The sequence below is a fragment of the Thamnophis sirtalis genome, unplaced genomic scaffold (genome assembly GCF_051295495.1).
Source record: "Thamnophis sirtalis isolate CommonGarterSnake01/CBP01778 unplaced genomic scaffold, rThaSir2_p1.2 scaffold_14, whole genome shotgun sequence".
NCBI lineage: Eukaryota > Metazoa > Chordata > Lepidosauria > Squamata > Natricidae > Thamnophis > Thamnophis sirtalis.
Window position 1 is genome coordinate 3,335,246 of NW_028261394.1, and position 53,574 is coordinate 3,388,819.

The following is a 53,574-nucleotide window of genomic DNA, read 5'->3' on the forward strand; positions in this document are numbered from 1 at the left end:
AGATCAGAGGTCTCCAAACTTGGCAACTTGAAGACCTGTGGACTTCAACTCCCAGAATTCTCCAGACAGCATACTTTACTCTCTTATAATCCCTTCCTCTGCAACCTCTCCACTTAGATCGGAGGTCTCCAAACTTGGCAACTTTAAGACTTGTGGACTTCAACTCCCAGAATTCTCCAGTCAGCATACTTTACTCTCTGGTAATCCCTTCCTCTGCAACCTCTCCACTTAGATCGGAGGTCTCCAAACTTGGCAACTTTTAAGACTTGTGTACTTCAACTCCCAGAATTCTCCAGACAGCATACTTTACTCTCCTGTAATCCCTTCCTCTGCAACCTCTCCACTTAGATCGGAGGTCTCCAAACTTGGCAACTTTAAGACTTGTGGACTTCAACTCCCAGAATTCTCCAGACAGCATACTTTACACTCTTGTAATCCCTTCCTCTGCAACCTCTCCACTTAGATCAGAGGTCTCCAAACTTGGCAACTTGAAGACTTGTGGACTTCAACTCCCAGAATTCTCCAGCCAGCATAATTTATTCTCTTGTAATCCCTTCCTCTGTAATCTCTCCATTTAGCAATAGCAATAGCACTTAGACTTATATACTGCTTCATAGGGCTTTCAGCCCTCTCTAAGCGGTTTACAGAGTCAGCATATCGCCCCCAACAACAATCCGAGTCCTCATTTCACCCACCTCGAAGGATGGAAGGCTGAGTCAACCTTGAGCCGGTGAGATTTGAACAGCTGAACTGCAGAACTGCGGTCAGCTGAAGTAGCCTGCAGTGCTGCACTCTAACCACTGCGCCACCTCGGCTGTTAGATTGAAGGTCTCCAAACTTGGCAACTTTTAAGACTTGTGGACTTCAACTCCCAGAATTCTCCAGATAGCATACTTTACTCTCTTGTAATCCCTTCCTCTGCAACCTCTCCACTTAGATTGGAGGTCTCCAAACTTGGCCACTTTAAGACTTGTGGACTTCAACTCCCAGAGTTAAAGAGCTGGCTGGAGAATTCTGGGAGTTAAAAGTCCACAAGTCTTGCAAATTACCAAGTTTGGAGACCCTGCCCCCAGATTAAGGAAGGCTCAATCCTGCCGGAAAGCAACTCTCTCTTCCTTGCCTCCTGTTCCTTAGGAAGCTTTTGTTACAAAGCGTTTGGTTGGTAGCTGTTGTGAGAAAAGAGTATCTGGTGCCATCAAATTACTCATCCCGGTTAGCTTCCCCTCCCCTGAGGACTCAAGTCTGGGAAATCTTTTGCTCCTGTCTTGGCTTGACTGATCGAATGAAGTCCCGAGAATTCCCCGGCCCTGTTAAGACAGGATTCTGGGAGGTTAATTACAGCTCGCTTGCCCTCCAAATTAATAAGACACCAGCTGGGCCAATGGTCGTTAGCAGATGAACCATGGACAGCCTTGTCCGGGGAGAACCGATGGGTTTAGAAAGCTCTCCGCGGTTCCCTTCGGTTATGACGATCACCAGGCCAAGAGAAAGAGCAGCTGCGTTTCATCTGCCGGGCTCAGCAAATGGTGAGACCGCTCTTCCTCCTCCTCTTCCTCTGTTGCCTCTGCTCTGGATTGTTTCCAGCACCTGCCTCTCCTCTCTGGGAGGAGGTTCCCTGGTTGGGTTCGGCATCCGGTGGGCTGTCCTTCTTGGCTGCAGAGTCTAGCGTGCAAGACAGCCTGAGATAAAGAACAGGCCCAGTTCTGGATTAGACAAGCATTCGTGGTCAGGAGAGACTAACATCTTTAGGCTGAATGGGGAAAGAGGCTGCTCTGAACGAGGCTTCCCAAGCCACAATAATGCAATCCTCGGTGACATCTGTTTCCATGGGAAATGGGGGTCCCCCTGCGCCCTATTTGAGCAGCTCCACATCTGTCTCCAGTATTCCCTTCCTTTCCTTAAAGCCCATCCTGGCTTAGGGCAGGGGTTGAATCCGAGGCTGCCATGATCTGTTTAACCAGCCCTCTATAGGAAAGATGCTGGTTTGTTCCTTCGCATCATTTCATTTAGATGAGTGCCAGTTTGGGGGGGGGGGGGAAGCCGTATCATGTACCCTTCCTTCCTTCCTTCCTTCCTTCCTTCCTTCTCCTTCCTCCCTCTCCTTTTATTTTCCTTCCTTCTTTCTCTCCTTCCCCCCTTTCCTCCTTCTTCCTTTCTTTCTCCCTCCCTTCTCCTCCCCCTCTTCCCCTTTTGTTTTCTTTCTTTCCTCCTCCCTCCCTCTTCTTTTATTTTCCTTCCTTCTTTCTCTCCCTTCCCTTTCCTCCTTCTTCCTTTCTTCCTCCCTCCCTCCCTTCTCCTCCTCCCTCTTCCCCTTTTGTTTTTTCTTTCCTCCCTCCCCACCTTCTTCCTTCCTTCTTCCTCTCTCCTTTCTCCTCCCCACTCTTCCCCTTTTATTTTCTTTCTTTCTTTCCTCCCTTTCCACCTCCTTCCTTCCTCCCTCCCTCCCTCCCTTCTCCCACCTTCCCTCCCTCTTCCCCATTTATTTCCCTCCCTCCTTCATGTCTTGCTGGGCTTGAGAGGGAGGGGCTCTTTTGCCCACACCCCAGCCCTGCAGCCTCCCTCCTCGCGGGGCTGACCACCTGCACAAGATAACAATTTCTCTCCTAGTCCCTGACTCATTTGCACCCCAACAACTGCCAAAAGATGCGAGTCTCCCGATCCTGATCAGCTCCAGGTTGCCTCAGCCTTCCTTCTGAGGTGGGTAAAATGAGGACCAGGATTGTTGGGGGGCAAAAAGCTGACTCTGCAAACCACTTAGAGGGCTGGAAAGCATTGTGAAGCAGTACATAAGTCTGTTATAGCTTGGGAAGGAAGGAAGGAAGGAAGGAAGGAAGGAAGGAAGGAAGGAAGGAAGGAAGGAAGGAAAGAAAGAAAGAAAGAATCTAGCTTTATGGATGGAAGGGAGGGAGGGAGGGAGGAAGGCAGGCAGAGTGGTGCAATTTTTACAATGCAGGGTTGCAGGCAAACTCTGCCCAGTGCCAGGAGTTCAATCCTGACCGGCTCAAGGTTGAATCAGCCTTCCATCCTTCCGAGGTGGGTAAAATGAGGACCCGGATTGTTGGGGGCAAGAGAGGCTGACTCTGTAAACCACTTAGAGAAGGCTGGAAAGCACTGTGAAGCGGCGTATAAGTCTACGGGCTGTTGCTATTGCCAGAGTACCATAAAAAGAGCCACGTTCATTGGGGGGGAAAAAAAGACGAGAGGCATGTAGACGCATCAAAGGTTGAAAACAACATTTTAACTTCCATCTCCAGCAAGAGGGAGAACAAGAGATTACAGGAAGACTTTTCTCTCTCCCCGGTTTAAAAAAAAAATAGGTGGAAAAAGCTAATGGCCAGACATGACTTAACTTCTTTATCCTTTATTGCTTACAGAAAATGGTCCCCAACTTGCCGCACACAGCCGATCACCCTTCGGCCTCTGACTTTTGTTTCCAACGGCGTTGCGACTCTTCACAGGCTTGTGATGCGCATTTCCAGCCAACAGTAGGGACACACAACGGGCTCTTTCAGTTTCTCTGACGCCACCGGAACGGGAGCAGAAGAGGAAGACCTGAATGTTTGGGGGGGTCCACGTGGGAGGGTGGGTGAACGATGGAAGACGGGCGTTTAAAGAGCCGCGTGGAGGGGGGGGACACAGACGCAAACGGCAGCCGAATTCAACACGGAACTAAAAAAATAAAAAAAGAGATCCTTCTTTTTTTGGTGATTTGGTTCTGATAATCTCACAGGCAGTCCTTGACTTCTAACTGTTTGTTTAGTGACCGTCCTAATGGTCATTTACAACCATTTTTCAGACTTACGACCGTTGCAGAATCCCCAGTCACTTAAATCAAAATTCAGGCGCTTGGCAACGAATTCATATTTACGACAGTGGCAGGATCACATGACACACACACACACCCCTTTGTGGCTTTCTGACAAACGACGTCCCCGGGGGAAGCCGGATTTGCTCAACAACTGTCTTACGAACTGAACAACTGCAGGGATTCACTTAACCGTGGCACAAAAGTGCATGAGATGGGGCAAAAGTCTCTCAGAAAGTATCTCGCTTAGCAACAGGAATTTGGAGACAAATTGTAATCCGGGGGTGTCAAACTCAAGGCCCCCTCAGGGGCTGTTCCAAGGGGCTGGGCTGGAAACAGCAAGGGATTGGCCCGTGGTGCCTCTGCTAGTGAAAATGGAGCTCGGGGGGGGGAGGGGGGCATGCAGCACCAGTACACCTTGTTTTCGCTGGCAGAGGGCTATCAAACGAAACTAAAAACAGAACAAAAGGAGAAACGTTTCCCCTTTTGCACTTGGGCATGCAAGAAGGGACAGGAAAGGAGAAAAGGGGAAGAGGAGAGACAAAGAAGAAAAGATGGGAAGAGAGTGAGGAAGGAAAGAGAAGGAAAGAGGTGAAGGAAGAAGAAAGGAGAATGAAGAGGGGAAGGAAGGAAAGAATGAATCTAGCTTTATGGAAGGAAGGAAGGAAGGAAGGAAGGAAGGAAGGAAGGAAGGAAGGAAGGAAGGAAGGAAGGAATCTAGCTGTATGGAAAGAAGGAAAGGAAGGAAGGAATCTAGCTTTATGAAAGGAAGGAAGGAAGGAAGGAAGGAAAGGAAGGAAAGAAAGGAAAGAATGAATCTAGCTTTATGGAAGGAAGGAAAGTAAGGAAGGAAGGAATCTAACTTTATGGAAAGAAGGAAGGAAGGAAGGAAGGAAAGGAAGGAAGGAAGGAAAGAATGAATCTAGCTTTATGGAAGGAAGGAAAGTAAGGAAGGAAGGAATCTAACTTTATGGAAAGAAGGAAGGAAGGAAGGAAGGAAGGAAAGGAAGGAAGGAAAGGAAGGAAGGAAAGAATGAATCTAGCTTTATGGAAGGAAGGAAGGAAAGTAAGGAAGGAAGGAATCTAACTTTATGGAAAGAAGGAAGGAAGGAACAAATGAAGGAAGAACACTTCCACCATGGCGACATACCCAGCCACGCCCCATGCCCACCCCCCGCTCCGAGGTCCAACACAACTCAGATTTGGCCCTCCACGCGATTGAGTTTGACATCCCTGTTGCAGTCATAAGCCGAGGACTACCAGTAGCCTGCTGGGGAATACAGCTGGAAGGGAGGGTTGCCTCCATAACCCACATCAAAGCCACCGAGTGGACACGGCTACATTACGGGGTCCCCTTGCTTCTTTTTTTTTGTTCTTTTTAGCCAAACCCCAAAACTTCAGTTCACAAACCGGGAGCACCCCAGAGGACCTCGTCACACAGAACCGCCAGAGCCCGGAAGATGAGGTGTCCTTCGCGGGAAGGAAGACATGACGGTGATGATCTCATCCGAGTCGTCTGACTCAGCCCCCGGGTGCTGGAGCTTTGAGGGGAAGCTTGCCGCTGATGGTGGGAGGCGGTCCCTGGAAAGAAAGAAAGAAAGAAGGAAGGAAGGAAGGAAGGAAGGAAGGAAGGAAGGAAGGAAGGAAGGAAGGAAGGAAGGAAGGAAGGAAGGAAAGAAAGAAAGAAAGAAAGAAGGAAAGAAAAATGAGAAGCAGAGCTGTTCAAAAGGAAGAGACACACAATGCCTTGAGGGAAGGGGGGAGAACAGCCATTTTTAAACCAGAAGATTCTCCGAGGAGTTTGGAGACGGATGGGTATCCACGCCCGCTTTTGTTTCTACGTCACCGATGACAACCTGACCACTAAACCATCCTCTCTGGCTTCTCTGCTACCGACTTCTGGTTCTCAGATGGGAAACGCTACTTAGAACAAATGAGGAAACCAACCGAAGCCACCTGGGACTAACCTGCTGGGCTAATTCACAGGCCAACTTCCTGCCCGAATAAAAGGCCTTGTCTGTTGGGGCCCAACAGTGGCCAGTGGAGCTGGCAGCAGATTCGGACAGTGAGGAGGTTGGGGAGGAACCTGGGCCAGTCCTGGAGTCTGGGGAAGGCTCTGATGAGGGCTCTGTGTCGGAGGCAGAGAGGGGGCCAGGGCCGTATGCCAGTTATCAGCTGCCTTCAGAGTCAGATATCAGTGAGGCAGAAGAACACTGGAGCCTGTTCCCAGTGCGCGCATGCGCAGAGTTGCCAGACGAAGGGAGCAGCTAAAGAACAGGGGTCGACTTGGGAGGAAGGCCACAGGTGGACGGTGAATGGCCCCTCCCAGAGGAGATAAAAGGGAAGCAAAAGGGGAGTGGAGTTTGCAGGAGACCATTAGTTCGCTTAATTAGTTCGTGACTCTCCAAGGCTCCTTGCCAAGTTTTGCACATATCAACCTGGCAGCTCTCCAAGCCAGATGAGGTCTGTGACCGTAAAACCTCCTTTGAAAGAGTTTTCTGGATGTGTATGAGCAGAATTCACAGTCAATTAATAAAAGGGTCTTTAGCCGGGACCAGGAGTTTGTTCAGGCTCTTGGGAAGCCTCGGTCAGAACATTATCTACTGGAGTTGACATCTTCAGAGATGGGTCTCAACTTATTTCCTAGGGGGGAAATTTCCCCAGCTGGGAACAAGATTAGAAGATGCCACCCAGTGGGGCTCAGATTGTAAGGGGAAGACCGCCTGCCAGGATCTCCTGTTTTCCCTAACTTCCCCTTCCCGCATCCAATAGTTTGTCCTTCCTCCTTTCCTTTTCTAAGCCTTTCACTCTTTTTTTGGCAACATTAAGTCGGGCGGACTTCAATTCCCAGAATGCTCCAGCCAGCTAGGGCTTCTGGGAGTTGGTCTGCCCCAGCTTAATGTTGCCAAAATTGAGAGATACTGCCCAAATCATGAGCTTCAAAGTGAAAATCTGGTTCTGCACTGCCCTCCCCAGGACAAATAAGCCAGAGGGGCTGACACCAGCCCCCCCTTCTGTATCCACCTCTCAAATGAGATCAGTTTTGTACCCAAGATTCCTAAGAGGTCCGTAAAAGGGGCGTGCATAAGCACACCAGCATGCCTTCCGTCCCTGTCCTTCTGTCCCCATTACTCACTTCCTTTGTTCCTGTCCATGTTTATACTTATGCCGGTTATCTTGTACATGTTTGACAAACTCAATTAAATTAAAAAAGAGCTCGAAGGGGTGAAGGCCGCCATTGTGAAATCAAGCAAACGTATTAAAAAAAACACACACACACACGTTAAAGGGGAAGTCAGCGAAATTACCAGAATCGGAAGTGAAGACCAGAGGGGAGAATTTGAATAGCGACCAGCCCACTTTCTCTTCACTCTCTTTCTCCGTCCCGGGGCTGGAGGGAGGGAGAGGCCTGCAAAAAAAAAAAAGATAAGGGGTAGGGGGCAAGAGTCGTAAAAGCTCAGATTCCAAAGCGGTGAGTCGCAGAGGAGACCCAACCCTTAAAGGAGAATCTGCGTAAGAATTCTGGCCATCCTGTGGATTGGGGCTCAAGGTTGAGCAAGCTCTTTCTGGCCTCAGGTTAGCTTCTGTGTGCAAAACATACAGTGGAAGACGGGTACCCCCGGGAAGGGGAGGGGGCAATATGTTACTGGTGTGTGGAGGGGGGGGAGAGGGAAGAAAGATGTCAGGCCTGCAATTATATTCCTTTCAGAATTTTGGCCTGCCACACTTTCTCTTATTTCATTATGCTGTTTCATTAGTGTAGGTGATGGGAAGGGGAAATAGACAGGAGTAGGATTATGGAATGTGTTGTTGTCATTCTTTACTAGAAGACCAAGGTCATCTTTTCTCTCCACACTTTTACACCTGACCGGAAGCAGCTGGGTGTGGATGCCAGCGTGGAAGAAGAAGATTGGACCATGTGATGAATTTGTGGGTGTGGGGACAAGATCATGAACTTTTAACTGGGTGGGATTCTGACGTCATTTCCAGAATTGGGATTAACACAGATGTGCTAAGATGTCTGCTTTATTAAATTGGAACTTTAAGGTTCTGCCTTGGACTCTGATTTAATTCTACATGATACTTGGAACGCTGACAAAAGAGAGCACATTTGTTGCCCTACACAAATGCACCGTAATTGAAATCCTTGGATCTGTGCTAAGGGAGAATGCTCAACCTGGGGGAAGGGCTAACCGTACGAATCTCCACCGAGGAGGTGAGGCCTTCAGGCCTGGCTTAGGAGGCCGGTGTAGGATGGGAAGTCAAGGATGGGAAACCGTAGCCCTTTTGTGACTTCTGGACTTCAACTCCCAGAATTCCTGAGCCAGCAAGTCGTAAAGGGGCCATCATTCCTGCCCCCACCCCCACCCCACTGCCTCTGATCCAAATCCAGACACTTGCTCCGTTCTGCAGAGCTGAGCCAGCTGCTGCTGCTGTGGGTATGTCTGTGTGTGTGTGCATAGCTGTAACAGCTGGCGAGCAACTCAGCCTGGGGGTTGGGTAGAGGAATGTCTTTTGGCTGAAATGGTTTGGATTCCGCGTCTGGGTATATGAGGGATGCAGACCAACTGCATCTAGGCAGGGGGTGGGTGGGTGGAAGTCCAACCTTGGCAACTTTTAAGACGCATGGACTTTGGCTCCCCAGAATTCCCCAGCCAGCGTGGGAGTTAAAAGTCCACAGGTCTTAAAGTTGCCAAGGTTGGACACCCCTGGTCTAGAATGATGCTAAGGTTTCTGTTTGAGTGGGCCTTCGGGTGTGTGTGTCAGAGATGGCATTAAGCAGGTTCTGGAGAACAGAAATATTGAGTAGTTTGGAGAACCGGTAAATACGGTCTCTGGCTGGCCCCGCCCCCATCTATTCTCTGCGTCCCGAGTCCCAGCTGTTTGGGAGGGAATGGGGATTTTGCAGTCTCCTTGCCCTGCCACGCCCACCAAGCCACCCCACCCCCACCTAACCACGCCCACAGAACCGGTAATAAAAAAATTTGAATCCCACCACTGTGTGTGTGTTGCCTTTCTTCCTTTGACCCACTAAACTTTCTTCCTTTGACCCACTAAACTTAGAGGCAGATGGACTTTCCAGGTTTTTTTTGAAGACGTTTCACTTCTCATCCAAGAAGCTTCTTCAGCTCTGACTGGATGGTGGGGAAGGGAAGGATTTATATTCCTTGCAGAGAGAGCTGGTCATTTGCATCCTTTTAGAGAGTCATTGAGGCCACTTGGAGGTCTATCTGTCCTCAGGGTCCCCCATGTTGAGCCTTCCAGGTCCAAGTGGCCTCGACGACTCTCCAGAAAGGATGCAAATGACCAGCTGTCTGCAAGGAATGTAAATCCTTCTGTTCAGAGCTGAAGAAGTTTCTTGGGTGAGAAGTGAAATGTCTTCGAAAAAGAAACCAGAAGGTCCGGTTGCCTTTGGAGAGCCGAGGTGGCGCAGTGGTTAAATGCAGCACTGCAGGCTACTTCAGCTGACTGCAGTTCAGCAATTCGGCTGTTCAAATCCCACCAGGCTCAGGGTTGACTCAGCCTTCCATCCTTCCGAGGTGGGTAAAATGAGGACCCGGATTGTTGGGGGCGATATATGCTGACTCTGTAAACCGCTTAGAGAGGGTTGAAAGCCCTATGAAGCGGTATATAAGTCTAACTGCTATTGCTATTGCTAATTTAATTTTTCTCAAATACAAGTATAAAAGTCTTTTCTATTGATAAAATTTAACCCTTGCAACATAGAAAATCTGGTGTTTTCCTAACACACACACACACACACACTGCTTCAAAGCTGTATTAGAGTGTCAAGGTTATACCAAGAGTAGAAAAGGTACTCAACCTAAGGATCCTAACTACCTGAAGCCAGGATGCAAAGCAGTGTGCTCCTCCAGCAACTTAGCTTAAATTGCTATGTAGCACTCTGCACCATCCTATTGATAGCAATAGCAGTTAGCAGTTAGACTTATATACCGCTTCATAGGGCTTTTCAGCCCTCTCTAAGCGGTTTACAGAGTCAGCATATTGCCCCCACGGTCTGGGTCCTCATTTCACCCACCTCGGAAGGATGGAAGGCTGAGTCAACCTTGAGCCGGTGAGATTAGAACCTCCGAACTGCAGCTAGCAGTCAGCTAAAGTGGCCTGCAGTACTGCACCCTAACCACTGCGCCACCTCGGCTCCTATATCTATATCTATCTATCTATCATCTATCTATCTATCTATCTATCTATCTATCTATCTATCTATCTATCTATCTATCTATCTATCTATCTATCTATCTATCTATCTATCTATTGCAGTTAGACTTATATACCGCTTCGTAGGGCTTTCAGCCCTCTCTAAGCGGTTTACAGAGTCAGCATATCGCCCCCACAGTCTGGGTCCTCATTTCACCCACCTCGGAAGGATGGAAGGCTGAGTCAACCTTGAGCCGGTGAGATTTGAACCGCCGAACTGCAGATAGCGAGGTGGGTAAAATGAGAACCTGGATTGTTATTGGGGGCAATATGCTGACTCTGTAAACCGCTTAGAGAGGGCTGAAAGCCCTATGAAGCGGTAGATAAGTCTAACTGCTATTGCTATTGCTAACCCTGACCCTGGATGACTAACAATCTCCGTAGACAAGCTGGCTGCTGGACCACTCAGCTTATGAAGGCCACCATAAACCATCCATTTCCAACTTACTGTTCTTCAAGAGGTACTTGTGTGACGTGAGCCCTGGATGCAGACTGAACGGGTCTCAAAGCTGCTGTCTTCCCTTCCTCTTCCTCCTCTTCCCTCCCTGCTTCGCCACCAACAACTCCAGACAGAGAGCACAGCCTGGAAGATGAGCCCGGAGCCTAGGAGTGGAACAAGCAGGAATCAGGATCTGGATCTAATGAGGGGAGCTAGGACGCTTCGGTGCTCAGTTGTTCCTTAGCCTCCCTTAGCAGAAGAGGCACAATTGATGCACCAGCAGTCTGGCGCGGGATTTGAGTTTTGGAAAAGTCATTAACGAAGCACGGCGAATCGGCTCTCCTAGCGCTATCAACCCCCCCTGGCTGCCCCAAGAGGCTGGCCCGAGTGATCGGGCAATATTTCCAGCCGCCTGAGCTCTGATCCAAAGTATCCAGTAACACTAATATATAAAAACACCCGAGGGGGGGTGGCAGTTCTATCCGTGGGGGGCCAGGATAACCAGCACACGCGCCACGTATCCCCCCTCTGCAATAATCTTCCATAAATCACCATCTGGAGAATCCAAGCTATTTTAGATTATAGTGATATATCCACAATATTAAAAATTTGAGTAGGAGGAAGCCTTGGATCTCTCTCTTAGGCTAGACTGAGTTAAGAAACTGACTTCTGGAAGCCAAGGGAGGCGTGGTCAAGACTTTTTTCAACTCGGTCTCTAGGCGAAGGGGCTGAATTTAACCCATTGCTTGGATTCTCCAAGCAGCGCGCAGGAGAATGGGGCCAGAGTTCCAGCGCAAAGCAATGCGGTTGTGCAACACACTGCCAACTTGTAAAGCGTTTCCACGACTATCGTCAAGTCGACATTGAAGGGAGGGAGAATTCCATGCATGCCTCTGGACAGAGTCGGCTCTCATATTTCTAGAGCAGGTGTGTGAGATGCGCACGTTCACAGCCTGCTGCAGCACCTCAGTTGGTGGATGTGATTTATGACACAGATGGAGGGGAGGGGAGACAGAGGGGTAAAGTTCAGACGCCGTTAAGCGGAAATCAGATTTGGCTCCGCAGAAGAAGGGCGGCATATAAATGCAATAAATTCAATTCAATTCAATTCAATTCAAAATGCCAAAATGTTGCTCCTAATAAATGACTGGATTTCTTTTGAACTTTGTCTCGAGGCTCGTAATTTACTTAGGGCATCTTTGGAAATTTCACACACACCACGTGACCAAGCCACTTTAGCAGCAGCAGCAGCTCTGACAGTCCTGATTGATTGTCCTTAAGTGATGACTGCATAGGTCAGGAACTCTGGGAGTTGAAGTCCACATTAGATGAAAGCTGCTAAGATTGAGAAAGACTGAATTTGCAGGAGTTAACAGAACCTGGGGGCGGAGGGGTGGAGTTAAAAGAGGGATTGGCCTAGAATCCCTGCGTAGTCACAAACAACCAAGTCCAAACCTCCCTCGAATGCCACTGACCCTTCTCTCACTCCCAGCAGGTGCTAACCGCGAGTGGAGAAGATTCTTGTACACAGGCATCATCCTCTTTTAATGACCCCATAATCCTTTGCGGGATGGAGTCTGAGCAACCAAATGGAGCGGAGAGTCCACTGCCCGGATGCCCTTCCTGTCGCCAATGCGGAGCTCTCTCTGGCAGATATATTCTCATCGTGCCCAGGGAGAGAAATATTTGCCTCTACCCTAGGATGTAGGTACACGGGCATGAATGACAATAAATCAGTTAAACTGGAGCTGGTCTTTCATGCCTGACGGAACCAGAGTGACACTGGATTAAGGAAGAGGGGAGAGAAGAGGGGAGGCAGGCTAAGCGCCAGTTCAAACACTTTGGAGTTTTGCTACAGCATTGAAGAGGCTTCTAGCCATTCACAAAGTGAGATTGGGGGGTGAGCAAAGCCAGGGATCTCCCAGCCAAGATCCTGACCGTAACATATTTGACTGTCATTGATCTCCTATCATGCTATGCTTCTCCCTGATCCTGCCTTAATTGCCAAGAGGCCATACATCACTTGCCCCCAGGAGAATGTCGATACGGCAGAAATATAAAACTCAATCCTTGGCTGCAGGAAGATCTTCGGAGGGAGAAAGGCTAAGAAAATATTGAGATCCACAGCCAGATAAAGAGCCCAGACCCTCCGGGGCTCTTCCACAGAAACTAGATTTGTCAATATTAGACAATGGCAGCAAATTAAATGGTTGGAAGGGGATCTCGTTTTCACCTGATCTGGAGGCGGTTGCGTCACGTCAATCCCAGCCTTTCTACAGGGGATTTCTTGGTTTTCTTCCAGGCCTCTCAACTTCTGTTTCAGCTGTTGGATTTCGGCCCTGCAGAAAGATGACATGGATCATTGGCGCAGCCAGGCTTTAATACAGACGAATCAAATCCCGGGGGGTGATATTCTGAAGAACTGCGATTCGACAGGTGCTCCCCGAGGTGTCTTGTATAGCAGTCCTCGCTTAGAGACCGTTTCCCCAGTTGCAATGTGATGGTTGGACCATAAGGAAGGCTGAGCGCCAAAGGATGGAGGCCTTTGAACTCTGGTGCTGGAGAAGACTCCTGCACTGAGTCCCTTCTCACTGTCCGAATCTGCTGCCAGCTCAGCTGGCCGCTGGCAGGCCACAACATCCTCGTGCAATTCTTTCCAGGGCTAATTTGGTTTTCTTAGCAGGCTGAAGGAACTCTTCAGAAGCTAACTAATTCCATCCGCCGGCCTATGCCGACTGGCGACTACCCGGAGGAGAGCCTTCTCTGTGGCTGCTCCGACCCTCTGGAACGAGGTCCCCGTGGAGATTCGAACCCTCACCACCCTCCAGGCCTTCCGCAAAGCCCTTAAAACCTGGCTGTTCCGACAGGCCAGGGGCTAAAGAGCTGTTGCCCCCCCACCCGTCTCGAATGGTATGACTGTTGTGTGTTTTTAAATTATGTATTGTTATGTTTCGTCTTTTTATTTCCTGTCTGTACCCCCCTTCCCTGATTTGAATTGTGAGCCGCCCTGAGTCCCCTTTGGGGAAAAGGGCGGCATATAAATGTAATCAAATCAAATCAAATCAAATCAATACTAACTTGATGAGAAAGAGGAAGGAGGAGGAAAAACTAGCGGAAAAAAAACCAGCTCTGGGATATACTTGCTGAATTCGAAGCATCTTTTCTAGGCTGGACACTTTTGACTGGTGGAAAGAGGGAGGGAGGGGGAGGAAAGAAAAGTTGGATGGTTTCTCCCCCAAATCTGCATTAAACGGGAGTTGGGTTCTGTCGGCTGAGCCCCAGGAACTTAACTCTTTAACCGCCAGCTGATTCTGAAGGACGAGAATACGGTCTCTCAGCCCCGCGACGACGTTCTTGCCGGGAGCTTCAGACGCTTCCGAGAGATCGGATTCCTTAGCAACGGAGCCATCCGCTTCTTCAGAAGCTGTGGGAGAGAGCAACAGCGCCCTGCTGGCCTCCGAAGGTTGCAACCCATCCTCCACTTCCTGGAAGAGAGAAAAAAAGAAAAAAGAAACACGGATCACCTGAAATGTTTTTTTTCCTTTCTCTCTCTGCAAGTTACCTCCTTCTGCACTTATCTAATGAGCTAGAAGCACCGGGAAAAGTGAAATGTGCTTTAATGGGAAGCAGTTCAGCTGGGGGGGGGGGGGAGTGAAGAAAAAAAGATCTAAGCAGCCTTCTACAATATGCAGCCTTTCCGATCTTTTACTCGCCGCTGGGGATGCTGGGGATGGTAGTCCGAAGAGGACAGATTGCAAAAGGAAAACTAATAGAGCCATTTAGCAGCTGCTTTCTTTGAAGTTGGACCCCTTTCTGGAGTTAGGAACAAGCTGGTAGAGGAAGCAGAATGAAATTTCTCCTTCTGGGTGCCCCCCCCCCAAAAAAACCCAATCCTGGTCAGCAGTTTCTAACCATGATCCAGGCCATCTCGCGAAAGGTGGCCGGGTAAGTTACAGATTACAGATTAACAGAGTTGGAAGGGACCTTGTAGGTCATCTAGTCCAACCCCCTGTCCAATCAGGAGACCCTGCACCATTCCCGACAGATGGGAGTCCAGTCTCTTCTTGAAAGCCTCCAGTGATGAAGCTCCCACAACTTCTAAAGACAAAGCTGTTCCATGGGTTGATTGTTCTTACTGTCAGAAAAAAATTTCTCCTTATTTCCAGGTTGAATCTCTCCTTGATCAGTTTCCATCTATTATTATTCCTCGTCCAGCCTTCGTGTGCTTTGGAGCATAATTTGAACCCCGCTTCTTTGTGGCAGCACTTCAAAATATTGGAAGATGCTATCATGTCTCCCCTAGTCTTTCTTTTCATTAAACTAGACATACCCAGTTCCTTCAACTGTTCATCATATGTTTTAGCCTCCAGTCCCCTAATCCTCTTCGTTGCTCTTCTCTGCACTCTTTCTAGAGTCTCAAACTCTTGTTTTTTAGTGTAGTGACCAAAACCGGATGCAGGATTCTAGGTGTGTTCTTACTAAGGCTTTATAGAGTAAGCTAATCATGAAACCAACATCTGTCACTAACAGATATCATGCTGTGTTTAAGATAGTCCCGGACCTCTGATTCTTCATCAAGGCTCATGCAAGGGTCCCACTGAACATGGTTGGAAAACCAACTTACTCCGGAATAACTCTCACTTACTTTTTCCCCATCAGAAATCAGTTGGAAGAGTTTCTGTCTCTGGCGAGCAAGGTAATCTGAGGAAAAAGGAACACAGTTTTCAAAATGGGGGAGACGCAAAGTGAGGCCCATCAGCCATCGGAAGGGTGCTGGTGGCAAAAGCCGGAGGTGCGTATTCCCTTGCTAGAGTTTTACCACCGCTCAAGTCGAGAGCCGAGGTGGTGCAGTGGTTAAATGCAGCACTGCGGGCTACTTCAGCTGACTGCTAGTTCTGCAGTTCGGCTGTTCAAATCTCACCGGCTCAGGGTTGACTCAGCCTTCCATCCTTCCGAGGTAGGTAAAATGAGAACCCGGATTGTTGACTCTGTAAACCGCTTAGAGAGGGCTGAAAGCCCTATGAAGCGGTAGATAAGTCTAACTGCTATTGCTATTGCTAAGTGCCTCTGCTGGGCACGAGGATCAGAGGGAGGGCAAGAGAACAAGGGAGGGATAGGGAGAAGGTGTGTCATCGTCTTTAATCCCTTGCGGGGTGGAGCCTGGGCAACTAAACCAAGCGGAGTGTTTCCTGGCCGGATGCCCTTCGCTGTTGCCAATGTGGAGTTTTGTTCGGCAGATCTATTCTCATCGTGCCCAGAGAGATAAATATCTGCCCCTACCTAGGATCGAACTCACAGCCTCCTGATTGCGAGGCGAGAGCTCCACCTCTCGGCCACCGCACCACTCGATAGGAAGAAGGACTTTAAATGAGCAGTTTTCAGAGGGTCCCTGATCAGCTGTTGGGAGAGGGAGTTCACCAAGTTTTTCACCATGCTTTTCGAGACAGGAAGGGCAGGCAAGCGGGATTCCCTTCATATGGCAAATCCCCGATACTTTTGGATCGCTGCAGCTCATAGTTCCCGCAAATGTTTTTCTCTTTTTGAGAGTTCATCCACGCGACGTTAGACCTCCTGATGAAGTCTGTTAAACCATGCTCGGTTCTGTTTCCCAGCCTTGGTCACTTGTGTTGTGACCCGCCAGCAGAGCTGGCAGTAGAGTTGGACAGTGAGAAGGTAGTGGGGAGGAACAGGGACCAGTCCTGGGGGCCGAGGAAAGCTCAGACGAGGGCTCTGCATCGGAGGCAGAGAAAGAGCTAGACAGCAGTGAGGCAGAGGAACAGCTGGAGCCTGTTCCCAGTGCGCGCATGTGCAGAGCTGCCAAAAGATGAGAACAACTAAGAAAGCAAGGTTGACTTGTGAGTAAAGCCACAGGTGGATGATGAATGGCCCCTCCCAGAGGAGATAAAAGAGGAGCGAAAGGGGAGTGGAGTTTACAGGACACCATTAATTCACTTCATTGGTTCGTGACTCTCCGAGGCTCCTTGCCAACTTTTGCAGAGATCGGCCTGGCAGCTCTCATGCGCAGAGCTGCCGGAAGACAAGAACGACTAAGAAAGCAGGGCCGACTTGGGAGTAAAGCCACACCTTGGAGGTGATTGGCCCCTCCTATAGGGAACAAAAGAGGAGCGAATGGGGAGGGGGCTTTTGCAGGAAACAATCTGTTCATTCAGTCTGGAAAGGTCTGTTTGTGATTATAAGCGATTCTCGCTAGGTTTTGCTTATCTGGCAGCTCTCCAAGCGAGATAAGGTTCGTGTGGATAAACATTCCTTGGAAAGACTGCTTGCCAAGCCTTGCTGACTGTGAATGACAGGAATTCACAGTGATGTAAATAAAAGAGATTTTGTCGGCAGCAAGACTCTGCTTCTTGCTTCCTAAGGAAGCCTGGGGTTGGAGCAGCTTGAAGGTGAGTGGACTTCAATACCCAGAATTCCCTGCCCAGCGGAGCTGAAGCCCACCCACTTTAAAAGTGGCCACGGTTGAGAAACACTGTTTTGGGAGACCTGTTAAGAGCGGTCAGGATGCTTACTTTTGGCTTGGCTGGACGAGAGGAAGCTGCTCAGAGCGTGATCCATCTCTGCTTTCAGCCTTTCGTTCTGCTCCTGCAGCTCCTTCATCCTTTCGGAGAGTTGGAAGACAGCCGTACTGAGCATCTTCTGGCGTGGGCTCTCGGAAGCTCTAGGCTCAAAAAAAGAGGGGTGGGGGGGAAACCCGTGGCAACACGAAATGTGGCAGTGTCTTGCTCCCTCCTTTTACCCAGAGTTTGACCGCCTGCTTTTGTGAAAATACGGACACTTCTGAGCTTTCTGATGATTGAGCGAAGGCGAGTCTACCTTAATTTTGCTCTCCCTCCCCTGAAATCAAGGTGGCAGCTTCCGTTTGAAATCACGATGCTTCCCTGGTGTACTCTTCCTTACACATTCCTCCTGGGTTAAATTTTAGATAAAATTCTAAATTTCGCCCCTCGGGGCAATGCCTGGATTTTGCACGGCTCGTTGGGGGCACTGAAGAGCCGAGGTGGCGCAGTGGTTAAATGCAGCACTGCAGGCTACTTCAGCTGACTGCAGTTCGGCTGTTCTAATCTCACCGGCTCAGGGTTGACTCAGCCTTCCATCCTTCCGAGGTGGGTAAAATGAGGAACCGGATTGTTGTTGGGGGCGATATATGCTGACTCTGTAAACCGCTTAGAGAGGGCGGAAAGCCCTATGAAGCGGTATATAAGTCTAACTGCTATTGCTATTGCTAATAATTTGTAGAATGCCACCAACATATGAAGGAAGGAAGGAAGGAAGGAAAAGAAGTGAGGAAGGGAGGAAGGAAGGAAAAAAAGGAGAAAGAAAAAGAGGAGGGAGGGAAGGAGGAAGAAAAGAAGGAAAAAAGAAGGGAGGAAGGAAGGAGGAAGGAAGAAAAAGAGAGAAAGAAAAAAGAGGAGGGAGGGAGGATCTATACTCTACGTTTCCACAAAACTACCTTGAGCGCCACAATCCGCCAATTGTCCTGGGATTGCACAGTCCCTTTTCTATCTTCTTCTTCCTCAGCTGCCATCAATCTCTTCCTCCTCTGAATCTTTCATCTGATCTTATAGAAACTGGGCAACTTTTAGTATTCAAAGTCTTTAGCAATATGGAAGCATAAATACCATCAACATAGAATGGAGTTTGCTCAGAAGAGGAAATACACCAATAAGAGGAAGAGTGGGAAACAGAGGAGAGAAGAAAGATGGGAAGAGAGGGATAGGAGAGAGGGTAAGGGGGGAAGATGAGGAGGATAAGGAAGAGTGGAATGCAGAGAGAGGAGAAGGAGAAAGGAAGGGGAAGTAGAGTAGGAAAGGATGTTGGAGGGAAGAAAGGAGGTAGGAGAGAGGCAGAAGAAAGAGGTGTATGGAGAGCAGAAGAGCTAATAATGGGTTTTTATCTTTCTGGGCGTTGATGACAAGAGGAACTGATGTAATTACTACTTAATACAATAGGACATTGGCTATTTAATAGTATACATGTGATTATATGTTATGAAAATGGAAAATAAAAAAAAGTATTTTTTTTCAAAGTCTTTAGCAATCGGGAGCCCGAGGAAAACATCTCTGCCTGGACTTCCCAAATGTTAACGAAGCGTATTTATTAATCAACCTCTGGGATTTAGGGGAGGAAAAAAGGTTATTTTTAATTGTGACAATGAACTCAAAACACAATCCGTCCCGTGGTTTGCATTTGAACTATGGAGGCTGGCAATCAACCTCGAGGCATTTGCGCAAAAATGGAAGACTTGATTGTGGATTTCCCTAGAAGTGGCCATCAAAAGAGGTAGAAGGGTTAGGGTTGGGATGCGCTAAGCGCTCTTGAAGCCACATTATTCACTCAGCTTGCTCCTTCAAGCAGCGAGGAAGGAGACAGCCAAGAATTGCAACTCAACTCCCAGCCTCAAAGTTCAGGAAAATGGTTTTTGCAGAGTTTGTGGGTTACAGGCAGGATTTGAACACAAGCTAGAAAGGGAAGGAAGATTGGGAGGAAATCGTCCAAAGCTCATAACGTGCAACTCGTTTGACCAGTGCTTCGCTTAACAACCGTGGCAAATCAGGCACAACGCGCTTTCATTCTGAGCAGAGACAAAGGAAATAAATATACATAGATAGATGGATGGATGGACATAGACATACATACATAAGATAGACAGATAGACAGATAGATAGATGGATGGATGGATGGATGGATGGATGGATGGACATAGACATACATACATACATACATACATACATACATACATACATACATACGATAGATGGATGGATGGATGGATGGATGGATGGATGGATGGATGGATGGATGGACATAGACACACATACATACATACATACATACATACATACATACGATAGATGGATGGATGGATGGATGGATGGATGGATGGACGGACACAGACATACATACATACATAAGATAGATGGATGGATGGATGGATGGATATAGACATACATACATACATAAAGATAGACAGACAGACAGACAGACAGACGGACGGATGGATGGCCATAGACATCCATACATCCATACATATATACATACATACATAAGATAGACAGATAGATAGATATTCTTTTGCCATTTTTAAGGGAAAATGACAGCTTCTTATGAGTGTTACAAGAATCACCAGTCTGCTAACTCAGCTAAACAAAGAGAACGACACTTAGCCAATGACCTTTTTTTTAAAAAAAGCCTTTACATTTCTCTTCCTGCACAGCAATTAGTGAAGAATAGAAACTAGCCAGCAAAAAGTTAAGCACAGGCAGAAACCCCCAAAGTAATACACGTACTTCCGTTGCACGACTTTTGAGCGTGTCAGCAGGTTCTGGAGGCGCCGGATCTGAAAAGGGGAAAGAATATTAACCAAGCTAGCAATCTCATGGGGAAGGAGCCGAGCTCTCGTCAGGTGGCCCCGAAAGAAGCCAAGGCTATTGGCACCCCCCCGTTTTCTGGGGGAGTTCATTTTAATCATTAAATCTTATCTATGCTCAGGAGTTCCTGAGCATAGGAGAAGAGCCCCACAGCCCACAGAACTGCAGCAAGCAACGTTTAACCGAATGCTTTTAAGGAGGTTTCTCTTTTTCAAATCGTTTTTTTCGTACCTCTTGGTAGGAAGTATGCAGAGCAACAGTCATTTCTTCCATGTTGGTATTCTTCATGTCTGCCTGGAGTTGACTTTGGTGGGAAACAAGACACAGAAGGAGGAGGATTGGCACAGTCCAAACAATCAGAGGTTAACCCCCCTAAAGATTTCTTAAGCATGCGGATGGATCGCTATCAATGTTAAGTTATGACTAGATCCCACTTTTCAGATCCTTACGGATGGGAGACAGGGAGAAGTCAAAACAAACAAGTCAAGAGAACACATGGATCATTTTCCTATTCTGCGCCCCCCAGCCTGCGTTCGGCTTCCATGAGCAGAATAACAAGAGTTGGAAGGGACCTTGGAGGTCTTCTAGCCCAACCCCTGGCTCAAGGCGGGAGTCCTTATACCATTCTGGCCAAACGCAGGAGAACCCTGTGGCCAGGAGTCCCTTGGGTCCCTTGAAACTTGGGTCTTCTGCAAGAAGGAAGAGGGGGGAGGAATAATCGACAGCTTCTCCATACTTAATGGTGTTGTCTTTCTCCTTGCACTGCTGTTCTAGCCTGAGAATCTTCTGCTTCAAACCATTTATCATCTATTCCGAGAGAGAGAGAGAGAGGGGGGGGGGGGGAAGAAGAAGAATATGTTGCCTCTTTATTGTACTTTCCTGGTTCTGGAAAGCGATAAAGGCAGAACAGAGGGGTGGGGAGGAGGGCGAAAAGGTGCATTTACCAAGCTGCTGTCGTTCTTCTGTTCTGTCCGTACCCAGCTAAATTCAGAATACTGGAAAAGAAAAACACAAAACACTTCAGAGTTGCCCGAAGCAATCGGCTTCCCTTGCTCGGTGGACGAAAGAGCCACCGGGTGGGACCCTGGGCTTACCTTGAAAGGCTCCAAAAGCTGCTCCATTTGCCTGTCCTTCCGGGTGTTGTCTTCTTCCACCCGCCGAAGTTTGGTCTTCATCCGATCCGCTTCGCACTTCTGAGCTTGGATGGTCTGTCGTGGAAGGGGAAGGAAAAAGAGAAATCTTTCAGAATCCTTGAGCAAGGCGAATGGGAAACAGAAACAAGAGAAAATTTATCTTAAATGGTGGCATCAGAGAATCTCATTTCTTTTTTTTTGCTTCCTAGGAATCTTGTCTAGGATACCTTTAAGTCCTCAGCTGCTCCCCTCCCGCCCTGTTGCTTTTAAACATTTCCAGAAAGCAGAGAGACCATGTTCTGACCGAGGCTTCCCAAGAGCCTGAAGCAAATTCTTTGTCCCGACAAAAAACCCTTTTATTAATTTCCTGTGAATTCTGCTCCTTCACATTCAGCAAAGTCTTTCGAGGGAGGATTTACAGTCACAGACCTTATCTAGCTTGGAGAGCTGCCAGGCCGATCTCTGCAAAACTTGGCAAGGAGCCTCGGAGAGTCATGAACCAATGAAGCGAGCTAATGGTCTCCTGCAAACTTCACTCCCCTTTCACTCCTCTTTTATTTCCTTTGGGAGGGGCCATTCACCTGTGGCCTTACTCCCAAGTCAACCCTTGTTCTTTAGCTGTTCCCTTCGCCCGGCAACTCTGTGTATACACACACTGGGAACAGGCACCAGCTGTTCGTCTGCTTCACTGCTGTCTGACCCCGAAGGCAGCTGATAAGTGTCGGACAGCCCTGGCCCCCTTTCTGCCTCCGACACAGAGCCCTCATCAAAGCCTTCCCCAGACCCCAGGACTGGCACATCTTCCTCCCCAACCCTCCTCACTGTCCGAATCTGCTGCCAGCTCCACTGGATGCTGGTGGGCCCCGACAGACCAGGCTTCAAAGGGGAGAAAAGCGTATGAACTAAAACTCTCCCAAAAGTATGTTCTGTTCATTCCACGCAGGAGGAGGAGAGGGAAATTGTTGTTCTCACCTTCTTGAGCTCGATTATCTCGTCGTACATATCCTCCTTTTCCTTGTAGTCTGGAGTCCCGGGGATGTAGCCTAGAAAAGGAGACGAGCCCCCAAATGGCAGGGATAAAGTATTTTTTAACACCATATAATTCCATCTGTTGCCGAGCTTTCACACCTGTTCATTCCTCGTTTTCTTTAAAGCTCCTGGAATCTCGGACAGACTAAAAATTCTGGAGTTGGCGTTGGTGCTAACTGAGGCTGAGACCATCGCCCAGAAGCCTGAAGGCTACTTGGATGTGAGGTTTGTGATCTAGGCTTAGAGAGACGCAAGTTTTAAGTTTTAATTTTTCTTCTGAGAGGGAAGCAGCTCCGTGCAAGAACCGAGAGGACGAGAGCAACTTTACGTGGCACTTTGACAACAAAGGCATCGGTTCTACCACAAAACCGCGGACGACAAAATCGCGGTCGACGAAAGCGCGTATGTGACGTCATCACAGCGCGACGGAAAAGATCGAAAAAGATCGAAAAATGTAAAAATTAAGCTAAAACCTTCCCCTAACCCCCCCAAACCTAACCCTAAACCTAACGCTAACCCTTAACCTAACCCTAAACCTAACCCTTAACGTAACGAAAAACCTAACGCTAACCCTTAACCTAACGCTAAACGTAACGCTAACGCTCTAACCCTAACCCTTAACCTAACCCTAACCCTTAACCTAACCCTTACCTTTATGTGAATCGGCTTGCTGTAATTTAATTTTTATTTCAATTTTTCGATCTTTTTCGTCGCGTTGTGATGACGTCACATACGCGATTTCGTCGACCGCGCTTTTGTGGAACGCGGTTTTGACGGGTCACGAAGGCATCAATATGACACATCTGTCATCTCTGCTGCAGCCATCTTTTTTTTTCAAAGGAGTTCTGTGGCGTTGTGCCCATTTTGCAGAAAGGGTGCTGAAGGCAGATTGGAAGACGGGGGGCTTGCTTAAGACTATTTAGCAGGCAGGTAGAAAAAAAGGATGGTTTCTCTTATTTATTTATTTATGAAGTTTACACTGCACGGGTCTCCAGCCTGGGCAACTTTTAACACCTGTGGACTTCCATTCCCCGAATTCCTCCAGCCCAGTGTTTCCCAACCTTGTCAACTTGAAGATGTCTGGACTTCAACTCCCAGAGTTCCCCAGCCAGCATTCGCTGGCTGGGGAATTCTGGGAGTTGAAGTCCGGACATCTTCAAGTTGACAAGGTTGGGAAACACTGCTCCAGCCAACACTGGAGGAATTCGGGGAGTTGAAGCCCACAGGTCTTAAAAAGTTGTCCAGGTTGGAGACTCTTGGCCTAGGCAGAGTCTATTCAATCTGAATGAACCCCCGGCAGTTTATGAGTCCCTATTTACGATTCCTTGCTCTGGCTCTGAAGAAGTTAAAAAAAAAAAAAAAAAACACCCTTAAAAGATTCACAGAATCAGGATGTTTACGAATGAGGGTGGAGGTTCGATCTCCCAAGCTTTAGGGATTCCCCTAAATTCCACCGAAGACGGTAGCTAGCACGGTAACAAAATGTTCAGAAACAAACCCACAAGCTCAGAGAATGAACCTCCGCCCTCATCCTCCACCCAAGCTACAGATTGTTCGCCACTATGTTTACAAGTCTTCAAGTCTTAGCTTTTCAAAAGCATGTGCCCAGCCTGCCTCGCCTCCTAGAGGCAGAGTTTAGATTAGATGGAAGGGACCTTGTAGGTCATCTAGTCCAACCCCCTGCCCAAGCAGGAGACCCTGCACCATTTCTGACAGGTGGCAGTCCAGTCTCCTCTTGAAAGCCTCCAGGGATAGCAATAGCAATAGCAGTTAGACTTATATACCGCTTCATAGGGCTTTCAGCCCTCTCTAAGCGGTTTACAGAGTCAGCACATCGCCCCCACAGTCTGGGTCCTCATTTCACCCACCTCGGAAGGATGGAAGGCTGAGTCAACCTTGAGCCGGTGAGATTTGAACCGCTGAACTGCAGATAACAGTCAGCTGAAGTGGCCTGCAGTACTGCACCCTAACCACTGCGCCACCTCGGCTCTTTTGAAGCTCCCACAACTTCCGAAGGCAACTTCTGTTCCGTGGGTTGATTGTTCTCACTGTCAGAAAATTCCTCCTTATTTCTAGGCTGAATCCCTCCTCGATCAGTTTTCCATCCATTATTTCTATCCAGTTCCCTGCCTCCGAACTCACCACGGCTGGCAGAGCGAGCGTGTTTCGGTTTCTTCATCCCCAAAGCTTCCTTGAGATACTCGGGTGTGCTGCCGGCGAGAGGGGAGGAAGCAGTTCGGATGCCAATGTCGGACTTGGAGTGGCTCATCCAGGTACCTAGTGAAGAGGGGAAGCGGGCTGTCAGCTGCCACCTGCTTGCGCTGCGGTGCTGTTCGCTGACTGATTGCCATGAAGGGATGGAGGGGGAGGGGGGGAGGCAAAGGGGGAACCCGAAAGTAAGCGCTGTTATCTCTTTGAGATGCTGCTTCAAGGTCGCTGGCATTTCAAGAGAATATCTGCATATAATAAAGTTACAACAGTGTTATTTCAAATAGTCAACAAGTGCTCAGTAGCTGAACTTAAGAGAACTGCTCTAAAATATATTGGAAAAAAGAATTTATACCGTGTATGGGTTCTGGGAAGTCGGGGGAGGGAAGGCTGGGGGTGGGGTGGGGTTGGGAGGAGGGTGGGAGGGAGGGATGCATGTTAGGCTTGACGAGGGGTGTTAGATTTTAATGTAATATGATTGCACATGTATACTGTTTTCTCTTATTTTTTCTTTAAAACTAAGATATGTTAAGTATATTGATATGGAAGCATAAATACCATCAACATAGAATGGAGTTTGCTCAGAAGCTGAAATACACCAAGTGAATGAGAGGAAGAATGGGAAACAGAGGAGAGAAGAAAGATGGGAAGAGAGGGATAGGAGAGAGGGTAAGGGGGGAAGATGAGGCGGATAAGGAGGAGTGGAATGAAGAGAGAGGAGAAGGAGAAAGGAAGGGGAAGTAGAGTAGGAAAGGATGATGGAGGGAAGAAAGGAGGTAGGAGAGAGGCAGAAGAAAGAGGTTTATGGAGAGCAGAAGAGCCAATAATGGGTTTTTATCTTTCTGAGCGTTGATAACAAGAGGAACTGATGTAATTACTACTTAATACAATAGGACATTGGCTATGTAATAGTATACATGTGATTATATGTTATGAAAGTGGAAAATAAAAAAAGTATATTTTTTTTAAAAAAGAGAACTGCAAGAGACTTTTATACTTGTATTTGAGAAAAATTAAATTAGCAATAGCAATAGCAGTTAGACTTACATACCGCTTCATAGGGCTTTCATCCCTCTCTAAGCGGTTTACAGAGTCAGCATATTGCCCCCAACAACAATCTGGGTCCTCATTTTACCCACCTCAGAAGGATGGAAGGCTGAGTCAACCCTGAGCCAGTGAGATTTGAACAGCCGAACTGCAGAACTGTAGTCAGCTGAAGTAGCCTGCAGTGCTGCATTTAACCACTGTGCCACCTCGGCTATTCCTATAAGCAATGCTTGAGATAATGCTTGAAATGCGCTCCCAATATATAAATGCATGGAAAGACCTAAGGGTAACTATCTAAAAATTGGCAAACAAAATCCTCGAAAAGGGGGGGGGGGGGAAAGATCGCTAGCATTATCAGCTGCATACCAGTTAGGAAAACGTCCTGTCTGAACCTGACTGGTCACACGGGGTGGGCAATGGGAGGGAACCAAGGGAAGGGAAAAATTCAACCTAGGGATTTTGGCCCCCGATCCTCAGTTCTGGCTATGCTTGCTCGCAATATACGTTGTGTTTTGCTTCGCAATACAACTGCAGAAGAGCAGGGTGGCAGGTATGACAGAGGCACCAAGAAAGATAGCAGGAGCCCTTAGATTTATACTAGGAGGGAGAGAAGGAGAGAAGGAAGGAGGGAAGGGAGGAGGGAATGCAGGAGAGAAGGAAGGGGGGAAGGAAGGAGGAAAGGAAGGAGGAAAGGAAGGAGAGAAGAAAGGAGGGAAGGAAGGAGGGAAGGAAGGAGAGAAGAAGAGAAGAAAGGAGGGAGGGAAGGGGGAAGGAGGGAGGCAAGGAAGGAGGGAAGGAAGGAGAGAAGGAGGGAAGGAAGGAAGAAGAAGTAGGATCGTTGTAAGATAAGATGGGTTTATGGGATGGTAAGAAAGCAATTTCAAGTATACTGTCAACTGTAGGGGAGAAAAATTGTTACAGATACATATTATTAATAACAGTTATGAGATCATATAATTGTGAATGTATATATGAGAAATAAAAAATTTTAAAAAAAAGATTTATACTACACTCCTCTCTAAGTGGTTTGCAGAGTCAGCCTATGGTGACATAGTGGTTAGAATGAAGTAATGCAGGCTAATTCTGTTCACATTGCCACGAATTTGATTCCTTTGAGCCTGACCAACAATCTGGGCCCCAGTTTTACCGACTTCGCAAAGATGGAAGCCTGAGTTAACCTTGAGCAGGCCAGGATCGAACTGCTGGCTGTGGGAATGCAGAGTCAGCCTGCAATGCTGCACTCTAACCACTGAGCCACCGTGGCTCCTAAGGGAAGACAACGCTACCATGCAGGCAGATGCATCCCGGTTGTGCAGATTCAGCACCTGGACATCCGTCAACCGGACCTTTTCATCTGGATCTTAATCCCGGTTCTACTGGGCTCTGGAATGCTCTGGTAAAGGAGGAGCCAAGATTTCATACCTTGCTTCAGAGACCCACGCCAATATTGCTTTGAGGCTTTCACTAAGGGGCTCTCAAAGCGCTTACTCTCGGCGCTTTTAAACGTCCGCAGAAATCCAGTTCGTTTCGAATGGAGGCAGGTGTAAGAGGTATATGGAGATCCTGCAGGAAGGACAAAAGATTAAAAGTATTAAAGATTAAAAGTATTAAAAAGCAAGCAGGACACTAACATTTCATTTTGTTACAAGATGAGCAGGCTCTTTTAGGATCTTGGGGAAAAAAAGCAAAAAATAATTCATAATAATTCGTGCTGCACAACACGTAACAGAGTGGGCCTTTCTTAATCGGTTCCACCACAAATCCGCGGTAGACTAAAGCGCGCTCTACGAAAGCGCGTACGTGACATAATCACAGCGCGACGAAAACGGCACGCTGTGAGCGGTAAATTTAAAATTAAAGCGAAAACCTTACCCTAACCCCCCCAAACCTAACCCTAAACCTTAACCTAACGCTAACCCTTAACCTAACCCTAACCCTAACCCTAACGCTTAACGTAACCCTAAACCTAATCCTAACCCTTAACCTAACCCTAACCCTAACTCTAACCCTTACCTTTATGTGAATCGGCTTGCTTTAATTTAATTTAAATTTATTTTTAATTTTATTTGTCGTGCTGCTGATGACGTCACGTACGCGCTTTGATCGGGCGTGCTTTAGTGGACCGCGGTTTTGACGGGTCACGACTTAATCAGGTAGAGCAAAAACGCGACATGTTTTCAAAGAACTAGGTAACACTTTATGGAAGAAAGCATTGTACTTCTCCTAGCAGCCGAGTTCTACCTCTCGATCCCTTTCCATAAAAAGGAGATCTTTCAACAAAAATTTGCAGATTTTTATTAAGACTAAGTTGTCTCAAAGGAAAGGACACCAGGTCAACCAACGTTGCGATGTGACACTCACTTGATTTTGCAGGCCTGCGAGACATTTTCTTCTTCAGTGTCTGTAAAACAAAGAAACAAACAAAAGACTTTGTGTTGTAATTTGTTACTAGGGCTTTTTTCTTGGGGAATTCCCCGCTGGTGTTCCATTTTCTGAGCAAATTTCTCTTGCAATTACAGATTTATTGGAATCCGATGGCTAGTGTTTTATGGTCACATCGATTCCAAAGTGTTAAAAAAAGCAGAAAATGCTCAGAAGAGTTTAGAATTTGGAAGCAAATAGACATATGAATCCATTGCAAAATTTTCATTGTCTAGCTTGAGTGTCATAGATAGGCTCCAAACAGTTTGCTGGTTTAATTTGTATTAACCTAAAACACAAAACCAGATTACTGTGGTTTGATTTACAAACCATTATTTTTTTAGTGTCACATCTGAATCCATCCAGGATCAAGGTATAGAAAATGAGAGGATTGAAAGATATCTAGCCCAACTTACTGTTTCTGTATCAGAATCATAGGTCGGAGCAAGAGAATTATCTTCTGCCTGTAAAGACATAATTATTATAAGATTTCGTCCTGAAGGGTGCTATCTAAATAACTTTATGAGGCTGGCATTCAGTGAGATGGAGCAGGGGGCCCTCAATCGAGTCAATTCTGACTGGCAGCTACTTCTCCGAAGCTTTCTCATCCTTTTATCCTAGAACCTTTAGCCTGAGATGGCTGGAATATGGCCAATCTAAATTTCTCAGGAAGGTTAGAAAAATGATAACCATCCATCCATCATCAGCCATCTGTGATACTGGTTGGCCAACTCAAGATGCCAGTGACGGAATGCAAGTTACTGTCTGGAACAATTAGCTATAAAAGATCTAATGCATGGGGCCCTCTAAAATTGGGGTTTTCTCACAGATGTTTCATTACCCAGCTAGGTCACATCTTAAGTACTAGTAAGGGGTGGGGTATATATGTACTAGTGGCTCTGTTTACATATACTAGTGGCTTGCTCTGTCAAGTGTTGTTGGGCTGTTTACTACTTGATTGTTGGTCTAGTGTTAAGATAGATGGATGAGCAAACAGACAGACAGGTAGATTACCTAGATAGATGATAAAGATAGATAGATGATACAGTAGGTAGGTAGCTGGGTGGGTGGGTGGATGGATAGGTAGGTTGGTAGGGTTAGGGGTAGATATGTAGAGTAGCTCAGGGGTGAACTGTGGGCGCTGTCCTTGGTGCTGCTCTCCAACCTTGGTCGTTTTCTTGCAGACATTTCTTTACCTAACTAGGTCATATCATCAATGCTGGGAAGGAGTGGGATTTCCTAGAGTTGAGAAGGAAGAGGAGGAGGAGGAGGAGAAGAACGGCCGACCGCAGGATCTTTGTTCCTTTCTGAACGGGGTACTTTTCTCGCAGACGTTTCATGACCCAACCAGGTAACGTCATCCGTCCTGCTAAGAACCGGGTGCTGTTTGCTGTTTATATCAGTGTTTCTCAACCTTGGCAACTTGAAGGTGTCCGGACTTCAACTCCCAGAATTCCCCAGCAGTGGTTAGGACAGTGTTTCTCAACCTTGGCAACTTGAAGATGTCCGGACTTCAACTCCCAGAATTCCCCAGCAGTGGTTAGGACAGTGTTTCTCAACCTTGGCAACTTGAAGATGTCCGGACTTCAACTCCCAGAATTCCCCAGCCAGCATTCGCTGGCTGGGGAATTCTGGGAGTTGAAGTCCGGACATCTTCAAGTTGCCAAGGTTGAGAAACACTGGTTTATATAAAGCAACTTGTACATATAAACAGAGGGACGTGGTGTGTGTGTGTGTTTGTGCAGAGAGCGAACCCAATCCTGGCTTGCCCTGTCAGTGGGGTGGGGGAGCGTCCTTAGGAGATACCTCCCCAACCAACAGCCGTGCGTGCAGTGCAACATGGGACTCCCGATACCAATCCCAGAGTGGGGGCAGCCCCGGATCTTCAGGACCCTGCCTGGGCATCTCCGTAACGTGGGAATGGGCACGGTTCACGTGAATCTCCGCTTAGCCTCCCCCCTCGTCCTCCCCCACCCCACCCCCCTCGCCAATAACGCTCCGCATCCCCCCCCTTGCCAGCCCTTCCCTGCACCTGCCCACCCCCCATTCCCCGCGTCTGGCTGGCTGGGGATGATGGAACCTGGAGTCTCCCCTTCCGGCCCTCACCGACTCCCGCTCCTCCGCGGCCTCGCTGGGGCTCCGCGACATGCCGGCGACGCGACGAGGGTCTCGGGCGGAGAAGCCCACCACAATCGCACTCCCCACTCCTCACACAAACCTCGCGCTGGCTCCGCCCCCGAACTTCCGCCCGGGCTCCATGGCAACCGCCCGGGCAACCGCCGGCGGAGGACCCGGATGGACGCACGAGCGGCCGCGCCTGCGCAGAGCCGCTTCCTGGGTCTGCCTGGGAAGGCCGCAGTGTTTTGACCCATCCCGCGCTAGAAACCCCGGCCCGAATCCTCCCGTGACACTCGGCTGCGGACGATGGGGGATGGGAGCCCAAATGTGTCCAGAACGCTCCCGGCGGGAGGGGAAGGCAAGGCAAATCCTGGTGCCGTCAGGGCGGAACGAGATTCCCTTCTGCGCATGGGCGGGCCGGGAAGGGCGGGGACTATCCCGCGCCTGCGCAGAGAAGTCGAGCCCCTGTAGTTCGCAGGCGGGAATTTGCTGTTGCTGGTTGCAACTTCTCTGTTCGCTTTCCACGGCTCGTTTTTCTTGCATCTATTGCAACCGGGCTTGCATCTGTTGCAATCCCGGGCTGTTGCAGGAGGTTCTCTCCCTCTGCCTCCCTTTGGAAGCCCCCATAGGAATCCTATATTGGGGCCCGGGTCGCCTCTTCCTGGCCCCTTCCCCAGCAACGCTGCTTCAATTCCCTGCGCGAAAAAGACAGGGTGGCATTCAGACGATCGGGGCGGACGCGTGTCTGCACCAAACGGGGGGTGTCAGCCTAGCTTGCAGCGGGAGGTTCAGTTTAAAAAAAAAGTTTTAAAAAGTTTCCCACCCGGGCACCCTCTAAGCAGCCTCTCTATAAACTCTGAATATTCGCCTTTTTCCCCCCTTTTCTTTCTGGGGTTTCGCCTCTTTTTTCTTTCCTTTTTGCAAGGACACCCCGCCGAGGTTTTTGGCTCCCCATGGACGCAAAATGTTCCCAGCTTTTGCCTTCCGTTTGCGCCGTCCTGGCTGATCCCGGGCGCCCCGTGGCGGACGACACGTGCCTGGAAAAACTCTTGGACTGGTTTAAGGCTCTGGCCAGCGCTGGTGAGTTGGCCCTTCGCTTTGCATGGGGGGGAAAGGGGTGGGAGGGTTTCTGCGAGGAAAAACCCCACCTTGGGATGCTGGCGGAGGGCAAGCGATGGAGACATTGCAAAGAGTAGGGTTGGCATCCGGAGAATCAAGACATGGGCATCATCCTCTTGGCTTGCTTAAGATCCTAAAGTTTGGAATTGTTCATTTAGCACAGTGTTTCTCAACCTTGGCCACTTGAAGATGTCCGGACATCAACTCCCAGAATTCTCCAGCCAGCGATGCTCTTCCCTTTCGTGGTTGGCTAGCAATGTTGGCTGGGAAAAAGACATATCCTAACAGCTAGCAGTGTTTCTCAACCTTGGGCACTTGAAGATGTCCGGACTTCAACTCCCAGAATTCCCCAGCAGTGGTTAGGCCAGCGAATGCTGGCTGGGGAATTCTGGGAGTTGAAGTCCAGACATCTTCGGGTTGCCAAGGTTGAGAAACACTGTCCTAACCACTGCTGGGGAATTCTGGGAGTTGAAGTCCAGACATCTTCAAGTTGCCAAGGTTGAGAAACACTGTCCTAACCACTGCTGGGGAATTCTGGGAGTTGAAGTCCGGACATCTTCAAGTGGCCAAGGTTGAGAAACACTGCTAGCTGTTAGGATATGTCTTTTTCCCAGCCAACATTGCTAGCCAACCACGAAAGGGAAGAGCATCGCTGGCTGGAGAATTCTGGGAGTTGAAGTCCGGACATCTTCAAGTAGCCAAGGTTGAGAAACACAGCTTTAGCATCTATCTAACCCGGAGGTCTTCAAACTTGGCAACTCTTAAGACGTCTGGATTTCCAACTCCCAGATATCAAGAGACCCCTGCATGGGTGGTTTCTGCCAGAGATGGGGAAACAAACACCATTTTAGGGCAAAAATAATTTGCCAAAAATGACTGCAGGACGCCTGGCACAGCTGCGAAGGCAAGCTGGTATGTGTGGTCAAAACCAAGTCATAAGCAGAGGGTCGCCGTTAACTTGGACTGGCATTAAATTGAGAACTACCTGTATTGTTTTTCCCCCCTCCCCTTTCCTTCCCCCCCCCCCTCTAGGGCCTGGTTTGTGGGTGTTAAAAGAGAACCCGTGTCTGATCGAGTTGATCCTGGCGGTGCTGAAGCAAGGGGAGCCGGATCCCGTCCTCCTGTCTTTCGTCCTGAGGCTCACGGGCATCTTTGCCGCTTCCGAAAGCAGCTTCCAGTATCTGCAGGTTAGTCAAAAGACGCGGGAATCGGTTCCGATGAGCGAAGGGAGAAAAAAATATCCTACCATTCTTTCCTTCTGCGTTGTTTAAAAACTGCAGATTTAGTTTAATCTTTGGTGTGGGGGGGAGACACCCATTTGAATGTTGACAGCAGTGCAGCAAGAGATGGATCTGGCAATGCAACTCTTTCTTCCTTCCTCCCTCCCTCCCCTCTTTCGTTTCCTTCCCCTCCCTCCCCCTTCCCCTCTCCCTCTTTTTTCCTCTCTCCCTTCCCCTCCCTTCCCTTTTCCTCTTCCCTTCTCTTTCCCCCTTTCCTCTCTTCCTTCCCTTCCTTTTCCCTCCCTTCCCTTCTCTTTCTCCCTTCCCCTCTCCTTTCCACTCTTCCTTCCCTTCCTCTCCCCTTTTCCTCTCTTCCTTCCCCTCCCTTCCCTTTTCCTCTTCCCTTCTCTTTCTCCCTTCCCCTCTCCCTCTCCTTTCCTCTCTTCCTTCCCTTCCCCTCCCTTCCCTTTTCCTCTCTTCCTTCCCCTCCCTTCCCTTTTCCTCTTCCCTTCTCTTTCCCCCTTCCCCTATCCCTCTCTTTCCTCTATTCCTTCCCCTCCCTTTCCTCTTCCTTTTCCTTTCCCCTCTCCCTCTCCTTTCCTCTCTTCCTTCCCTTCCCCTCCCTTCCCTTTTCCTCTCTTCCTTCCCCTCCCTTCCCTTTTCCTCTTCCCTTCTCTTTCCCCCTTCCCCTATCCCTCTCTTTTCCTCTACTCCTTCCCCTCTCTTCCCTTTCCTCTTCCTTTTCCTTTCCCCTCTCCCTCTCCTTTCCTCTCTTCCTTCCCTTCCCTTCCCTTCCCCTCCCTTCCCTTTTCCTCTCTTCCTTCCCCTCCCTTCCCTTTTCCTCTTCCCTTCTCTTTCCCCCTTCCCCTATCCCTCTCTTTTCCTCTATTCCTTCCCCTCCCTTCCCTTTCCTCTTCCTTTTCCTTTCCCCTCTCCCTCTCCTTTCCTCTCTTCCTTCCCTTCCCCTCCCTTCCCTTTTCCTCTCTTCCTTCCCCTCCCTTCCCTTTTCCTCTTCCCTTCTCTTTCCCCCTTCCCCTATCCCTCTCTTTTCCTCTACTCCTTCCCCTCTCTTCCCTTTTCCTCTTCCCTTCTCTTTCCCCCTTCCCCTCTCCTTTCCTCTCTTCACTTCCCTTTCCCTCTTCCCGTCCCCTCTTCCTTTCCCCTCCCCTTCCTCTCTCCCTTTTCTTCCCTTCCCCTCTCCCTTCCCTTCCCTTTCTCAAATGATTAAGATGTCTACTGTTACACAGTGCCCCCCCACACCCCGCCCATTAGCCATGCAAAACCCAGGCGTTGCCCCCAAGGAGCAAAACCTAGAATTTCATTTCAAACGCAGATAAATTGAACCCAGGAGGGAAACATAAGGGGGCAGAGTAAGCCAGAGAAACCTCCTGATTCCAAACGAAAGCTGCCCTCTTGGCTCCTCTCTTTTTCTCGCCCGTCAGCAACGGGAGGTGGTGTTTGGAGCCTTTGGAGAAGCGGGTCCCCTGGGCAGCCCACTCTGGGAGGACATGACCATCCGGAGCGGCTGGGTGCAAGGAGCCTTCGTCATGCTGCAGCATTACAGCGCCTTCCAATTCCTCTGCAACTCTGGCAAGTGCTGACTTTCCATCCGCTAAGATCCGGTGGTCCAGATCTGTTCTGACCGAGGCTTAAAGCATAACTTCTGAAGTCCTTCCGCTGTCAGGAACTTTCTCCAGGTTTCCTGGTGGTCTAGGAAGTCACCAGGAATCCATACTTGACTCAAAACAACCATCAATTTATTCATTTGTTCTTTTAGGCCTAGTGACTTGTTTATGTGAGTGTGGGTCACTCTTGATTTCTGGCGGCTACATGGATTAATCCATAAAGTTTTCTTGGTGAGATTTTGGGAATAACAAGAGTTGGAAGGGACCTTGGAGGTCTTCTAGTCCAACCCCCTGCTTAGGCAGGAAACCCTACACCACTTCAGACAAATGGATATCCAACCTCTTCTTAAAAACTTCCAGTGTTGGAGAATTCACAACTTCTGGAGGCACTGATTCATTCTTCTCACTGTCAGGAAATTTCTCCTCGGTTCTAGGTTGCTTCTCTCCTTGATTAGTTTCCACCCATTGCTTCTTGTCCTGCCCTCAGGTGCTTTGGAGAATAGTTTGACTCCCTCTTCTTTGGGGCAACCCCTGAGATATCGGAAGACTGCTATCATGTCTCCCCTAGTCCTTCTTTTCATTAAACTAGACATACCCAGTTCCAGCAACTGTTCTTCATATACAATAGCAGAGTTGGAAGGGGCCTTGGAGATCTTCTAGTCCAACCCTCTGCTTAAGGCAGGAAACCTTACACCACTTCAGACAAATGGTTATCCAACCTCTTCTTAAAAACTTCCAGTGTTGGAGCATTCACAACTTCTGGAGGCACCGATTCATTCTTCTAACTGTCAGGAAATTCCTCCTCGGTTCTAGGTTGCTTCTCTCCTTGATTAGTTTCCACCCATTGCTTCTTGTTCTACCCTCAGGTGGTTTGGAGCAATGGTAGTCCGTGGACCACTGGGAAAACGTTTGTGGTCCGCAGAAAAGTTATTTGCATTTTTTAATATTGCGCTAAATACTATTTATCTTTTTTTTTTTAAAAAAAAATCATATTAGTTGGTCCGCGGGATTTAGAATGATGAATTTAGTGGTCCCTGAGGTCCAAAAGGTGGGTGATCCCCGTGATCCGACAAATGCGCGCCCAACAAATGCGCACTGACGAAACCGCGGCGACAAAACTGCGACATTAAAAGTGTGCCCACTAAAACGCGCCAACAAAACCGTGCCCACAAAAAGCGCGATTAGGGTTTTTAGGTTAGGGTTAGGGTTGTTAATGTTGTTTTCGCGTTGTTTTCTTTTTTTATTATTATTATTATTTAAAAAAATTTAATTTTTAATTTAAAACAAGTACAACATCCTTCTTTACATGCTATAGAAAGTTTTATCAGTCGATCACAAATAAACTTTCGTGCATCTCCTCCACAGTCAACAAACATAACTCATGCTAACTCGAGCATTTTAACTCAGATATTCATACACATCACCATCGTCATGTATCCATTTTCATTTGACTGTCATTATTATTTTAAAATATTAATAATAATAATACTCTTAAACAATACATGCCCAGACCAGTGGGAAAAGAAAATATATATATATATATATATATATATATAAAAAGAAGACCAACAAAAAAGACAAAAAGGACAAGGCAGGGAAGAAAAAACAAAAAGTTTCGTGTTTTCGTGGTGTTTCTGATGGTGCGCTTTTGTCGGTGTGCTTTAGTGGGTGCGCTTTTGACGTCGCGGTTTTGTCAGTGAACCGGTGACCCCTGCTTGGGAAAATAGCTTGACCCCCCCCCTTCTTTGAAATAGCTGTTTTCTCCCGAAATTTGCCAACGTGACTCATTGCCGTGTCCCCCCCCCGTCCCCCCAGGAGCTCTGGATGTGGTCTTCACGCTTCAAGGAGACCCCAGCCTCTTCATCGCTGCGGGAGCCAACCGGCTGCTTGCCCGCCTGCTCATTTTCTCCGTGGCGTCCGAACCGTCTCGCCTTCTCAGTTCGAAGGATTGCGATTGGCCGGCCTGTGCGCGGATGATGGTGGCCCGCCTTGAGGAGGCTCTCCGGTCCCGCTCTCCGTCCCGCATCAAGAACTCCCTGAAGCTCTTAATGGCGTTGTTTGAAGACAGCCAGGATGCCTGGACCGAAATCTTGTGGTCGCGCCTGGCGGAGACGGTGGAAGCGCTCGTGATGGAAGAGCCCGCCCAAGCAGAGCCCTGGTTGGTCGATCTGTTCCTTAGCATGGCGAGGTAAGAGCGGGTCCTTCCGTGAGTTGTTCTTTAAGAATCCTGAATTATGAAGGACGTTTAAATAATTATAGTCAAATAAAAGTGGAGGTATGATGATGGTAATACGATAAACATCCGAGTTAAGATATTAGAATTAATACCAATTATATTTGATGACGGTGGAAGAGATGCACAAAAGCCTTTTGTAATCAACTGATACACTTTCTACAGTATGTAAAGAAGGTGGGTTTGTATGTTTAAGTTTCGCAGGCGCTTAAAACAGCCAGCTCTTCAACAGGTCGTTCTTCCTTCAATAGGTCTCCTGCCTTTAGCTCCCAGGAATGCAGCCTTTGGAAGCTGGTGGCCCTTGCCCTGAAGAATATCAGCCTGGCTCAGGTCGGCCCACTGGCACATGGACTTTTGAAGCTTGAGGCATGGTAGGAACGGATGAACTCGTGCAGTTGGCAGCTTGAAGCCCTGTGGACTTCAACTCCCAGAATTCCTAGAATAGTTATCTGTCTCTCTGTCTCTGTCTGTCTGTCTGTCTGTCTGTCTATCTATCTATCTATCTATCTATCTATCTATCTATCTATCTATCTATCATCTATCTATCATCTATCATCTATCTATCTATCTATCTATCTATCTATCTATCATCTATCTATCATCTATCATCTATCATCTATCTATCTATCTATCTATCATCTATCTATCTATCTATCTATCTATCTATCTATCTATCTATCTATCCATACATACATACATACATACATACATATATACATATATCATATCTATATATCATATATAGATATATACATACACACACACACACATATATATAATCTATCATCTATCTATCTAATCTATATATATATATACATATCTATCTATCTATCTATCTATCTATCTATCTATCTATCTATCTATCTATCTATCTATCTATCAAAATGGGTGGGTGGGTGTTCCAGCATAACTCTGGAACACCTCGAGCAATTTCAACCAAACGTGGTACACAGATGACTTACTCTCTGGAGACAAATACTACGGGGGTAAGACACCCCTAACACCCCCCTCAGCATGTGTGTTCTGTTAAGATACGGCCTGTTGTGCCTTAAAATGGCTTCTACCGTACTCCGATATATATATATTGAAGGTGGCAAGTTAAATCAAAGTAACGTGCTGCTCGTATAATTTGAAGCAGGGTGTTTGTATGTAGACATTTTGTGTGGTTTTACGTTGAAGGGGTTTTGATTTGCTGGGAAAAAAACTTTGGACGTGCGTAAAACCAAGGGAAAGCTCTAATCTCGTGCACGCAGAGCAAATATTTTCTCTTTTTCAAGCCCACAGGCCATCAAAGCCCAGAGCCTGGCTGTTTTGCTCCAGCCGATGGACTGCATCTTGCGAGCCACTTCGCATCCCTTAGCTGCCTCCTTGAGTGAGTGGTGCAACATGATCTTTTTTTTTAATTGAAAATTTTAGAAAAAAAAGGCTTTTACAAATATTTACCTCCCCTCCCTCACCCTCCCCACCCGAACCCAACCCCCCCAACCTCTCCCCCCCCCCAACCCGACTTCCCAGAACAAATACAGGGTGTAAATCTTTAACAAAGATGTTCTAAAATAAACTTAAAGAAAGTTAGTATCATCTTTCATTTGAGCTTTAACTCCACTGTTGTTAGGCTCACTCTAAACAGATTATACCATTCCTTGCTTTTTCAGTCATAAACTATCTGGAATTTCTTAGTCCCATATTTATTTTGAGTATAGTCAATCCATCTTCTCCACTCCAGTTTATATCTCTCATTTGAGTGGTCCTTGAGATATGCAGATATTTTAGCCATCTCTGCTAAGTTTGTTACTTTTAATGTCCATTCTTGAATAGTAGGCAAATCTTCCTTCTTCCAGTATTGCGCCACCAGCAGTCTTGCTGCCGTTATTAAGTACAAAATCAAGTTAGTCTCTGTGCTCGGGGGTCGCATAACTAGTTAGCATGCCAGAGTCTCGTTCGTTATCGGAATTAACTAGACAAATCGCTCCACCAACTAAGAACGGCCATGCACCACCACCCACAGAATCGGGAAAGAGCTATCGATCTGTCAATCATTTCTGTGTCTGGGCCGGGTGAGGTTTCCCGTGATCTTATTAACATCCATATCCATTAGACCGTGGTTCCCCAATGTTTCTGGCTTTGTGGACCAGTGAAAGGGGGGGGGGGAAGCGGATAGTTTTGCACAAGTGGCTTACAGGCGCGTGCACCCACAGCCACAATTGTGCCAACGTGCACCCGCCACTGACTTAAACAGGAGTGTTGTGGGCTGTCAGTTGACGGTCCCCTCCGGCAGCCGAATCGGAGAAGGTGTGAGAGTCAGGATTAGCATCAAGGCAACCTGAGAGCTGCGAGGAGGAAGAGGGAATGGAGCTGGCTGAGAGATGGACGGAGGCAGAGCTGGGCCGTCCATCAGCCCTCAGATGGAGAGTCAACAGCCCCCTGGTCTGGAGGTGGCTGATGAGGAAGAGGAGGAACAGCTGGGTCCAGTGCCTGACACGCGGATGGCCAGAAGGCAGAGGAGAGGAGAGCAATGGAGATCTATGGGCCGGTCCTTGGGACAGAAGAGCCACCACTGCTAGTGAAGTCCCATCCTAGCTCGGGATAAAAGGCAGAGATGAATAGGTGTGCAGAAGACAGATGGGAGAGGAGAGCAATGGAGATCTATGGGCCGGTCCTTGGGACAGAAGAGCCACTACTGCTAGTGAAGCCCCCATCCCCTTTCTCTGGGGATAAAAGGCAGGGGGCGGAGATGAATAGGTGTGCAGAAGACAGAGGGGAGAGGAGAGCAGTGGAGATCTATGGGCTGGTCCTTGGGACAGAAGAGCCACCACTGCTAGTGAAGCCCCACCTTAGCGCTGGGGATAAAAGGCAGTAGGCGGAGATGAATAGATGTGGCAGAGGAGAGGAGAGCAGTGGAAATGTGTGGGCTGGTCCTTGGGATGGAGGAGCCACTGCTGCTAGCGAAGGCCCACCTTAGCTCTGGGGATAAAAGGCAGAGGGCAGAGATGAATAGGTGGGCAGAAGACAGAGGGGGGAGGAGAGCAGTGAAAATCTATGGGCCGGTCCTTGGGAAGGAAGAACCACCACTGCTAGCGAAGCCCCCTCCCTAGCTCTGGGGAAAAAAGGCAGAGGGGTGGAGAGGAATAGATGTGGCAGACAATATTTATCTCCCTGCCAGACAGACTTGTTAGCCTTTGAAATAAAACTTTTTGCCAGGGCTGCCGATGCACCTAATAAAAGAATCTTTTGTGTTCACTTCAGAGGGTGTGTTGTGTTTGGGGAGCTGGGTCATAACAGGGACAGGCGTGCAATCACCTGCCACTTGTGCAAATGAGGATGTGCATGCATGCGTGTGCTCGCTGGCCATTTCCAGGGCCCGGTTGCAAACCTCTCACGGCCCATTAGTAGGCTGCAGCCCATAAGTTGGGGACTCCTGCGTTAGGCAGAACGGGTGAGTAGGGAAAAGGAGACCCTTGGATTATCCGGAGGCTGGGTTAGAACGGCCCCAGGGCCTTGTAGGATCAACGTGTGGGAATCCTCCTGTTTGCAGAAGTTTCTCCAGCCGCGTCGAAAGTGTTTTTTGTCTGAAAATTGTCTCTTTCATCCCGTGCTTTCAGGTGCGCCCTCTGTGGAGTCTCCTCTGTCTACCAGCCTGCTGTGTCAGACGATGGCTCACCTTGAGGAGATCCAGGAGACGGTAAGAAAGAACCAGGCAGTTCTGACCGAGGCTTCCCAAGAGCCTGAAGCAAACTCCTGGTCCCGACAAAAAACCCTTTTTTATTAATTGGCTGTGAATTCTGCTCCTTCACATCCAGCAAAGTCTTTCCATGGAGGATTTACAGTCACAGATCTTATCTGACTTGGAGAAAATAGTCTTGTGGGTACCTTTTGCAACTTCAGAGTTTTCCAAGGGACTCCCTCGTCCTTCTCCAGATTTGAAGCCTGGAAATTTCTAAGCGTGTTGGCTGGGGAATTCTGGGATTTGAAATGCGTAAACGGGTGGGATTCTGGGAATTGAAGTCCACGGAACTTAAAAGTTGCCACGGTTGAGAAACTCTCCTCTTCAGAATTACACCTTTGATCCGAGCTTGTCGATCAGAAAGGTCGGCGGTTCGAATCCCCAGCGCCGCATAACGGAGTGAGCTCCCGTGACTCATCCCAGCTTCTGCCAACCTAGCAGTTCGAAAGCACGTAAAAAATGCAAATAGAAAAATAGGAACCACATTTGATGGGAAGGGAACAGCGTTCTGTGCGCCTTCGGGCGTTGAGTCATGCCAGCCACATGACCTCGGAGACGTCTGGCTCTTCGGCTTTGAAACGGAGATGAGCACCGCCCCCTAGAGTCGGGAACGACTAGCATGGATGTGCAGGGGGGGGGGAACCTTTACCTTTTTATCTGTTGCTTCCCCAGGCGTGTGTGGCTGTTGAGTCACCCCATAGGCCTTTGTTATGCGCCGTCGTGACCGTACTACAGCTTTGCGCTGGTCAGGAGGTGTCGTCCTCCTTTGACGCTACCCTAGGCCACCTCTTGATTGGCAGCTTTCGAGTCCAGAGGGCGGCTCTCAGCCTCTTGGGAGAACTCTCGCGATGGGCTGGTAAGTAAGCCCTGTGCTTCCTGTTCGATACCCAACTGCAGAAGGCTTGCAACTGTACTCGAAATTCTATCCATAAATGTTCCTCCCTTGCTGTTGTAATATAGTTCCTTTTGTAGGTGTGGGTCACCCATGGCCCAGTTCATACCAGGGCATGCAGAGCCACGCTGAACCTACAGGAGAAAACAAACTCCTAAAACCCCATAACATCCTGATAGTTCATAACATAACATCCTGACCAGGATTTGACCATATATAGACAGAACTTCCCTGAGCAGTAGATTAGAAATTGTAGTTTTACAGGCTGTCTTAAATCACACGCTGATTACTGATTTGCTCCTCCTGCTTTTGTCCTATCTCAATAAAAGGGGCTCTCAGACCCCCAATCTGGGTCGTCGCTCCATCCCGAGAAAGATTGTGTCCTGTTCTTTTCTCCACATTGGCCTCATGGACGAACCACGGGAACGTTACACCTTGCCCTCTCTGCCGTTAAGTTTCAAGAGTAGAAGTTTCATAAACCAGGGCCCGAAAAGAGGCTTTATTATCCCACTTCTTCAGTTGCAGCTACCGCCAATACGCAATTTTTTGACAGCCTTTATTTAAAGGGATGGGGTTATAAATAATTGAGCGAACTCTTGATTACTCTTACGGTTTCCAAGCTTCTGTGGAAACGGACGTATTTTGTCTGCTCGGTGTAGTTAAATAAATAATGCCCTTCTAACAATGGGACGTGGTGGCTCAGTGGCGAAGGCTCTGAGCTTGTCGCTCAGTGGAAATCACTACTAGTGTAGTAATTTGTGTTTGCATTAATATTGGTTTTGTTGCGAAATGAACGATGCTCAGGTGCCACACTGTTTATGCAATGATATTGGTGTATGTTTAAAAAAAAAAAACTTTACCCCCCATCCTCCACCCCCTCAAAAAAAGGTTTGTTCTCTATATTTAGCGGCAATTCATGATGAAGAAAGGCTACAAGTGTTTGATGTTCTCCTAGCCTATATACGGAGTCCAGACAGCAGTCCTGTGGTGAGTGCGGAGGCTTCCTCTCGTCTTCTGTAAGGAAAGACTCTTGTTTACTAAGGACTTGTTGCTTAGAATGGGTGGGGTGGGGGGGGGATGCCTTTCATTTGGACGAGAAATGAGAATAAAAAGCAGAGAGGTGTATCAACTCTGCTGGGAGAGCGGTGGCTCTTCCGTCCCAAGGGCCGGCCCATAGATTTCCACTGCTCTCCTCTCCTCTGCCTTCTGTGCATCTGGCAGGGGAGCCAGCTGTTCCTCCTCTTCCTCATCAGCCACCACCAGACCTGGGAGCTGTTGACTCTCCATCTAAGGACTGACAGATGACCTAGGCTCTGCCTCTGTCTGTCTCTCTCTTGTCTCTCTTTCTCTCTCTCTCTGTCTCTCTCTGTGTGTGTGTGTCTCTCTCTCTGTCTCTCTCTTCGAAATCTTGATGCGTCTTATACTCCGAAAAATGCAGCAGTTAGTTAGTTAGCTATACGCTGCCTTTCCTATTTTTACAAATAACTCAAGGCTGCGGCCTTACCCGTTGTAATAATAAATTAAATACGTCTCCACTTCCTTCCAGATATTGAAGAAAGCCCTTCTAGGAACCCTGAAGTGGCTTCTGCGTGCCCTGCAACCTTCCGTCCCCCTGGCCGATCTCCAGCAACACCGAAAGTTTCTCAGAGGTGTAAATAGCACGACTAGAACGAGACACACACGAGCTTGGGCTAACTTCTCAGAGAAAGGAATCCGCTACTCTGGCCTTCCTCAAATCTTGCAGATGTTTGGGGATGGCGCTGGCCAGCACATCTGGGCGGTGTTAGGACAGGGAAGGCGGGTCTCTGCAGATGATCCATGCTGTCTGCCCAATATTGTGTTGGTGTTTTTTTCCCCCCGTTCTCCTCCTCCTTGCAGTTCCGATACTTAATTTTTCGAGCCGGAAGGCTTAAGATTTCAAGCCAGTATTATTTCCTCCGTTCGACCTGCATTGAGTAGGGGGAGGTTAGAAAGGGATGGCCAAGTTCTCCAGCCTACAATTTTCTCTCCTTTTCTTTGAAGATGCTCTGCAGGTGTTACGGAAACATCTGTGCAGCCCCAGCTGGGAAGTACGCGATTCCTCCTTGGAGTTTCTCAGCCTGGCGATGAAGCGTTTGAGAGGTAGGGGAGCACCAAGATGCAGAGGAACAGAGTTGGGAGGGACCTTGGAGGTCATCTAGTCCAACCCCTCCCCCCACCCCAAGCAGGAGACCCTACCCCCCCCCCCATTTTTTTGACAGAGGGCAGTCCAGTCTCTTCTTGAAAGCTTCCAGGGATGAAGCTCCCACAGCTTCTGAAAGCAGGGTTTTTCCATTGGTTGATCGTTCTCAGTGTCAGGAAATTTCTCTTTAGTTCTAAGTTGCTTCTCCCCTTGATTAATTTCCATCCGTTGCTTTTTGTTCAGGTGATTTATTTATTTATCTATTTATCTATCTATTTATTATTTATTTATTTATTTTTTATCTATCTATCATCTATCTATCATCTATCTATCTATCTTCCTTCCATCCATCCATCCATCCATCCATCCATCCATCCATCCATCCATCCATCTATCTATCATCTATATCTATATCTATCTATCTATCTATCTATCTATCTATCTATCTATCTATCTATCTACCATCTATCCTCTATCTATCTCTATCTCTCTCTCTATCTCTCTCTCTCTCTCTCTCTCTCTATCTATTTATTTATCTATTTATCTATCTATTTATTTTTTATTTATTTATTTATTTTTTATTTATCTATCTATCATCTATCTATCTATCTATCATCTATCTATCTATCGATCGATTGATTGATTGATTGATTGATAGGCCGCCCAATCCTGAAGGACTCCGGGTGCCTTACAACAAAGGAAAGAAAAAAAGAAATAGTAAAAAAAATAGAGACAGGTTAAAATCAGCAGACATACATTCGTTTTGACCGGGGCTGGACCTCAACAATGAGGTCAACAGCCCCAGGCCTGCCGGAATAGCCAGGTTTTAACAGCTTTCCTGAAGGCCATGAGAGTGGGTAAGGTCCGGATTTCTGGGGGTAGCTCGTTCCAAAGGGTCGGGGCAGCCACAGAGAAGGCTCTCCTCCGGGGAGCCGCCAGCCGACACTGTCTGGCTGACGGCATCTGAAGGAGGCCCACCCCGTGGGATATCACCGGCCAGTGAGGGAGGAATGTGGCAGTAGGCGGTCTCGCAGGTATGCTGGCCCTAAGCCATGTAGGGCTTTAAAGGTAATTTGGAGAATAGCTTGACTCCCTCTTCTTTGGGGCAACACCTGAGATATCGGAAGACTGCTGTCATGTCTCCCCTTGTCCTTCTTTTCATTAAACTAGACATCCCCAGTTCCTGCAACCGTTCTCTGTATTTTATCCTCCAGTCCCCTAATCCTCTTTGTTGCTCTTCTCTGCGCTCTTTCTAGAGTCATAGAGGTGTTTTCTTCAACATAATAGAGCAGTTGCCGTATTGATACTCCGAAAAATATGGTACTTGTATTTTAGCCGTGTGCCATTTCCTTACACAGGGCTTGACTGGTTTTGGCAAGAGCTGCTCTCTTCAGAGTTGCCCATGCTTCTGGAAGGTCTTCTGAATGACCACGACAGCTACGTCCGTGCCAGCGCCGTGAAGACCTGGGGCCATTTCTCCCTCCTGGCCCCCCCAGAAACGCCTGGTGTGAAAAGGAATGAGAACACCAAAGAGGTACGACACTCCCGTGCAAGCTGGGGTTGAATTCCCCATTTCTCTACCTTAGCAGATTAACGGAGTTGGAAGGGGCCTGGTAGGTCATCTAGTCCAACCCCCAGCCCACGCAGAAAACCCTATGCCATTTCTGACAGAGGGCAGTCCAGCCTCTTCTTGAAAGCTTCCACTGATGGAGCTCCCACAACTTCCGAAGGCAACTTCTGTTCCATGGGTTGATTGTTTTCACTGTCAGAAAATTCCTCCTTATTTCTAAGTTGAATCTCTCCATGATCAGTTTTCATCCATTCTTCCTTGTCTGGCCTTTGGGTGCCTTGGAAAATAGCTGGACCCCCCTCCTCTCTGTGGCAGCCCCTCAAATATTGGAAGATGCTATCCTGTCTCCCCTGGTCCTTCTCGTCACTAGACTAGCTATGCCCGGATACAGATTAACAAGGGTTGGAAGGGACCTTGTAGGTCATCTAGTCCAACCCCCTGCCCAAGCAGGAGACTCTACACCATTTCTGACAAATGGCAGTCCAGCCTCTTCTTGAAAGCTTCCACTGATGGAGCTCCCACAACTTCTGAAGGCAACTTCTGTTCCATGGGTTGATTGTTCTCACTGTCAGAAAATTCCTCCTTATTTCGAGGTTGAATCTCTCCTTGTTAGGTTTCCATCCATTGTTCCTTGTCTGGCCTTTGTGTGCTTTGGAAAATAGCTTGACCCCCTCCTCTCTGTGGCAGCCCCTCAAATATTGGAAGACTGCTCTCCTGTCTCTCCTGGTCCTTCACTTCCCTAGACTAGCCAGGCCCAGTTCTTGCAACCGTTCTTCATAGGTTTTAGCCTCCAATCTCCTAATCCTCTTCTCTGCCCTCTTTCTAGAGTCTTCACATCCTTTTTATAGTGTGGGCATCAAAACTGGGTGCAGGACTCTAGGTGTGGACTTACTAAAGCTTTACAGACTGCTATTAATACCTCACGCGATTCAAGTTTCAAGTTTATTAGAATTTGTATGCCGCCCACTCCCATAGGGACTCTGGGCGGCTCACAACAGACAAGAAACATGTAATTTTAAAAAATAGAGATTAAAAAAAATAAAAATACAGTATTAAAATTCACGTCACCCATTCCATCTAAGCGGGGCTGGATATCAATCAACAGCCCCAGGCCTGCCGGAACAGCCAGGTCTTGACGGCTTTACGGAAGGCCGGGAGAGTGGTAAGGGTCCGGATCTCTGCAGGTAGATCGTTCCACAGGGCCGGTGCAGCAACAGAGAAGGCTCTCCCCCGGGGAGCCGCCAGCCGGCATTGACCGGCCGATGGCACCCGGAGGAGGCCCAATCTGTGTGATCTTATTGGTCTCTGGGAGGTAAGTGGCAGGAGGCGGTCTCTCAGGTAGCCAGGTCCTAAACCATGAAGGGCTTTAAAAGTAACGACTAGCACCTTGAAGCACATCCGGAGACCAATAGGAAGCCAGTGCAGCTCGTGGAGGATAGGTGTAATATGGGTGTATCTAGATACACCCCATATCGCTCGCGCGGCTGCGTTCTGGACCAACTGTAGTCTTCGAACACACTTCAGGGGCAGCCCCATGAGTGATCTTGATTGTATCCCTCTCTTCATGTAGCTTAGGATTGCGTTGGCTTTTTCGGCTGCCGCCGCACACTACTAGCTCATACATAGAGATGCCAAGTTTCCCTTTTGAGATTCTCTCTCTCTCTCTCCAATTGCTCCCCAGGTGTGTGCCGGGGGCGCTCGCTTGCTGGAAATCTTGTCTTCGGACTCCGAAGGTTTTCCTCGCCGAGCTGCCGTCGGGGTCTTCATTGACTGGCTGAAGGAAGAGCACCCCGAGGCCTCGCCGGACCCGGCTCAGTTCGTTTCCCGAGCTCTTCAAGCTGCGGATGGAGACTTAGACTGGGAAGTCAAAATCCGCGCTCTGGAACTGGCGGGAGTTTTCATCGGCCAGACGTTTGACGGGCTCGGACTCGGGGAGGGCTCCGCTTTGGCCGGTTCGTCGCTTGCCAAGACGCCGGCGCCTCTCGCCGACGCGCTGCGGCTCTTCTGCCAAATGGAACTGTTTGGCTTCCTTTTCAGAGGCCTCCAGGACTGCGACAGGCCGGTGGCTCTCAAGGCCTGTGAGGTTCTTTTGGCCCTGAAATCCGTTCTTTGCAAACACCGGTCGAAATCGTCACCGGCAGGAGATGCTGCTGGGCTTAAGGACGTCCCTACGGAGACTCCTTCTCCTCCTCCTCCTCTGAGCCTTCCTGCTGGGGAGGCCGCTGAAAAGGATTGCCAGGATCCGGAAAGGCTGCTGCTGATCCTAGAGTCCACGGACCTGGAGGGTTTGCGAAGGGCTCTGGATGTGAGCAGCGATCACTTGGAGAGGAATCCAGAATCTCTCCTGCAGGATATCCTGGCTGCCGCAGGGAACGCGGAGGAGAACAAGGTGGATTGCTATTGAAGTGGTCGGCTGGAGCTTGGAAAAGGAGCCACTGTATTAAGCCAATGACTGCCAGCATGCTGCCTTTTCCAGGTGCCTCCAGAAAGTGGGCCAGGTAGAGTGAATTAAAACTGAAACTCGCACACAGGGAGAATAAACACCAAAGATAAACTAACAGGCATTTTGCACCAGGAGGGAAAACTCACACAAGATTTAGGTTGAATGCAAGAGGTAAACATAAATAAAATAAATACCCGATACTCCTTCGTCCTCCTTTTTTACTCATAACAATAATCTTTAACCACTAGAGCTGTCTGTCTGTCTGCATTGTGGCCCACCAGTGATTCAGACAGTGGGGAGGGTTGGGGAGGAACCTGGGCCAATCCTGGAGTCTGGGGAAGGCTCGGATGAGGGCTCTGTGTCAGAGGCAGAAAGGGGGCCAGGGCCGCCTGACAGTTATCAGCTGCCTTCAAAGTCAGAGATCAGTGAGGCAGAAGAACAGCTGGAGCCTGTTCCCAGTGTGCGCATGCGCAGAGCTGCCAGACGAAGGGAAGAGCTAAAGAACAAGGGTTGACTTGGGAGTAAGGCCACAGGTGGACGATGAATGGCCCCTCCCAGAGGGAATAAAAGAGGAGCGAAAGGGGAGTGGAGTTTGCAGGGGACCATTAATTCACTTCATTGGTTCGTGACTCTCCGAGACTCCTTGCCAAGTTTTGCAGATATCAGCCTGGCATCTCTCCAAGCCAGATAAGGTCTGTGACCATAAATCCTCCTTTGAAAGACTTTGCTGGATGTGAAGGAGCAGAATTCACAGCAAATGAATAAAAGGGGGTTTTGTGGGGAAAAGGAGTTTGCTTCAGGCTCTTGGGAAGCCTCGCTCAACACAGGGCAATGAGTGAAAGTGCTTGGCTACCTCCAGATGAAGCAAGTCGGGCCGAGATCGGTAGATTTTTGTCGGCACAGTCGGAATCGAAGGCATTTCAGACATCAAACACGTAGCCCTTCTACATGCCTCTCTTGATGTATCGTTTGAAAAGCTGAACAAATGTGCTCTTCGCCACTTTTGCCTTGAGTTAGTGGGGAGCGGAGCGCTCTTGAGTCAAGTCCGAGATTTGTGTGGGCGAAGACTCGAGACAGAACTTAATAGAAAAAGAAAAGAAAAATAACCCCTTCATGCCAAAGCCAGCCGAAGCTACGAATCCAAAGAATTACATGTGTTTTTTTTGGAAGCATTGACCGGAGAGTTTAAAAAAAAAAAAGCTGATTTATTAGGGGTTTTTTTTTATGACTCTTTAATCAAGTTTTTTTTTTAAAATGATTCTAATCAAGCAGAAAGGTGGCTCAGTGGCTAAGATGCTGAGCTTGTCGATCAGAAAGGGCGGCAGTTTGGCGGTTCGAATCCCTAGCGCTTCGTAACGGAGTGAGCTCCCGTGACTTGTCCCAGCTTCTGCCAACCTAGCAGTTCGAAAGCAGGTAAAAAATGCAAGTAGAAAAATAGGAACCACCTTTGGTGGGAAGGGAACAGCGTTCCGTGCGCCTTCGGTGTTGAGTCATGCCGGCCACATGACCATGGAAACATCTTCGGACAGCGCTGGTTCTTTGGGTTAGAAGCGGAGATGAGCACTGCCCCCTAGAGTCAGGAATGACTAGCAAATACAGTATATGCGAGGGGAACCTTTACCTTTAATCAAGCACATCTAAGCAGCTTGCAAAAGTTCTATTTGGTTGTGTCTACGATCACACGTGTATGGATCAAAAATAAATTCAGTTATAAAACTAATAAGGGTTTTGCACAAATGGGGATATTGATCCCATCTGGGGGAGGGGATTAACTGATTCCAGGGGAAGGGAATCCCAGCGCACTCTAGCAATCCACCTCTGGACTGAGGTCCGCCAGACGTGTTGGAGTATCTCACCCATAATCCTCAGCCAGGAGCAGAGTTGCAAACCAAAGGATGCCAACCCGAGGAATTCTATCCTGAAATGGTTCCAGGACATGTCTAATGAAAGAAAAAGGACCCCCAACAAAAAATGATAATAATTGTAGACCAAACTATTTGCATTAAATTCGACAGCCTCCTGCATTTCCCCCCCAAACAGAATAGCAGAGCTGGAAGGGACCTTGGAGGTCTTCTAGTCCAGTCCCCTGCTCAGGCAGTAAACTAGCTATCCAATCTCTTAAAAACCTCCAGTATTAGAGCACCCACCACAACTTCTAGAGGCAAGTTGTTCCGCAGGTTAATTGTCCTCACTGTTAGGAAGTTTCTCCTTATTTTTCCAAGTTGCTTCTCTCCTTTGATTAGTTCCCATCCATCACTTCTCCTCCTGCCTTCTGGTGCTTTGGAAAAGAGGTGGACTCTCTCATTTTTGGGGCAGCCCCTCAAACTGCTCTCATGTCACCCGTTAAGACAACTGCAAAAATAAACATCAGTTTTTAGCCGAGGTGGTGCAGTGGTTAGGGTGCAGTACTGCAGGCCACTTCAGCTGACTGTTATCTGCAGTTCAGCGGTTCTAATCTCACCGGCTCAAGGTTGACTCAGCCTTCCACCCTTCCGAGGTGGGTGAAATGAGGACCCAGACTGTAGGGGGCAATATGCTGACTCTGTAAACCGCTTAGAGAGGGCTGAAAGCCCTATGAAGCGGTATATAAGTCTAACTGCTATTGCTATTGCTATTTAGCAATCCAAAATGCCTCCTTTTAGTATACGAGGGCTTTCGCCTGCTGTGAACGAAAGCAGCTTTCTGCAATCTGATTCTTGCTCCCCAACACAGAAGGAGCCGTTTCTTTGCAAGGAGATGGTGGGGGGGGGGGGGCGGCTAGGCAGGAGAACTACAGAAGACCTACAACCCTAATTATCTTGAGTATGGAGCATGCTTGGCCTCTGCTCCCAGCACCCGCTGCTAGGGCTTCGGAATTTAATGAGAATTGCTACGCGTAAGAGAAAAAATGCACCAGAGAGGGTGACCGATTTCTCCCCTCGGTCTCTGCAGAGAACGAAAACATTCGGCATTTACAAGAGAAGAGGGTTGAAGGCGATGACAGCCCGCTGTTGACATCATTTAGCGCCGGGCAAGGCAAGCAAATAAAAATATTAAGCATTGCACGCTGCAGTGATTCACCCCCGCTTTGCAAAACAGGGACAAGTGATTCCTTAGGTGGGAAGATTTGGGCAGGCAGCTAGGAGGATCTTGGATAGATGAAATTTCTCCTCTCCTCTCCTACAGGTGTATCTTCCCCCCAACTGGGAGAAGGAGGCATGCAAAAGCGAATTGGAATATTCCACCAGCTTTAAACCAAGCAGCGATTATCGGAAATTAAACCGAAGCAGCGTTCCTCTGTTCCTTTTGCAGCTAGGCTAAGAGGAGAGGAAGCTTAACGCGCACAAACATTCTCTCAGCCCTTTTGCAGTGCAAAACGCCTGCTTCGGAAGGGTGTTATGTCTTTTGTGTGAATGCAAAGACATCTCCAGACCATTCGTTCGGCTTTTGCTGTCCCTTGCGATGCGGCATCTCTCAGAGGCCGAAGCCGACATCCTTGGCCTCCGAGACAGAACGAAATGTGGTGCCAAATTGAACTTGAAGTGCACCCGTTTTAGCTGGCCAGGGAATTCTGGGAACTGAAGTCCACGAATCATAAATGGATGGGGAATGCTGGGAATTGAAGTCCACCCATTTCAGCTGGCTGGGTAATTCTGGGAATTGAAATCCACGAATCAAGTGGATGGGGAATCCTGGCGGTTGAAGTCCACTGATTTTAGTTGGCTGGGGAATTCTGGGAATTGAAGTCCACGAATCATAAATGGACAGGGAATTCTGGGAATTGAAGTCCACCCATTTTAGCTGGCTGGGGAATTCTGGGAATTGAAATCCACGAATCATAAATGGATGGAGAATTCTGGGAATTGAAGTCCACCCATTTTAGTTGGCTGGGAAATTCTGGGAATTGAAATCCACGAATCATAAATGGATGGAGAATTCTGGGAATTGAAGTCCACCCATTTTAGTTGGCTGGGAAATTCTGGGAATTGAAATCCACGAATCAAGTGGATGGGGAATCTTGGCGGTTGAAGTCCACTGATTTTAGTTGGCTGGGGAATTCTGGGAATTGAAGTCCACTAATCATAAATGGACGGGGAATTCTGGGAATTGAAATCCACGAATCATAAATGGGTGGGGAATTCTGGGTATTGAAGTTCACCCATTTTAGTTGGCTGGGGAATTCTGGGAATTGAAGTCCACAAATCATAAATGGATGGGGAATTCTGGGTATTGAAGTCCACGAATCATAAATGGACAGGGAATTCTGGGAATTGAAGTCCACCCATTTTAGCTGGCTGGGGAATTCTGGGAATTGAAGTCCACGAATCATAAATGGATGGAGAATTCTGGGAATTGAAGTCCACCCATTTTAGTTGGCTGGGAAATTCTGGGAATTGAAATCCACGAATCAAGTGGATGGGGAATCTTGGCGGTTGAAGTCCACTGATTTTAGTTGGCTGGGGAATTCTGGGAATTGAAGTCCACTAATCATAAATGGACGGGGAATTCTGGGAATTGAAGTCCACCCATTTTAGCTGGCCGGGGAATTCTGGGAATTGAAATCCACGAATCATAAATGGGTGGGGAATTCTGGGTATTGAAGTTCACCCATTTTAGTTGGCTGGGGAATTCTGGGAATTGAAGTCCACGAATCATAAATGGATGGGGAATTCTGGGTGTTGAAGTTCACCCATTTTAGTTGGCTGGGAAATTCTGGGAATTGAAATCCACGAATCATAAATGGATGGGGAATTCTGGGTATTGAAGTCCACTGATTTTAGCTGGCTGGGGAATTCTGGGAATTGAAGTCCACGAATCATAAATGGATGGGGAATTCTGGGAATTGAAGTGCTCAGTCTTAAAGTTGACAATGTTGAGAAACAATGGTCCAGGTCAGAGGTCAGCAACCCTAAACACTCAAAGAGCCATTTGGACCGGTTTCCCACAGATAAGAAAACACCAGGAGCCACAAAACCCTCCCCGTGCCTGATTATTTCCTGAGCGGCCACAGAATTAGCATACGTAGTTGAATTAAATATTCTGTTCTCTTTTGAAACTTGTCTTGTCTTGGATTTATCCATGGTTGGCCACCCAGGGGTTGAAAAGCTCCATACATTCTCATGTCGCACATTGTGGGTTGTGTTGCATATTTTGAGTGACAAGGAGCCGCAGCAGAGGGACGAAAGAGCCACATGCGGCTCCAGAGCCGTGAGTTGCTGGCCCCTGATGGTCTAGCATCAGAGGCGGACCTGTTCTTGTGGGTTATTCCACAGGAAAAGGAGGAGACACCATGGTGGATTGGGCCTGGGAATGGAGAAGCCCGAAATCCACTTGGAAGAAAGAGAAGATGGAGACGGAGAGAGAAATAGACACCGGTAAAACCAGAGGCCAGTTTAAAGCCAGGAATCTCAGGCCATCTCGGCCTTTTTACTCTCAGCTCCTGAATTCCCTTGAAGAGCATCCGGCGACTTCAGCTAGTCCAGAATGCGGCCGCGCGAGCGATCGTGGGTGCACCTCGGTACACCCACATAACACCTATCCTCCGCGAGCTGCGCTGGCTACCTGTCGATCTCCGGGTGCGCTTCAAGGTGCTACTTACCACCCATAAAGCCCTTCATGGTAGTGGATCTGGATACTTGAGAGACCGCCTCCTGCCAATCACCTCCTCGCGACCCATTAGATCACATAGATTAGGCCTCCTCCGAGTTCCATCTGCCAGTCAGTGTCGACTGGCAACTACGCGGAGGAGAGCCTTTTCAGTAGTAGCTCCGACCCTTTGGAACGATCTCCCCGTGGAGATTCGCACCCTCACCACCCTCCAGACCTTCCGCACAGCCCTTAAAATCTGGCTATCCCGTCAGGCCTGGGGTTAAAGAATGTAACTCACCCCCACCCGAATGGTATGAATGTTGTGTTCTATTTTTAATTATGTATTGTCCTTATGTGTTATTGTCTGTATCCCCCTCCCTTTGAGTTGTAAGCCGCCCTGAGGTCCACCCAGGGAAAAGGGCGGCCTATAAATAAATTTTCAAATACTCAAAAATATTCAAATTCCAACCAGTTTCGAGGATGGCCCCCTCTTTAAATCAAAACAAGGAAGACCCCACATGAGCAGAACTCCGTGCCCTCCAACTTCCAAGGGGCAGCCTTTAAAAGAGAGAGGGGAGAGGGAAGTCATTCAATCATATCCTTGTAAAGGAGAGGGGCCTTTCTTTTGGAGACAGAGGGAAGGATTAAGAGGGAAGGGGGAAAGCAATGGAAGGGGAGAAGCCCTCCCCTCCTCCTCCTCATTCCTCCGCTCTAAAGCCAGGAGGGAGGGGGCTTGCCAAGGGGTCAAGGCTGAGGAAGACCCCCATTCCCAAGAAATCTGGAAGGCGTTTCCTAGCCCAGCCTCTGGATAGTTGGGTGTCTTTGAGAGGATGGGGGGGGGAGCAATGAATTATAACACACACACACACACACACACACACACACACACAGACTATCTTCCAGGGGCAGATGGAGGGAGCAACTTTTAAGAACTCCCTCCAGAGTGAACTCCAATCTTTTTTAGGAATGGTTGATTGGGAAGGGGGTTAGGTATGTTTTTACAGAGCCGAGGTGGCGCAGTGGTTAGAGTGCAGTACTGCAGGCTACTTTAGCTGACTGCTAGTTCGGCAGTTCGGAGGTTCAAATCTCATTGGCTCAGGGTTGACTCAGCCTTCCATCCTTCCGAGGTGGGTAAAATGAGGACCCGGATTGTTGTTGGGGACGATATGCTGACTCTGTAAACCGCTTAGAGAGGGCTGAAAGCCCTATGAAGT

The 53,574-nt window shown here is 48.2% G+C and overlaps 2 protein-coding genes across 2 annotated transcripts; one reads left to right on the forward strand and one right to left on the reverse strand.

The window, feature by feature from the left end:
* Positions 1-3,345: 3,345 nt before the first annotated feature.
* On the reverse strand, positions 3,346-29,945 carry IQCE (IQ motif containing E). Its single transcript, XM_087701710.1, has 19 exons — positions 29,794-29,945; positions 28,104-28,151; positions 27,628-27,667; positions 26,689-26,829; positions 24,154-24,288; positions 21,955-22,025; positions 20,944-21,057; positions 20,794-20,844; positions 20,586-20,656; positions 20,081-20,153; positions 19,769-19,818; positions 16,991-17,139; positions 15,109-15,164; positions 13,755-13,948; positions 12,697-12,802; positions 10,473-10,627; positions 7,114-7,214; positions 5,216-5,386; positions 3,346-3,669 (listed from the first exon to the last, which is right to left on the reverse strand). Exons 1-19 carry the CDS (start codon positions 29,833-29,835, stop codon positions 3,659-3,661), a joined length of 1,779 nt encoding a protein of 592 aa, XP_087557836.1. The 5' UTR covers positions 29,836-29,945; the 3' UTR covers positions 3,346-3,658.
* A 705-nt stretch (positions 29,946-30,650) lies between these two features.
* Positions 30,651-46,995, forward strand: BRAT1 (BRCA1 associated ATM activator 1). The gene is made up of 13 exons (XM_087728842.1): positions 30,651-30,885; positions 31,957-32,111; positions 33,587-33,734; positions 35,585-35,957; positions 36,254-36,373; positions 37,280-37,363; positions 39,585-39,684; positions 40,399-40,582; positions 41,526-41,605; positions 42,165-42,267; positions 42,641-42,739; positions 44,138-44,313; positions 46,031-46,995. Exons 1-13 carry the CDS (start codon positions 30,759-30,761, stop codon positions 46,751-46,753), a joined length of 2,472 nt encoding a protein of 823 aa, XP_087584968.1. The 5' UTR covers positions 30,651-30,758; the 3' UTR covers positions 46,754-46,995.
* Positions 46,996-53,574: the final 6,579 nt, after the last annotated feature.

What these genes read in the sequence shown, in the direction of transcription:
- IQCE (XM_087701710.1), bottom strand. Translation starts at nt 29,835, where the DNA reads ATGTCGCGGAGCCCCAGCGAGGCCGCGGAGGAGCGGGAGTCG. An exon ending in TCGCAGGCCTGCAAAATCAA is followed by an intron (nt 26,830 to 27,627) that starts GTGAGTGTCACA and finishes TCCTTCCTGCAG; the next exon opens with GATCTCCATATACCTCTTAC. An exon ending in GAGAAAGACAACACCATTAA is followed by an intron (nt 20,154 to 20,585) that starts GTATGGAGAAGC and finishes TTCCCACCAAAG; the next exon opens with TCAACTCCAGGCAGACATGA.
- BRAT1 (XM_087728842.1), top strand. Translation starts at nt 30,759, where the DNA reads ATGGACGCAAAATGTTCCCAGCTTTTGCCTTCCGTTTGCGCCGTCCTG. An exon ending in CTTTTGAAGCTTGAGGCATG is followed by an intron (nt 36,374 to 37,279) that starts GTAGGAACGGAT and finishes CTCTTTTTCAAG; the next exon opens with CCCACAGGCCATCAAAGCCC. An exon ending in GTCCAGACAGCAGTCCTGTG is followed by an intron (nt 41,606 to 42,164) that starts GTGAGTGCGGAG and finishes ACTTCCTTCCAG; the next exon opens with ATATTGAAGAAAGCCCTTCT.